The sequence below is a fragment of the Prionailurus viverrinus genome, chromosome F1 (assembly GCF_022837055.1).
Source record: "Prionailurus viverrinus isolate Anna chromosome F1, UM_Priviv_1.0, whole genome shotgun sequence".
Lineage (NCBI taxonomy): Eukaryota > Metazoa > Chordata > Mammalia > Carnivora > Felidae > Prionailurus > Prionailurus viverrinus.
In genome coordinates this window covers 34,966,598-35,027,545 of record NC_062577.1, presented here as the reverse complement: position 1 = coordinate 35,027,545, position 60,948 = coordinate 34,966,598, and the positions used below count along the sequence as shown (strand labels likewise).

General features: G+C 38.3%; 1 protein-coding gene across 1 annotated transcript; it reads left to right on the top strand.

Moving 5' to 3' along the window:
- Window positions 1-19,397: 19,397 nt before the first annotated feature.
- Window positions 19,398-45,919, top strand: ATP6V1G3 (ATPase H+ transporting V1 subunit G3). Its single transcript, XM_047840732.1, has 4 exons — window positions 19,398-19,494; window positions 32,070-32,170; window positions 39,312-39,511; window positions 44,875-45,919. The coding sequence occupies exons 1-3, from the start codon at window positions 19,413-19,415 to the stop codon at window positions 39,483-39,485; spliced, it is 357 nt and encodes a 118-aa protein (XP_047696688.1). The 5' UTR covers window positions 19,398-19,412; the 3' UTR covers window positions 39,486-39,511; window positions 44,875-45,919.
- The last annotated feature ends 15,029 nt before the right edge of the window (window positions 45,920-60,948 follow it).

The following is a 60,948-nucleotide window of genomic DNA, read 5'->3' as shown; positions in this document are numbered from 1 at the left end:
AGGCAGTAGAAGAAGTCTAATAATGACAATTTATAAATTGATGTTTTCATTTATCACGACACATATTACAATAATCATTAATAAAACTGCTCATTCCAACTAAATTTAATACTAGGACGTCAAGTGAGATGAACATATTACTCTCTGTTGTAGATCTTACAGGTTAGCACGAACAAATGGTTTCCCTTTACAGAACCTGTATTTAAAAAAATCACTCATACAAGCATACTCCACAGTGCACATTTTTACATGGATGTTGTAATTATGTTCACTTTCTATTTCTGTTAAAGTGGTTGAGTATCTTTAAAAAGTAACATCAGAATTGTTAGACACACAAAATAGCCAGTCATACTGCATTTTGCATCCGACCACTTGGCATGTTACAGACATAGCCAGAAATTCTTGGCAAAATCTAGGGTTCTTAGCTACAACAAGGGTTCGTAGTATAGACTTTGAAATTCTGGATTCAATCACAAATGGGCCATTAAAAGCTAACTTTATAAAAAATAAATAAATAAAACTACCAATCTGTTGGTTGAGTTTTGCCAGTACATCTAGAGCTGAACCTCACCAGTCCACTATACTCAAAACTGTAAACTACCTGTTATTAAATTGTTTTCCTTGTGCTAAGCACACAAAGATACATTGAAGTCAAGCAGGTAACAGCATTAGCTCCCGATTCATTCTCCAGACTTTATGGAGCCAAATTTTGTGTTGCTAATCAATACAGAGCCACACAGTTGTTTTTAAATGTCTTGCCACAGGAATTGGCTCGCAGCCACTGTAGCAGGGTGGTGTAAAGGAAGCTGATATTATAGAGGAAGGGAGTAAATGCTGTTTGCCTCCCTGGAGTCTGTTTATTTGTATATTTTGCTATCCAATCAGTATTTTAAAAGAAAGCTATAAATTTAGATCCCTTAAGTAAGAACTCTTGGAATATGGTTTTAATCTGGAGAGGACAATTTCTAACATGCAATTCTTGCTTGAAATCTTGAATCTTCCCACGTGTCCATTCTAAGCCTAAAGGGGCAGAGACCCAAGTAGCAGTGAATTAAATTTTAAACATTTGGTTTACTAATTTTGATTTTTATCATATTCTATAATTTTGGAATTCCGTATGCTCTTGCAACTTTCACGTGCTCAATGTCTCTAGCAGAGAGGGATCCAGTTTTTAGATATCCAAGGAAAAAAAAAGATAATTAAAAATAAGACAAATATCAAACAGAATTTAAGTTTGTAGTTTCTGAACTCTGCCTATAGAGCTCACTTTCTTGCCATATATTTTTGTTTTGTGTCCTCACAAGAATACTGTATTTCTGTTATTTTACAATGAGTCTTCAGCAAATAAATCAAAGGTTATTTAAATTTGTTTAATGACAGAAGAAAATTATCGAAAAGGTCATTATGAGTAGCAATAGAAGTTGACCATTTATGTACGATTATTGCATTTGGAGATAATTGTCTACAGCAGAAAGCCAGATTTTTGAGAATTCTAGCCCCCATAAGTAATCTGCCATAAATAATAGAAGATTTCCTGCCTTTTTTCTGCTGTGTAAAATGGAAATCCCTTGGTAATTCAATCAAAATCTGCATTGATATTTCCCGTATTGCATTTTTTATCATTTTGTTATGACTCAGGCCTCTGAAAGTTTGACCAGGTGTATCTAGGAATCAAGTAACAAGGAACTTTGTCTTCTCTAGTTACTTTTTCTCATTCTGGGCATATAAGCACTTATTATTTTTTACTCCCCAGGGAACATTATATCCTCCAAATATGCACAATAAATGTCATAGTTATCCACTAAAGGTACATTAGTTGCTCAGATGAAGAGAGGGTGGAATGTGGTTACATATCTGGGAGAATCAAGAAGAGTTCCTTTCAGTCTAAGTTGTAAAGTGTCCAAAATGCATGTTCGATGTTATAGATTCTGATAACTCTTAGAGCTAGGATATTGCCCAACAATATATTTTGCTTAATTGAGTTGGCATTTCTCATCTCATTTACTGATATACACAAATAACAACATTGTCAGGTTCTGCCTTCAACCCACAACTGGGAAAGGCTGTGTGGTACAGCATGTCGTTTCTCCAGTTGGTTTACACCTACTTTTGCTGACATTGATGGGATGCAAGAAGGTCTGGAAAGCCATAGGATGAATATGGGTACTTTCTGAAGTAGCAGTTTTACTTGAGGGGGAAGGAGAGAAAGAGTCAAACCATGTAAAGTAAATTGGTACGTTATTTTAAGAAAACAATATTGAAACAAACATACAATGGGGTAATACACTAAATTTGCACAAATGTTAAGATAAGAGAATTATGTAATATTTCAAAAAACGTAATATTTCAGTGAGACATGTTCAGTTACCGCATCTCTTATCATCCAGGGGTGATTTCTTTTAGAATTTCTCTGCATTCTGCTTTTAGGACCACTTTGGTGAGGAAACATGAGAAGGATGGTAAAACAACAGTAACACTGAGTTTCTGTTTTTCTCCCTGCTGGTGGTGAAAACCTGGTCAAATCCTGCTCAAAGTACATATAAAATGACCAAAATACTATTACTAAATTCATATCACAACAATTTTTTAGAAGAATCAAATATGGCGGTGCCTGACTGGCTCAGTCAGTAGGGCATGTGACTCGATCTTGGGGTTTTAAGTTTGAGCCCCACATTAGGTGTAGATTACTTAAAAATAAAATCTTAAAAAAAAAGAATTAAATGTGATAATGCAGTTAAAGGTCTTTATGAATTAGAAAAGTAATTTTTTTTTTTGTTTATTTGTTCTTTTATTTAGCAGGCATTTACTAAAGATTTCCTATGTGACAAAACTCTACTAGGTATTGTTCTCAGGAGCCTAAGAGAAAAGAGACAATCACTTCAGCACAGTGCATAGAAGTCAATGATTGATGTTTTCTCTGCGTTTAGTGACATTTGAGGGAAAACCTGATGGTAAAGGAGTAAGCCACCGAAGATAGCTGAGGAAATGGATTTCTGGGCAGAGGGGACACTCAAAGGCCCAGAATTAGGAGCACGTTTCATTCATTAGAAGGACAGTATGTTTGAGGTGTTCTTCTTTGAAAGTGCTTTGAGGAATCAACTCAGATGTATGTTTTTCTCCAGCTGTATTTCATGTGGAATTGAAAGGTAGTTCAATTTTTTGAGATTTAAGCCTTTACCAGGTGATTAAAAAGAAAGGGAGTTGAATGTATAAGCAAAGAAGTGATTTTATGGAGGGATCAGTAAATTCAAAGGAGACATGGTTGAAATTACTGAGAGAGAAAACGTGGTAAGGTCAATGCACGGATGGGTCTGCATGAGGATGGAGAATTGGCCGAGTGATACATTAAAACACACTGAACAAAAGGATAAAAAACACATAAAACTCAAGGGGGAAAATCAGGTTACCAAGCAACATGTAGAGTATCATCCCAGTTTTGTAAAACTAAATACTTGGAAAACAACAGAATGTTCATGATGGTTATTGCAGGATGATAGAATTATGAGCCAATTTTATTTTATTTTCTTTGTCTTTTATATTTGCCAAATTTTCTTCCTTGAATATATATTGCTTTTGCAGTCGAGAGAAAATTAAAAACAGATGTGGTAGCCCAGAAATATGGGAGCAAAACCAAACAGGTAATTAAAGACAATCATTCCCAGGCCTGAAGAAATGGAGAGTGACATTGGGTACCATAGAAGCATCGCAAACTGATTCTGAGATGTATAGGCATGCCACATTTACTGTGCTTCCTTCACATCTCTGCTCTGCATACATCCTCCCCTTCCTCACCCAGAAACACACATCAAAACTCACACACACACACACACACACACAGTGAGAAACTCACACGCCACACACACACGTACTTCTGCACTTCCTTCTTCTGAAGAAGACAGGAAGCCCTAAATACCATTTACATAGGAAACCACACCCAATGCATCTCTGAACATTTCTGCACGGCTGTGGATAGTTTTGACTATTTCCTTTGGCATCACACGGTAGGCTTTGGCACAGATTAGTGTATTGGGAAGACTAATTTAAGTCAAGAAAATTCCCTATTGAATTATTCCAGTTTCCCTCTTCCACCTCCGTCTGTCCACTTTCATCTTCGCTTCCAATAAAACACATTACTGCGGCACCTGGATGCCTAAGTCAGTTGAGCGTCCTACTCTTGATTTCCACTCAGGTCCTGATCTAAGGGTTTGTGGGATCAAGCCCCACATTGGGCTCTGCACTGACAATTTGGAGCCTACTTGGGATTCCCTCTCTCCCTCTCTTCCTGCCCCTCCCCCAACTCTCTCTCTCTTTTTCTCTCTCAAAATAAATACATAAACTTACACACACACACACACACACACACACACACACACAAATACATTTCTAGACATAAATGTATTCCCAGTCCAGTCCTGGAGATGTGGTGTGGCATAAAGACAACAGATGACCCTCAACCTCTAACCATCCCTGTTACTTACAATTCCAGTTCCATGTCCACCACAATATAGCACATGAGAGTAGCTATTTACAATTTTTATTTTACATTCAGTTCAAATAAATAAGAAGAGGCACAAATTAGGTATAGATTACTCAATCTTTGTTAACTTTTTTTTTTTATATCCTTCCCTTCCTCTAATCCTAGTTCTTGAATCTCTATTGCTTTTTGGCTAGTGTATTCCACTCATCCAAGGGCTAAGTCTTTATCTTTAGTCTCATGTTGGTCCTTGGAAAAGCAAATTGTTTTGTTTAATCTGTAGATCCCAATTTCTGTTTCAGTTTGGGCAGGATATATCTTATACTCAACTGGATGGCATCTCCTAGTTTTGCTGCACACAGGATTTTCTAACACAACTTTGGGTTTGCTTTCTAAACTCTTCAGATTCAATTCTGTGGTAACTTGCATTACTTATTCTGGAAAATGCAATACACATGATTTTTTAAAAGGACTTTAGATCTTAAGGGAAACTAAGATAGTGTGCACATGGATTCCTCTTAGCTGAACAGTCATCAGCATAAACAGGAATGATCCTGACCTTGACTCAGACAGACCTGTGTTTAAATTCTTCTAGTGCTATTTTTTTTTAACTATATGACCTTTACACAATTACTTAACTTATTTGAACACTAATTTTCTTAACTAAAAATGGGGTTGTAATTACCTAAGACAGTCGTTTTGAAGTTTGGGAGCTAACGTACACAATGTTTCTAGCAGAGTGACTGGCAATAATATGCAGTAGTTGACTTCCTTCCCTCTGTGCCTTCCATTTGAGAGTATCTTTCCATCTGTCAGATGTCAGCTGTAATGTTAGCATATCTTTAACCTAATGTTAACCCCAAGCACAAAGACATTTTTTAAGACCAAAGACTTCTGAGAGAGAAACATTATCCTGCCTAAAAATTCAGATGAGAATTGTCAAAGGATGGTCTAACATTGCAATTACACCAAAATTTCTTAGTAATAATCTAAAGCCAACTTGAGGAAAGATTGAGTTCAAACACTCATTTGGTCTTAAAATCAACCTGATTTTCTTGAATAAGAGAGAACCTCCTCAGGGGTCCTGGGTGGCTCAGTCGGTTGAGCATCCCACTCTTGGTTTTGGCTTAGGTCTTGATCTTACAGTTTGTGAGTTGGAGCCCTGCAATGGGCTCTGTGCTGACAGTGGGGAGCCTGCTTTGGATTCTCTCTCTCCCTCATCTTTTTCTACCCCATCCCTGCTCATTCTCTCTCTCTCTCAAAATAGATAAATAAACTTAAGAAAGAAAGAAAGAAATAAAGAAAGAAAGAAAGAAAGAAAGAAAGAAAGAAAAGAGGAAGGAGGGAGGGAGGAAGAACCTCCCCAGGTCATTTGCAAGCCCAGACCAGCTGAGACTCCTAGGATCATTCTCCCAGCCTGGGCCTGAATCTGAATCTGAATCAGGAGGAGGAGGAGGAGGAGGAGGAGGAGGAGGAGGGAAAGAAAAAGAAAGAAAGAAGGAAAGACAGAAAGAAGGAAAGAAAGAAAGAAAGAAAGAAAGAAAGAAAGAAAGAAAGAAAGAGGGAGGGAGGAAGGAAGGAAGGAAGAAAATGAAACAAGAATTAGTTGAATTCTTGGAGGAGAGACCAAAAGAAAAATCTGTTAATGCTCACCTTGTGGCATGCTGTAGTTCTGTATTACACATCCAATGAAACCACTAAATTATAGACACAAATCTCTCCAATAAAATTAATTTTTCTATTAAATTTAGACTTCAATAGTTTTTCAAAGTTATCAAACAAAATTTTCTAATTGAGCTAAAGCACTAGAATCTGTTTTTGATCATATATATTTTTTAATTTTTTTTAAGTTTAATGTTTATATTTTGTGAAAGAGAGAGAGACAGAGCATGAGCGGGAGAGGAGCAGAGAGAGAGAGGGAGACACAGAATCTGAAGCAGACTCCAGGCTCCAAGCTGTCAGCACACAGCCCAACGCAGGGCTGGAACTCATAAACCACAAGATCATGACGTTGTGAAGGTCATGAGCTGAAGTCCGAGGCTTAACTGACTGAGCCATCCAGGTGCTGTGATCATATATTTTTCAATGTTAACTCTCTCTTGCTCCTCCATGTTATTTTTTTTTCTCCAGCTCTTCTTTTTCCTAAATTAAGAAAGTAAAACCTCTGTCAGAGAAAATAATCTCAGAAATAGCCCACCAGGTAGACTCATATGAATAAGAAATCAAAGAGGGATATAAAAAGAAACTAAGAATACAATAATCTTGCCTTTGGATCTGCTGCTCTGACTTGCTGGTTTCGAGGACTCCTTGGCTTCTTTCAGAGCTTAGTTTTTGGATTTGGGCATACTGAATTTTCCAGATTGAGTGATGAGGGGTATCATGGGCTTCAGTTTGTCTCCCTGTTCCTATTGAGATCACAGTAGAGAGAAGAGAAACACAATGAAGGTAAAAAGAAATTAAAGTCCATTCTGGCAACAGGCCCAGAAGTTGCAAAGGACCTAGGTGTGTGAACGCAAAACCACTGATGCATAAACTGCAATCAGGAAATCTGCTTTCTTCTGATTATTTAGCTTTCCTTAATAAAGCTAAATTCTAGAAAGCAATAGATTGCAGAAAGGGCTAAGGTATATTTTTTTGGCCAATCCTAATGCTAGTAATTTCGGGCAGAACAGTCTAGAAACTCTTTCGAGTCAGCTGAGCTTTCCTGAACACTGGAAGCTCGGGATCAAAGGGGAGAGTTCTAAAGCATGGACCCAAATCCCTAATTCAGTCTTGAGATTACACTGTTTTTATGAATGCTTCAGCTTGTAGATTGGTAGACAGGATCATCTGCATTTCCAATACTCTACATTAGATAGGTGTTTACTGGTCCATAGTAGCAGCCCTGGGAATTGGCTTCCAGAAATGGGAGACAGAGCATCATTTATAGGCTAGTAATCTTACTTAAAACTATACAGTCTTATATTGACAATGATCCTGTTCACTGTTACATTCTTAACATCTAGAATAGTGCTTATCGTGTAGTCATAGATAGTTGTCAAATGAATGAATGAATGTAGTGCTTGCATTGTGATAGACCCCTAGCTTTACTTTTTGTACATCATTGCATTAAATTTACAACCTTAATGCCCTGCAGGACATTAAGTATTACTGTTCCTATTTTACAAACAAGAAGATGAGCTTCAGAAAGGTTAGGCAACTTGCCCAAGCTAGACACAGCTGTCTGATTCTAAAACTCCTATAGCAATGCACCACCATCCCATCTCACCTTCAGTCTTACAATCAAGAATAATTGATGAACCATTTGATACTTGGCCCTTATGGCAACAAAATGATTACCTTAAATTATTCTAAAGTATCCTTTCAAGAAAATCAAATTTTCCTATGTTTATTCATGCATTGAGGCAACAAGTATGTGTTAAGTACCTACTGCTATATGGCAGACATTGCCAGGTTCTGAGGTGGTATAGACAACGAAGTCTTGAGTCCCCTGTCCTTGGAGATCTGAGGATACCCGCACATAAGTTGAAAATCTTGATGCAGAGAGCTGAGAACCATTTTTAAGAGGTGCATAAGGTATTGCAAGCATGCAGAAGAAGGAGATCTATATCCCCCTTCCTTAAAAATGTCCCCCCAAAATGACATCAATTAAAGCAGCACAAGGCTGAAAGTACTCTGGTAGATTCTCAGGCAGAGATTTGATTGAGATTATCACATGATAACGCCTGTATCTGTGTGTTACCCTTAATGCCCCAGTCTCATCGGTCATTTCCAATTTTGGTAAATTGTCACTTATCCTTCTTCCAGTTTGAAAACTCTGTGTTATTTTTTTAAGGGTTAAAAACTCTGTGGTAAAATACTCGGTTCTCGGATACTTCGTTTTCTAATCTTTTGATCATGTTTGCTGTTCTCTCTATATCCATCACATTCATTTTAAATTATGGAGCCAAAACTTAAAATCATTCCCCTAAAAAGCACTGGAGCAATAATACATATCACATAAAAGAGGAATTCTCCTACTATTCTACTCTTGTTTATATATCCCAGGGTTATGTGGATAGATTTCTATTTGTGAAAGCAATTCTTGAATAACATATCATATTCTTGATATCCTATCGAGTCCCTTAAACTACACCAAGCACAATTTTCCTATTTCCTCTTTTCCTTTTTAATCACACTTCTCCAATCCCACCACAGCTTTTGGATTTTCCCTGTCTTTAGAAGTGTTCACATGTTGTGGGTTTTAGGTTCACTTCTAAGCAAATTAAAAGTAGTTTAAGAGACGAAACTAGCTAAAGCAATCACACAAATAATATGAAGATTCTAATTAAACAACTCACTAATTCCAGTGTAATTTCTTCTTATTTGCAGTAAACAACCAAAAACATTTGTTTGTTTATACTAAAATATCCGCCCTCCTTGATGGACCTTCCATTGTGTGTTTCCCATCACGATAGTCACAAAGCAAGAATGCGTTACGGGAGCTCACAGTTTTAAAAGACTGGAAACTATTTTGAAAAATGATTAAATTATGATTACTCCAACTGTCAGTAAAACACTTGAGATGTTTTTCATAGCTATAATAGTTAGCAGGAAATACAGAAATGCATCCCCATTCAACTCTCTCCTTAGGATTCATGTCTAATTTGTAATTGTAGTTCACTGAAACGCTAACAAAAAAGAAGATGGAGACAGACAAAAAGGAAAATTAAAGAAGAAAAAGAGAGAGAGAATGAGAGAGGGAGAGAAAACCAGAAATAAAACTATGATAAAAGCACTTTGTATTATTTAATGCTTCTGTCACATCCTGTGCTGCACATACAAATACACATTTATTTTAGGTGACAAAGTTAACAGCCAATATGTGATGATCGAAGATAGGTAGTTAGATAGGTAGATAGAAAGATAGATGGATGCCTAAATTATCTATATCCCAAATATTCTTCCAAATACTTTTCAGATATCTATTCATTTCATCTTCATAACTCAATCACTTTACTGTTGAAGAATTGGAGGTACAGAGAAGTTAACTTTGCATCCCCAAGGATGTTAACTGTGTATCCCCAAGGATACACAGCAAATAAATGGCAGAATTAGGCTCAAGAGCAGCACTGCCCAATACAAATAAATTATGAGCCACCTATGTAGTTTTAAACTCTCTAGCAGTCACATTCAAAGAAGTAAAAAAGAATGGATGAAATTAGTTCTTATGCATTTTATTTCACTTGGCCCATTCAAGATACTATTTTGACACGCAATTGATAAAAAATGAGATATTTACATTCTTTGATGCATATCAAATTTTCAAAATCCAGTATGTAGCTACATTTGTAGCATATCTCATTTGGGGGTAGAGTCACACTTTAAGATCTCAATAGGCAGGTGTGACAAGTAGCTGGCATCTTGCACAAGGAAGTTCTAGAGTCTGGACATTTTTTCATGCATGCTGTTGGCCAGTCCTCAGTTTCATTTTGGGTATGTATATCCAACGTACATAAATATACATCATTTCTAAATAGTAATGCAAGTATTTTATGTCTACTTTGACTTGAAAGGTACATGGTGGCCACACACTGAGAATTGAATGTTGTGTACATTTGAAGAGAATGGGAACCCGTTTCATGCAGATGAGCTCAGCCACTCACATTTCATCACATGCCTCAGTTCCACTCTGCAACATGAGGCCACCTTCTTTCTCCTTTTCCCACCATGATCCATTTCCTTCTGCGTGGGTGTGCAACTTCTGTTCCACGTGGTTCTTCCAACCACCCTTCTTTCTCTGAGCTCTTCTTGGGTTTCAGTTGGTTCTTGTCGGCTCCCTAATATCTTTGAACTCTCCTGTGGTAATACCCTCTTATGTCTACCGCAGTCAGGTGCTTCTTTGGCCAAGGGGAGATGACATCTTTGGAGCCAGAGTCTCAGAGCTGAGAGTGTCCCAGAATACGGAAAGAGTGCATGGGGACAGAACCTGTCCGGGTGAAAAAAGTGCACTAGGCAGCTCTTTCTCTAGGTTTGGTACTTGGCCCTTTCTTTTTGATACCTCCCTTTTATTGAGGTTTCTGACATTCTCCAGGGTCCCTCGTGAGTGGGTCCATGGGGGTTTCTTCTTTTCCTCTCATGTACCTACAAAGGGGAAACAAGGCTAAAGGAACATTTGGGACAGTCCTAGAAGATTAAAAGAAAAGGTCATAAAAGTGCAGCCTCGGGGAAGGTGAAAGGAAAGAGGAACACCCTCCCGCCTCCACATCTCTCTGACAGAAGCTTCTAGTGAGGGAGGTTATGGGCAGATGGTGTGCAAATCAGTGTTGGTTCTCTATAAGACAAGCTGGGAAACACCCTCTTCTCTCCAATCTTATGATGTCCTAAGTCTCCCAGGAGCAATTGTTACCCCAGCCAAGGACTTGGGGCCACCAAGGACAGCCTCGTCAATACTTTAACAATGGTTCAACATGAGGTGTCTCAATCCCACTTTACCTCAAAGTACTAGTGTGGAAGCTACTCATTTTCCGACTCCATCTCAAGCTTTTACCTGCAGCTTTCTTCATTTTGGTGAGGGTGGTGAAAGGTAGAGAAGACAACTACAGTGGCTGTTGATGGTGGAAGCTTACAAAATGTTTGGATATACTGCCCTCCTCCAGCCACCTCCAAACAATCCGACTTACCTGTAGAATACTCAGGCTTTTCCATGCAAATCCATGAGTATTTTTTAAGTTCTTAAGTCTCTTAAGAGTAAGATAAAATGTTAAGGAGGAAGAATATTAAGAGTCACACTAAATGTCAAATCCTGGTCCTAACTTGACCTTTTAAGAGTCATATGAGTTTATCTCTCATTTTACAGATGAAGAAACAGGCTCAGATAGAGAAATGGCTGACTCCCGAACCCATGCTCTTAACTAGTTTCATGTGGTTTGTTAGTGACAATGCATAATACCAGCTAGAATGTGAGGGCATGGAAATTAAGATATACTCACTTAATGACTTGCCCAATAATTTTGGAATGTATTGTAGTATTGTTTAAACCTAATTGAACTTCTTTGCAAAGAATAAGTTATACAGAAAAATTTTTAAACGTGCTTTTTCTCCCGGTAGTAGAAACCAACTAGTCGATTAAAAATAATTGATTGCTCTTTCTCTTCTTCTTTTCCTCAATTCCTTCTTTCTTTTCTTCCCTCTTTTCTGCTTCATTAAGCTTTAAGTATACATTTGATTAATATGTACAGGAAGGAGAGAAAAGAGGTAACATGGTGGTGAATGTACTGTAAGAAACAGATCTCCACAGACCTCTTACACACACATTCACATTTATTACCAGATAGATTAGTTTCAGGGATCATACTCTCCCTGGTAGCCTCATATTCATCTGCTCATGCGACAATATCTGAACATTTACCGGGGACTGTTCCAGATGCCTCTCATAAGGGAATGAATTAAATAGGCAAAATCTATGCCTTAGTGGAATATAGTATTCTAATGGAAAGAGGTAGAGTATGGTTACGGAGTAAAATAAATAAGGTAGTGAGTATCTGGGTAGGAGAGAGAGGATGAGTCTGTAAATTTAGATCGGGTGTTCAAAGAAGTCGTCTCTGAATCAGAACATGAAGGCGAAGAAGCAAGCCACGTGGATACTTAAGAGTAGCATTGCTAACTCTTAGCAATGAAAAACAAGTATATGGGTTTTGAGGCAGCAGCATGTGGCACGCAGGAGCAGGGAGGTCAGAGGAACTTGAGTGGAATGAATGGTGGAAACCTTTAGATGCCTTGATAAGAATCTGATTTTAACCCTAAATGCACTGGACAGTCATTATAAGGCCTTGAACAGAGGAATGACAGTGTCCTCACTGTTTTAATAGGATTATTCTCACTGCTATATTGAAAACACATTTAAGTGGGGTCAAGAATAAAAATAGAAGAACACTTAGTAGACTGTGACAAATCATCTACTCAGGAAATGATGTGGCTTTGACCAGAGCATTAGTGGGGATATGGAAAGAGGTCAGATTCGGAATTTATTTTGAAGGGAGAGTCAACAGATGTATTGAAAGATTGGATATGGGGAATAAGAGAAAGAAAGACTGCTTTGAGCAAATATTGAATGGAACTATCATTTTTTTAAATAAGGAAAAATATAGGAGAAGCAGACTTGTTGGGGTTCAGGAACTCTGATAGGGCATGTAAAGTCCAAAATACTTTTAAGCACCTAAGTCAATATGAGGCTGACATTCAGAGGAAGGGTGAAAAGTAGGAATTTAATTTGTGAGTGCTCAGCATATAGATGGCATTTAATCCCATCAGCCAGGATAAGATCACCCAAGGAGTGAATATAAATAAAAAAGGGAAATGGTCCAAAAACTGAATCCTGGGTAACTGCAACATTTGAAAGAAAGGAAGGAAGAAGGGGAGAGGGGGAGGGAGAGAGGGAGGGAAGGAGGCAGGGACAGAGGGAGGGGGAGAGAGAGAGAGAAACAGAGGGAAGGAGGGAGAAAGGAAGGAAGGAAGGAAGGGAAAGAAAGAAAGAAAGAAAGATAAGGAAGGAAAGAAGGAAAAGAAAGAAAAGAAAGAAAGAAAGAAAAGGAGAGAGACAAGGAAGGAAGGAAGAAAAAGAAAGAAAGAAAGAAAGAAAGAGAAAGAAGAAAGAAAGAAAGAAAGAAAGAAAGAAAAAGAGAGAGAGACAAGGAAGGAAGGAAGGAAGGAAGGAAAGGAAGGAAAATAAGAAGCCAAATAAAGAAAAAGAGACTGAATGGGAGCATCCAGAAGTAGAAAAAAAATTAAAAATGTTGGTGTCCAAGGTATGTGAAAGAAGTATTTCAAGACATTCAACTATGAGGGGCATCTGGGTAGCTCAGTCAGTTAAACATCCGACTTTGGTTCATTTAAGGATCTTGGGGTTTGTGGGTTCGAGCCCCGCATTGGGCTCTGTGCTGACAGCTCAGAGGCTGGAATCTGCTTTGGATTCTGTGTTTCCCTCTCTCTCTGCCCCTCCCATGCCTATTCTTTCTGTCTTTCTCAGTCTCTCTCTCTTTCTCTCAAAAAAAATTAAATAAATAAACAAGCAATAAAAAATTTTTTTTAAGAAAACATCCACTAAGAGTAATGGGATGGAGTAAAAGAAACTCCAAAGATGCTCATGCCTACCTATCAGAACAACATGGTTATTTTATTTTTAATCTGTTTGAATAAACACCCACACACTCCAGTGAAACTTACTATACCAGTATGTGGTAGAAGAGAGAGCTAGTGGGGAAGGGAGACAATTACACAATCTCAGAACTTCCTCAGACTAGAACTATCCAGATTTCCCAGAGAATTCATGTTGAGAAGTAGCATGAGCTTCACTAGAAATGGGGAACCATTTAACATGGCATAATATTGTGCTTTGGAGAAGCACCCAGGCTAAGTCTTAGAGTTTTGCTTAACGATTGAAGTTGACAGCTTTGAAATACCTGGAAGCCCCAGGCCTTCAGGAAACCAGGGGCTAATCTACTTTTCATTATTAATCAGATTCAGGGGCTAAACCGAAATGGGCAAAAGAGAGAAGGATCATATGATTAGTTGAAATATGCCGAGGCGATGATACAATGGATAATAAGAGGAAGTCTGAGTAGAAATGAAACGTCAAATAAGAAAAAACAAAAAAATATGTATATATACTGAAGACTTGCCAAATTTATAATTACCGCTATTCAAAATGTTTGATATTAAATCTTTTCCAGGTTAAGTGCAAGTAAAAATAAGAGGCATTTCACTGTAATCCTTCACTTTAAATTTTTTTTTTTTTTTCAACGTTTATTTATTTTTGGGACAGAGAGAGACAGAGCATGAACGGGGGAGGGGCAGAGAGAGAAGGAGACACAGAATCGGAAACAGGCTCCAGGCTCTGAGCCGTCAGCACAGAGCCCGACGCGGGGCTCGAACTCACGGACCGCGAGATCGTGACCTGGCTGAAGTCGGACGCTTAACCGACTGCGCCACCCAGGCGCCCCTGTAATCCTTCACTTTAATTCAACATTTGAAACTTTTCCAAAGGGCACAGATTTTGTTTTTAAGATTTTGTCATTTTTAATATTTTTTCATTTTCACTAATAAAAAATAAGTATGAAAGTATTTAGAAAAAGTCATCAAAGAACTGTGACCTAAATATGTACTATACTGATTTTACACTTCCTTTTCACAAAGTTACTATGAGTGATATATCCATTTCTGTACTTCATCTGAAAAGCCTAATTCCTTCCAGTCCTTGGAATTTTTATAAAAATGTTTAGCTAGGTACTTAATCTATCTTTGAAAATAATATTCACTAATAAAATAAAATAAAATAAAATAAAATACAATAAAATAAAATAATATAGTATAATATAAATAATAAGTAATAGTATCAGTAAATTGTGTTTCTTATATGGTTACTCATAAAAATCAACAATGTTAATATTCCATTAACATAGAAACCCCAAATGATTTATACCACTCCAATTAAAGAAAATTCTGTTATTTGGTTTAATTTGTAAGTATAAAAGGAAAAAAAAAAAGAATATAATAAACCATAAGACCAGAGCAGGTGGTCCCAAATAAACAGAATAGGAAGAAGTCTAGTTGCTTAAAATGAGCATTCCTGGGATGCCTGGGTGGGTCAATTGTTCAGGCATCAGATTCTTGATTTTGGTGCAGTTTATGATCCCAGCATCATGGGATTAAGCCTCATGTCAGGCTCTGCCCTGAGCATGGAGGCTGCTTAAAATTTTCTCTCTCCCTCTGCTCCCTCTCCCCCACTCGTGCTCTCTCTCTCTCATAAATAAAAAAAATTAAATTAAAAATAGATAAATAAATTAAATTAAAAAAAAAAAGCATTCCTGAAGGGGAATGTTTAACAAGCAAGACCTTGGTTAAGCCAAATCTCACCTTGTTTTGATATTTTTATTATCAACTGTTTGAGCATCTAGCATTTTAATTGATTTGTATTTTAATAGTTTTTTATACAGAGGGAAAAGCCAACAGATATTCCTTATTTTCTGTTTATATTTTTCATCAAGAAAAATGAAATATGGAAAGAAAGTTTTTCTGAGCATAGAAAGACATTCCTTATTTTCTGTTTATATTTTTCATCAAGAAAAATGAAATATGGAAGGAAAGTTTTTCTGAGAATAGAAAGAGCACTGTGCAGCAGGAAGATGATTGAACTTGAGATCAGTTCGGTCCTTCCACTTAGGAACTCTGACCTTGGGCCTGTTATTCATATTTTCTGAGCCAAAGTTTCTCAACCATTAGTCTTGCTTATTTGATAGAAGCTTTGGCCTCTCTATTGGTAAAGTCAATGTGATGTGTGATAACAATACCTGTGGCCAGTGCTACTGTGAGAATCAAATGAGCTAATGTATGGAAATATGCATTATAAATTGTAAACTATTAGACCCAGTTTTGAAACATAGTTATATTTTATTAGTGAATACAAAAAGAAATGCTTGTCCACTGATACCTCAATGCTACAAAACCTTAAAAGCACAACTCAAAATCCGGGTCATTAGCAGATAGATTTTTTCAAAATAGGATTATCGTTAAAGTGTAAATTTTATCAATAAATAGACATATCAGGAATTAGCTTTGCTTTAAAAAAGGGAATAACTCAGTTATAGTAAGTTAATAACATGTAGTAATAATATAATAATAATACAGTAAATAAATATGATAAAAAATAACCCATTGCTTGCATGATAAAGTTTAAATTCCATTGCCAGGCATCTGACTCTATCTACCACTATACTGCCCACTTCTCCTTGACTTCACCTTCTCATTTCTTTTGCAATTTAGATTGTAAGCTTCTGTTCAGGATGGTTTTATCTCTACAGAACACCCTGGTAATATAATTTCAAACCCACACATTTTTACTTGTTTCTTTCTTTTCACCTAGAGCCCAGAATGGAAAAGTAACTTCCTTTCCATTTTTCTCTGTTATAGGTGGTTTTTTCCATCCCTCCTTTTCATTAGGAGGGTAATCCCTTGTGGGTCAAGAGAAAACAGAATCCATTCTAACTCCCTACTTTGAGTTATGCCCTAAGTCTTTATCTCCTCAGTAGACACTCTCGGATATTCCACTTTGCATCTTTTCGTCAGTAGAGATTATGCAATGTCCTGTCTATATTTTTGTGCCCAGCGGAGACATTTCCAGTAAATAAAAGAAAAAACTTCCACCATGAAATTAAAAATTGTGTGTTTTGATCACAAAGAAAACATGATTAAAATTTTCTGCCATTGATATGCTTACTGAGCATAACAGACATTTAGAAGGGGGTCTAACAATATTATTTTATTAGCAGCAACTACCAACAGGTGATTCTTTTGTTCCATTGAAGATCTAGGTTACTGAAAATTGTCATGACTGTTATCTGACATTACATGCAGGATTCTGATAGGAGTATGAGAACTTTGTCAGACTAAAACTTTTTTTGTTTTTATTTTTTGAGAGCTAGCGTGCATATGCACACTAGTGGGGGAGGGGCAGAGGGAGACGGAGGGAGAGAATCTTAAGCAGGCTCCAAGCTCAGTGTGGAGCCCAACCCAGGGCTCATTCCCATGACTATGAAATCATGACCTGACTTGAAATCAGGAGTCCAATGCTTAACCAACCAATTTAACCCAGGCACCCTTGTCAGACTGAAATTTAATCAAGGTATTGCTGAGTTACAAGTGATTGAATTTGCTAGTAGTACAATTAGTCCCAGTGTGAATCACAGATGTACATTTCCTGGTGGTAGGGGCAGGAAGTGATGTTAAGTATCTTTTGCATTTCACATAATATATATTTTCGGTTCTAAGCAGATGTCTGAAAGTATAATGTCCTCTAAGATGACTTAAGATACGTGCAGATTCATATGATATTATTTCTGCAAACTGATTCTAATGAAAAAAAATTAAGCACACGGGAAAGGAATAAAACTGGGCCAGGCACATGTCATTGTGGACGCGGGAAGACGTTTCTGGTGAGAATTTCATTAAGTACCTTGTTCAGATTATGACAGTCATATCTGTCTCTTCAAGCTTTTAGGAGACATTGTAGTTTCCTATGCCACAGGAAGGATTATCTTTGTCACAAAATCCTTCCTACCTAATTCCACTCTAGTAATCTCACTCCATCTGAATTATCCTTTCTCAGTAATTCAAGATTGGCCCTCGTTCAGGGAAATGCAGGCAGGAAATAGTTAATAAATTCTGTTAATACAAAAGTAAAGCAGGTTTCTTTTCATAATCGCCACGTAACTATTCACAGAAATCATTGAAAACCTCCATTCTCTCTGCTACTAAAAGAATCCTAACTGATGCCTAAGACAAGCCCAACCTGAAGGTAACGAACTCCGGTTTGCCTTCACATGTGCTCCTATGAGTTGAAATATGTTTTCCAGACCCGTATTTGTTCAAATATCTGTTTATTCCAGCTACACCAATCATTGTAATTATGCAATAAAAATTAAATTTTATAAACTGATTGCATATGAATGCAAAAAGAAAGGCATTCCTGTGAAAAAGAGATGTTCCTTTCAGAAAGATTTGCTAAAAATGATGTACACGTAACATTGTGCTACAGGCACGGACAACGAGATAACTCTAGAGTATCAGGGGAAAGTTATCATTAAAACCTTAAAAGATTTAGCTCTCAGATTATTTTACAATTATTTTTAAATCCATGTGCCTCTTGAAAGAAATTTGACCTGGTGTTTATAAGTGAAGCAACAGAGGCGTAGTTAATGGAAGTAACAATATGTGAAATTCCAATCTATAGACCATTTCAGGAAAAAGAAAAGCCTTGGCCATAAGTCAACATATTAGGTTTTCATTCTTATATAACAATTTTAGATACATATGAATGATATTTTATAGTTTTCCATTTTGATTAACATTCTCGCTTGTTCCAATCACTACTGGATTGAATCAAATCAAGGTAGATTTCACTGTACTTACTATGTTAGGACAACACCCAGTATAAGCACTGAGTAATATAAAATGCATGTTTAATTTATTTTAATTTAACATCAAAACCTACAGTTATAATTTCCCTTTATCCTGATTTTGTCACCACACTGAGATCTCCCTGAAACTCTAGCATATAGTATTACTAACTAAAAAGCACTCAATGCCCCAAAGAAATCTTTTCATTATTATCACCTGAGGCCTAGAAAAAGAAAAGAATAGATTCCTAGTCTATTTTGTGTGCACAAAGCCAGGACATCTCTTTCTTAGCAAAAAGTTAATAAATTTACCCCAAACAGAAAATTGTACCCGTAGAAACAAGTAAAACAAAAAACCTCTAAAACCAGAACTGCATGGACAAGAACAAAGAAAGGTCTTTCAACTTGAAAGAAAAATTTTGTGGGACGCCTGCATGGCTCAGTCTGTTTAGCATCCAACTTTGGCTCAGGTCATGATCTCATGATTCATGAGTTCAAGCCCTGCATCGGGATCTGCTGACCTCTCGGAGCCTGGAGCCTGCTTTGGATTCTGTGTCTCCCTCTCTCTCTCTGCCCCTCCCCCACTCGCCTCCCTTTCTCTCCCTCTCTCAAAAATAAATAAACATTTAAAAAAAGAAAAAAATCATAAATAAGTCAATATTTCTTGGAAGAAAGAAGCTAATCTGCCAGAAGTTATCTTACTTGTTTTTTTTATAAGTAGACTCAATACCCCATGAAAATCTTATTTTGTGTAGAAGACTGAAGTTAGCTGAAATGACAAGTTTTCAGCTTCCTCATTTTGACTGAACTTGTTTTTCTGGATTCCACCCTTGGGCTCTCCTTGGGGCCCAGCTATCTGGCCCAATCAGGCCATTTGGGAACAAACACCTGTGTTTAGAACTCGCTGTTGACACAACAATCTGAGTTATGTGGTGATTTCTTAAAGGATAAATAGATGTGCCACTTCCCGGATTTCACAGAAGCCACCTAACTCAAAGCAGGCTGCCATGACCAGCCAGTCTCAGGGGATCCACCAGCTCCTTCAGACAGAAAAAAGGGCCAAGGACAAGCTAGAGGAAGCCAAGAAGAGTAAGTCTCCGTCCTGTCTTACTTATAAGGGATTTGTCACAAAATGATTGAGGCGGGTGCAACGAAATGAGCATGGGCCTTTAGGGGCAGACAGACTCTGCTTCAAACCCTGTTTCCACCACACCCTCAGAAAGCTTGGCCAGTTCACTGAAACTACCCAGTCATATGTCCCTCTGGCTACCCAGAGGACGAAGTTCTCTAACCCAGATCCTCCAAAGAGGTCATGTGCTAAATGAAATGACAGTGGACATTGAGTTTACAAGGAGACAAGGCCTTGAGGCTTGTCTCTGCACCTTCCTTAATGTTGCCACGCCTCAGTTTCTCAATATTGTGAAACGGTTAAGAGATAGACAACTTCCAGACTGAATCTACTTGTGAGTGAACGTGAGCAAATTACTTACCCTCTGTAAGCATCAGCTTCTGTTCCTATAAAATTGTGACAGTAAGTTAACAGTTGGTTCCCATCCCTACTTAATATTGGCTTTTAACTGCCAATACTTTTTAAATATTTCCATTTTATTCTCATTTTCTAACTTTCTTTTTATGTAGTCATGCATCTCTATATTAGTACAGAATGATCTCAGTAAATGTCAACCCCCTTCCTATGCTCTTTGATATTCACCACAACTATATGAATGAGATGTTACTATTATTTCCACATTATGTATGTAAAAACTGAGAATTCATCATTTGCCAAAGGTCATATTTTAAAGATAGAAAATATCACGCAGGCACCATGCTTAATTCTTACTTTATTTACTCACACCAACTCTTTTGGCAAAGAGGATAAATGATGCTCAGATAAGTTAGGCAACTTGCCTGAAGTCACACATAGTACAAATGGTACAGAGAAGATCTTAACAACTGCACTATACAAAACATTGATAATTTTCATAATGAATAAACTAACATGTTGTCAATGAACAACTCGAATTTAGGAATAAGAACTATGCTTTTGCCACTATCCTGTTTCATATCACATTATTTAATCTATAATAATTTGTGTCTATTAGCTTCTTCCTAATGACATGTCCTGCCCCTGCAATTAGATTCAAACTTCAGTAAGAAGTGGCCCCGTCTTAAAAATGTTGATGCAACTCTTTGGGTGAATATAGCGATAGGAACAGAGTACGTAGTGCAAAACTTGTTTAGATGTATGGAATGGGATGCTGTAACAGTGCATTATAATGCAAGAGAAGAAACCAGGAGCGAGGCACTACTCATTCCACAGGGTTTTTTGATCACAGGTAAAATCATTTTTCTTTCTTAAGTTGATCTCTTGAGCGGTGGGCAATGTAACCACCAACAGCGGCAAAAGGAGGACTTCATCATGTGGAAGGTGCTCAAAGAGAAAAGGAAGGAGAAAAACTTAAGACAAACTTTACCTACTTCTCCATTTCTTTTTCTATAACAAACCATGCAAATGACTGCAAAATGGTATGTATGCAGGGTAATTTTACAGAAAACAAAGCAGTCAAGGACCTGCTGATTGAAGCAGTGTAGAAAACTTCCTTATCTTTTATGCAAATTTTTAACCACATTTAGAACTTCCAGAACAGAAGGCCAACTTATTTTAAGATGTTAGAATTGCATTACCTTTGCTTCCTCATCATGGAAAAAGCAAAATTACAATATTGAGCACATTAATACTATCATATGATTCAGTTGCTTTTTGCCAGTGTGTCTTCTGCAAAGCCGTTCGAGAAGAAAGGCTTTGTGAATCATGCAAGTTGTTTGGAGGAGAGGACCACTCAAAACTTTCTGGACACAGATTTCATAGTAAAAATAAAAGCCAACCTTGTTTGCCTTTCGGCGAGCGAATATGCTGTCCTTGAACAATCTTCCCCAGAAGGCAGTGTTGTAAACCACATATTATCTTATTTTCATACAAAACATTCATTTGATTTGCCAGTAACTTGAAGTACTTGTGTACTTTTTCCCTTGGTCTTCAATCATAAATATTCAAGCCAATATGCAACCAGTAATCATAAGTATCCAGGCCATAAAAACATTTTGGAAAATATTTTTTCAAATGTTATTTCCACAACCAACCTTTGCGCTGTATTTTACGGAGAATGTCAGTCTGTCCTCTTTGCCTCACAAAGCATAGGCTTTAAGGACAGTTTTCTCCAGATAGTAGCTGCTTGCTTACGTAGCTATCAGCAGGTAACAGTTTATGGTTACAACTTCAGTTACTGCGCCCGTCATACTGACTTCTCAAGCATTCTGTAGCTAATAAAATACTACTTTTGTACCTGGTATTTTGCCACCTTTCTCATATTTCACTGGTTTTGTAATTTATTAATTTATTTAATTTAGTAAATATTTATTGAGTGCCTACTGTTTCCAAGCCATTTTGTTATATACACTAATGAGTAGGCCTAGACTCTTCCGTAAACAATTCTAGTGAGATAAATGCATAAATGAACATAAAAAGGAGAAAGGAATAATGCCATGAGAGGTACAGATAGCCATCATTTTTGTAAACCCATATATTTCACTTTTTCCCCCCAAAAAACAATGCATTTGAATATCTGACAATAATTTCAGATGAAAACCAATACATCGCAATAGTGGCCACCATCATGGGAAGTCTAGGATCACTTTCTCTTTGTTAAATCCATTTATGTGAAAGCTTCTCAGAAATCTGCACATGGAAGGACTCCTTAATATATATCTAAAAGAAAGAAACAGAAAAAGAGAGGGAGAGGGAGACAGGGAAGGACGGAGAGGGGGGAAAAAAACAATGGCAATTCACATGTTAATCATTTTAGAAAAATGCAAGATTAGTAAGGTAGTATATTTATATATAATGCTGCAAAAATATTAATATATTCCATTAAAAAGGACTGCCTTGGAGCTCAGTGAAGTTGCTGAGGTATAATACAATATGAGGTATAAATGCTTTGCCTTAAGGGATATAGATAAGAGTTTGTAGACTTGATGTATCAGGAATTCTCCTGAAGGCTGTTAGGTCTCTGGAAATGAAATATACAGGTCTCTGCTCTCAAGACACTCACTGGTCACGAGAGAACATTGTGGCTGGGCTGATGTGAGGGAAAATGGTGAGCAGACTCAAAAAGTTGGGCTGTGAAACAACAGAGTAGAAAAAGCATTGGTTTTTTTCTTATGTTTCCACATCTCTGAGTTTGACTCTTTTTTAGATAGAAATACAAGATATATATATGAAATATATAAATATCAGATATATATATATTTATATATATGCCATACGTATGATGGATAGATAGATAGACAGATGATAGATGATAGATAGATGGCCATGATGTTTTAAGGATCAGAAAACTATACCTAAGATAGAGTATAATCAAAATAGTTATTTTTATTTTTAACTAACATAATATGTATACTTATATATTACTATAAGGAATAAAAATAAGAGAATGGAATAAAAGATTAGGACGATCTAATTTTTTTTTTTTTTAACAACTGCTGCTAGTTCTGGGTCAGCTTTTCCTGTAATGAGGGAGAGTTGGACTGCCTCTAGTAGATGGCTAGAAAAGCTCAGATATCGGCCTGTGTTTACTGATTACAGATTAAATTATATTTATCAGTTAAGACACAAATTTTTACGTGCAAAATAGTCTTGCTGTTAGGTCGATTTTAGATGGAATCACAGTAGTTTGGCACTATTTTAAATTATCTTACTTGAAATTAACACCTTCTGCCTTAAAAATTGTGCATTAATCAAAACATAAAAGTGAGTGTGTGGGCCCAAGGCAAGTTACATATTTTACAGCAGAACATCAGACCTGTCCTGGAGTTCCAGGTATGGGCAACTGAACTACTTTCAACAGAATTAGATTGGAAATTCAAGGTACCATCATCAATAGGCGGAAAAAAGACTTGTGTTCCTCTGAAATATATGGTATTTTTACTTGTAGTTATGACTTGTTATGAGATCAGCATTTATTCCGTTTACATCCATTGAAACTTGGAAAACTCTACAGCTCTTTTGAAATGCTCAAATACACGTGACTCAACATCACATAGAGAATCCATAATCCCTAATTATTTCCAAAGATGAACCATAGCCTTTCTCACAAATAAACACTCAGTCTAACTACTTTGGCAGCTGACAAAAATAGTGTTTAACTCAAAATTAGAACTTGTATTACAGAATATAGATTGGAAGGTGTGGCAAACAACGTAAATGTTCAAATCTGAACATGAGAAAAATTGAACAAGTAAGTATATTTAAAATGTTCTACAAGCAATAGACAATCTTAATAACAGTGAAGGACACGCCTAGAATTTTCTGCCAAGATGGTGCGGTCAGTGCTCGCTTTCTGGATCTGGTCTGCCTGGTGGCAAATCCAGTTTTTGCCTCCTACTGGGTGGGTGAATTGGCCAGATTATCTTTGAACCTCACTGTGTCTCAGATTCCTTGGCCTCAAAATGGAGATAACACTATCTGCCTCATGGAATTTTCAAGACTGCCTGAGTTAATATGTATAAAGGACTTAAAACACTACTTGGCACATAATAGGTGTTCAATAAATGTTAACTATGAATATTCTTCCACTACTTAACAAAAAGAATTCTGTCAAAAAGTATAGCAGAATAATAGAGCTCCACTGATCTCTGAAGCACAATCTTCTATGAGGGCCTCTCTGAATTATACTTTAGCGCAAAATAAATAGTTAAGACAATATTTTGACTATCTACTTTGATGATACATCAGCTAATATAATAATGCAGATTTTTTTGTGTTGGGTCTATAGGACACCAACCATAAATATTTTTTTTAAATCATCTAATTGCCTATTTGCTTCCAAATAGACAGATATTCCAAATTATTTAAACAAGCACCTTGATTTGATTTAATAAATTCTTCTCTATGCAAGTGAATACTTTGGTTCATGAAGACATGGCTTTTAATAAACTAATAAAACAAAAGTTGTTATATTAGAATTTCATGGCCCTGTCTTGTGTGTTTTGTAGGCCTGTAAATTTTTTCTCTTTTTTTTTAACAGTCCACAGACTAATGGGGTATTTGTAAGTATATTGGACTTTCATTTCTTCAAGTGGGACATATTAAAACAGCCACAGAACATTTTCATCTAGGAATAGCAATTGATTATATTCAATCCAGAATCTACACAAAACTACTAATGATTTTTTTTAATAAGGAAAATACAAGTACAAAGAATCGCAAAAGAAATACCAAGGAAGCAAAGATATGAAATGAGAGATTAGGGTCGGCAGAGAAACTGTGTAACCAAAGGAACTCTGCTGCTCTGTTTTTCTGGTGACATGACTTTATCCAATGTTTGTAGCAAGTGAGCAAAATAATGACATTCTTTGAACCAGGTTGGTTTTATCATACTATTCACAATCCCCAAAAGCCAAGGAAGGTTGTTGTTGTTTTTCTTCTGCACAACAGAATAAAAATGGCTATTTGTAACAGACCACAATCTCCATTCACAAAGTGCTCTTTGTTTTCACATCAAGTAAGGTAGCCTCTGTTCGGTTCATGCATATTTTTGTCAGGAGGCTCATTCACTTGGATGTCTACTCTCCCTGCCACACACGTGGATACCTGGCCTTGCTTCCAGTGCTCAGCTGACACTTCAGTCTATTTCTTGTGCGCCCCTGTATTAGTTTCCTAGGGCTTCTGTGACTATTACCACAAACAGGATGGTTTAAAAAAAAAAAAGACCAGAAATGTATTCTCTCACAGTTCTGGAGGCCAGAAGTCCAAACACAAGGTGCTGGCATGGTTGGTCCCTTCTGGAGGCACTAAGGGAAAAGAATCTGTCATGCCTCTCTTCCAGCTTCCAATGATTGCCAACAATCCTTGGCCTTCCTTAGTTTGGAGCTGCATCATTCTAATCTTTACCTCTGTAAGTACAGACCTTCTCCCTTATGTGTCTTCTCTGTGCCTCTTTGTCTCTATGTCCAAATTTCCCTCTCCTATAAGGACACTCCTATAAGATGTAGGCCCCATCTTAATTCGGTATGACCTCATCTGAACTTGATTGCATCTGCAAAGACCTTATTTCCAAATAAGGTCACCTTCACAGGTACCAGAGGTTAGGATTTAAACATATCCTTCTGAAGGACACAATTGAACTCACAACATCTTCTGTCAAATCCACTTGACTGACTGTCTTGAGCTTTTATCTTCTTTGTTCCCTTTTGTAAAAAGGTGCCTGTATTCCTTGTGTCTACCTTTTTTTATTCAAATTTCTCTTCATTATTTTTTTTTATTTGAGTGTAGCTAACACACAATGCTACATTAGTATCAGATGTACGATATAGGGATTCAACTTCTCTATACGTTACACTATGCTTACCACAAGGGTAGTTACCATCTGTCACCATACAACGCTGGTCCAATATCATTATCTATACTCTTTATGCTGTGCCTTTTATTCCTGTGACTTACTCATTCCATAACTGGAAGTCTGTCTCTCTCATTCCTCTTCAGCCATTTTGCCAATCCCCCCACCACTCTTCCCTCTGGCAACCATGATTCTGTTCTCTGTAGTTATAGGTCTAATTCTGCTTTTTGTTTATTTATTCATTTGTGGCTTTGTTTAGATTCCACATATGAGGGAGATCATATGGTACTTGTCTTTCTCAGCCTGATGGATTTCACTTAGCATAATACCCTCTTCAACCAGATTGTCGTCGCTGTAACTCCAGCAAAGTTCCCTTTGCCGAGACCACAAATATTGTTAACCTTTTTATTAATTAGATATCTCGGTCACAACTGGATCCCTCTTTCATCTTTGAAACTTTTCCTTCATTTGACCTTGGGACACCACTTTCACAGTTGGCTATCTGTTATCTTTCTAATCTCTAAAGTTGGGGTCCCAATTTGAACCTGTTTTCTTCTATATCTGTGGATATTGCCTATGTGATCACATCTAACCCATGGCTTTAAAAACCAGCTCCATAAATGATGATTCCTAAACTTGCTATTTCCAGCCTTGGTTGCTTCTTCAATCTCCAAAGTCATGCGAACATCAGCCTTCTCACTACCGTCGCTAGTTGTTTACCAGGCATCTCAGTTAAACTGCATCCTTAACTCTATTCCCAAAATCAAATATTGGAGTCATCATTGCCTTATCTCTCTCTCTCATGTTCATCCATCAACTCTGCCTTCAAAGTATATATAGCTTCTTGCTAATTCCTCTGCTATTTTACCATTTCCAGCAATCGTTAACATATATCTGAACTATTGCAATAGATTGCAAACTGGTCTTCCTGATTCTCTCTTGCCCCTACAATCTATTCTCACCACACCAGCCAAATAAAAATTTTTAAATCATATATAGTGTTATGCCCCACCTTTGCTAAATCCCCTTCATGAATTTAGCATCTCAAGGACCAAACAAGCCTTGTCGTGCCCCATGAGCTCTGTGTGACCTGCCGTCACTGCTACCTCTCTAGTATCGTCTCCTAACATTCAGTCATCTTGTTCTCTTTCTTCCAGCCATGACAGTGTTTTGCTGCTTCTCGAGCATGTCACATACCCAAGGTTTTTGCATCTGCTGTTGTCTCTACTTGGAATGCTCTTTCCCTTCAGATAGCTGCATGGCTAATTGTCTTATTCTTTTAGGTCTCTGTTCATATATCACTTCATCCAAAAGACAAGGCTTACCTAAGTTAACACCATCTCTCTATCCCTTAGGCTCCTTCTTTCTTCTTCATAGCACTTATTATCACTATCATATCATAAACTCTGTTTTTTTTTAATGTTTATTTATTTTTGAGAGAGAGAGAGAGACAGAGCATGAGTGGGGGACGGGCAGAGAGACAGGGAGACACAGAATCCGAAGCAGGCTCCACGTTATGAGCTGTCAGCACAGAACTCAACACGGGGCTCCAACTCACGAGCCATGAGATCATGACCTGAGCCGAAGTCGGACGCCCAAACAACTGAGCCACCCAGGTGCCCCTAAACTCTCTGCTTTCTATCTCCACCTAATACGTCGAAATTACAAGCTCCATGAGAATAGAAAGTTGGTCTGTTTATGGTTTTCACTGCTGTATTTATAGATCTAGAAACAGCGTGTGGCACAAAGAGGATATTCAGTAATATTCGTTGCTTAAATGTCTCTTTTTTCCATTCTCTGTAGCATTTGACACTGTTGGCCACATCCTTCTTGAATGTTTCTTTGATTTCCCCTACTCCTCTGACCACTAACTCTCAGGCTCTTCCTGAGAGTCCTCCTCCTTTTCTTATCTCTTGAATGTTGGCAGCCCCCCAGTTTGAGACCTTAGCTCTCTTTTCTCCTCATTCTGTACACTCACCTTTGGTTGCAGTCCAAATCCTATCCCTATGACTAGCACATGTACAAACCCAGACGACTGACATCCATTTCAGAACTTGCTTCTGGATCCAAACTTGTCTGTCCAGATGCCTTAACTATCTCCATTTGGATATCCTCAGGGAAGCCCACAGAGGCTTTTCTAGTGACAGCCTGAGGACTTTTCCTCAAACTCACATTGTATTAATTATCTTTGTTCTTAATCAAAGTTCCCCAGAAACTGGGCTCATTTTCCTAATCATGATTAAAAATAATCAAATAGCTGTTCTTTGTCGAGCATTTTAATTACATTTTTTTTCCTAAAACATCTAATGACTTATTGCGGTAAATTATGAAATCTGTTTTATAGATGAGAAAACTCAGGCGCAGACACACTAATTTGCTTAAGGTTACAAAGCTTCTAATATCTTACTGCCGTTGTGTCTAGTGTATAATTTTGATTCTCTTCTGAAATAATAATAGACATCCCATCATCCTCATCCCTAAACAAATTCCAAAACCAATATAACAATCCAGTCAACAGAACAGGGTTTCTGTGTCTCAAGGGCTCATTCGCATTTGGGACACTCAATTTACATGGCCTCTCCTAACCACAAAACCAGGGAGATCCCATCCTTCACATTGCACTCCCTCCTCCCAAATTGAGTTTTACCTGCCCAAATTGAGTTTTTAATTCTTTTCCTACAAATCACCTGGAAATCAATTCAAACATCTTTCCCCCTCTCTTTCCCTTCCACAAAATTTCCCGTAAAATATCTCAATCAGGGCATGTTGAATGTAGGGCATGTTTGCATGACAAGCCACATGTCTAAAAAATGAATACCTTTATTAAGGTGTAGCCATTTACAAAGAGTGTCCAAAACTAGCTTAGGAAGGGTCTCTGTGCTTTGTTCTAATCTCCAAAATGAAATATTCATCCCCATTGCTGTCCTGCTTAAAAAGTCAGCTCAATCATCCCCTCCTGAGAAGTCTCCCCTGACCCCACTTGGCAGCCTCCTCTGACCCCCCGTCTACATATCTGGGTCCAGTTGTTTATATTTTGACTTACCCTAATAACATAATTTTTAAAAACTTTTTTTTAACATTTATTTATTTTTGAGACAGATAGAGACAGAGCATGAGCAGTGGAGGGTCAGAGAGAGAGGGAGACACAGAATCCGAAACAGGCTCCAGGCTCTGAGCTGTCAGCCCAGAGCCCAATGTGGAGCTCGAACTCACGGACCGCGAGATCATGACCTGAGCCGAAGTTGGACGCCCAACCAACTGAGCCACCCAGGCGCCCCAAAAAAACTTTTTTAATGTTTTATTTGTTTTTGAAAGCAAGAAAGACAGAATTGGGGGGGGGGCGGGGCGGAGAAAGAGGGAGACACAGAACAGGCAGCAGGCTACAGGCTCCAAACTGTCAGCACAGAGCCTGACATGGGGCTCGAACTCGTGAACCGAGAGATCATGACCTGAACCGAAGTCTGACACTTAACCGACTGAGCCACCCAGGCGCCCCTGTTTACCCTAATAACATAAGACATAACACAACTATTGGGATGGATGGCAAGCACTGATTGTCTAGAATTTAAGTAATGAAAATTTCCATAAATGTGTGATTTTCAATTGCCATGGAACAAACAGAACCAAAACATATGTTCCATTGTTTTCCTACTTGATTACATGTATTCTTCACAATTTTATGTATTTTGCATTTTCTTCTTGGAAGCCAGAGCACCATGTACACATTTCCAAATGACACTGTATTCGTGCAAGGACCATACCACGTGCATTTCTCTATCTTCTATTTGTAGCCCTATGCAGAATGTATAGTAGGTGTTCAATAAACAATGAATAATGGATGGACAAATCAAAACCATCCTTTCCTGCACAACTCTGGAGCACCTGCTTTAGTAGTATAAGATAACCACGTCTTCTAAAGCAAACAAGCCTTGGGCCTGATAAGCCTGTATGACCTTGTAGGAAGTTTGGGACCAAATATTTGATTGTCATATTTAAAATCTGGACTGTTCCATATGATCGTCCTTATGTTTGATACAGACAGTATTGAGAAATAAGAATATAAACCTAAATGCTTAGGTCCCAGAATACTTTTAATGCTTAAGAAGATAAGGCATAATATTAAAATTTGGAAATCTTCCTACACAGACAGAGAAGAAAGCTAGAGGTTAATGGAAGTTGATTTCATGCATGCATTTTGCTTCACCTCTAGTCAAACAGCAGGCTTTAGGCTCCAGTTTCTTCCACTGGATTAAATCAGGTGTAGCATATGCAGGCTCTCACACAGCGGCAGCTGCTGAGTCTGTCCAGAAAATGGCTGTGCCAGCAGCAATTTCCCTGTGGCTCTCCTATTTAATTGAATGAGAACCAGCAGGTGACTGGTGCCATGACGGGGGAATCACAGACACACTCTGAGCCTGTCACTGTATGATGGAGCTAATATACAGCCTTTTAACTAGAGCACTGGATTCTGCTCCAGGGTAGGGCACACAGAGCTTTTCCTATTATTATTATTATTTTTTTAATGTACTAGAGTTGTGACTTTGAACCCAATATTTGTATATATTATGTAATTAACGTGGAAGAGTAGTGACGTCTCAGGTCATTTGTTTTATAAGTGATTATGAATCCTACAACCCATTATTACCAACAAAACGTTAATACACGTTAAATATATGTTTGTCCTAATGTTAATGACAGCCGTGATAAGAAAGAAGGCTGAGGATCAGGGGATAGTTTCCCCTATCAACATATTGTGCATTTGTTCCGTGAATAGTGTTTAGCTGCCACAAAATGGTTAGAAATGTGGAGAATTAAGGAATCTGTAAATACAAAATGATAATGAGCATTAACTAAGTAGAAAAAAAGTAAGCAGTGCTGTTAATGTTCCGTTAAGCCTCAAGCATCAGAAGAGCACTAATTTTCACCAGACCTTGGATTTTATAGAGAGTAAAGACGTAGCTAAATGTCTGCTCTGCGTGAGGCTTACTCAGTCCCATTCAAGGACAATAGGCATTAAAAGAGACACGTCCGTTTGTAACTCGGGAAATCTATCTTTATTCCGCATATATGTACAGTAACTGGCAAAACACCACATGCTTAGCAGGGAGAGAGCTTCAGGAACCATTTACACTCAAATGCTACAGAGGTATGTAAAAGTGAAGGCATATAAAAACATGTATGTATGTGGATGACAGAAGTTTATGTTAAGATTTTCTTTCACACTGCTTAATGAGAACATGCTTACTTAGTTCAAGGTCTGCACAATATAACAAACAGGTGACAAAAATTCTAAGCAAAAGCTTGAGACACTATCAGAGAAACTGTTAAATAAGCAAAAGAATGAAGGCATTTAACTGAAATTGAAGGACAATGGATTCAGATAAAAAAAAAATTTAATACAGTTTGGAGTTTCTTTAAAGTTTTAATGACCACAAAGCATTAGTACCTAACCCCCTGAAGGTGCTGGGAGGCATAACAGCAATTAATATTAGTCTATAACCCCCCCCCCCCAAATTTACTCTGGTTGTCAAAAAAAAAGTCATGTGTCTAGCTAATGATCCCCACAGCATTGTATTTGTCTGAAACTTTCATCTACATTGCTGTCTGCTGGCTTAAGGCTTACACCTTTGCTCTTAATAAAAGAAAAGAGAGCTATTTAACTAAGTCTCCTAACCATTAAAAACAATTGGTTTTACAGCCACTTTCAAGTCCCCCTCAGAGAAAGCTACTACAAAAAAATACCTACTTTGATGTGCTGTGGGGCTTAATCAGACATTCTAGAGTCAACAAATGCTAAGAAAAAAAAATCCCAATAAAATGCTTTAAAAAATTGTAAGTCAGTTTGATAGAGTCTGAGTTGCATGTTTGTAGTGTTTTTGGAGATCTGCCAGTGTTAAATCGGATCCAGTTGGTGTGGACTGAAGTATTCCTGGCAGCAAATCAGGACAGAAAATCTGACCAAATAATGTCTTTCCGAGTAAGTGACAGCTAAAATCTGTTCTCTGGCTGTTACTGCTGTGAGTAAATGGGCAGATATTTTATTTAAACATGTAAGTGTGAAAGAAAGTTGTCATTTCCATGCTCTAAAAAACCCAATTGAAAAAGTAAGGTGTTTTTCAATATTGTTCTTTAATGAACTTCACCATTTTAGAGAAATTTATCAGGAAAACAATGTAGACCTCGCCTATATTATTTTTTTAGAATTGAAGTTTGAAATTCCATGTCGATTAAAAAATTCATTCCTCCTTTGCCACTGTTAATATTCAGGGAAAGAGAAGCGATTGAAGCAAGCTAAGGAGGAAGCCATGGCAGAAATTAACCAGTACAGAATGCAGAGAGATAAGGAGTTTCGACTGAAACAATCTAAGGTAAGTAAGAAAGTTAGCACAGCTTTTCTATGTGGTGTAGATTATAATACATTAATATTCAAGAGGTGTAATGCAGAATATCAAGGGGGAAAAATACAACGGATTGAGCAGACACAGTTCAACTAAGCCTGAACATCAGACTAAATCTTATACGTTACAGAATTACTGATTTTACATGTTCACTTTCCAGACTTTTCGATTTGCTGTCTAAAGTATCAATCAATAGTGAATGTCTAATATGTAGTCCATATTAAAAATCATATTTTCAAATATTCAAACTGAAGGGACTGGTTAAAGTATTATTCCCACCACAGATGACGAACACATTTTATTAAGAAAAACACTTCAGAAAACATATTTTTTTTGTCTACTAATATTTACCACTACAATCAATAAAAAGTGTTTCACACTGTTATAGAATGAGTTTCTTGGTCAACTTTCTTTGGTATATTCAAGATTTACAAATGACCAAAGTAGGGGGGCGCCTGGGTGGCTCAGTCGGTTGAGTGTCTGACTTCAGCTCAGGTCACGATCTCGCGGTCCATGAGTTCGAGCCCCGCGTCGAGCTCTGGGCTGACGGCTCAGAGCCTGGAGCCTGCTTCCGATTCTGTGTCTCCCTCTCTCTCTGCCCCTCCCCCGTTCATGCTTTGTCTCTCTCTGTCTCAAAAATAAATAAATGTTAAAAAAAAAAATGACCAAAGTAGATATGGCAGATTCAGCAAATTGCTACAAAGTCTTCTGGTATTTTTTTTTATTATTTCTTTTTCAATTGTCTGCCTTCATTCAACAAATGTTTCATGAAAATATTTTTAAAAGGTTTTTCCTCCACTAGCATTTTAAATATATCTATAGTTAACAGTGAAAAAAAAGTGCATGAAAATTTCAGAACCAACATCCTCCTTTTCCTACTGCGATATGACTATAATTTTTTTTTTTAAATTCTGTGTGTTACAACTAAAGTTTATATGATATAAGGGTTTTCCCCCCCAATAGAAACATAAGTAAAGGCTGACATTGAAAGATGAACTTCAAGCACTTTGGAAATCCCCTTACTTACAACTTTTATTTTAGTGGGAGTAGATGTGGGGCTGGTAGAGGGTCAGGGAAATCAAATCCCATGATAGGAAAAACTTTTCCAGGGGGCTCCTTCTTAAAAGAAAAAGTCCTTCCCAGAATGAAGTGGACCACTCAGCAAAAATAAATTCTTCTCATCAGTCTTTCAAAAATAGAATCATAAAATCCTAGATCTATACATGTGTATACAGCCCTCCGTGATTGGCCCTTGGCTATCTCTCTAACCTGTCAGTTCTGAAAATGTCATGCACCCACTTTTTACTGTGAACTGCAGATACTTTTTAAATGCTCGTGCAGGGAAAAGCATTTCTTTATATTCTTATGAAAGATTTATTGAAAGAAACCAGCCAAATGAGAAGGAAATCACAAGGAAATACCAGAACACTTTTCAGCAATGTGCAACAAGATCTGCTTTGGTCATTTGTAATGTTTTCTACTACTTTTGTCTCCACTTGGTCTCTTCCAGCCATATCGGTCTTCCTGTTCTTCCCCAAACAGACTGAACACACAACTTCCAACTGTGCCTTTGCACATACTGTATTTGCTCCCTGGAATCATTATCTTCTAGACATATTCATCCTTCTTCAATCTCTGTTCATTTGTTATCTCATCTTTCAGATCACCTTATTTAAAACTGTGTCTTTCATTAGAAAAGAAAGTAGTTTTCCATTATATTCATATCATGTAACACTACTAGATACATCATATATTTACATTTTTTTACTTATTGCCTGTCTTTTCTTCTGAACTATAAACACCAAAACAATAAGGTCTATGTGTTGTTCTCTGTTATTTTCCCCAACAATGAAATAGTGTCTGTTCCATAGTAAGTACAATAAATATTCATTGAGAGAATAAGTAACTAACATTTCTTCTGTGACTTTATCTTTCTTATTGAGTCCTGTCATGACCCATAACATATGGGGACCTGAGAAAATAGTTATCCCTAATACCAGTCAGCATTTATTATTTTATGCAGGATATTTCTGATGTACTTATATTTCTAAGTCATAACAAAACTGACTGTAATTTTAGAAAGTAACTGGGTTAAATCTCTTGAAATGTTATTTCTTCAGAAGAATCTCATAAGATGTAAATCTGGCTCAGGATATTTGTTCTCTGCTTTGGAAAATAATTAAAACTCCTCATTGCTCTCATAATTAGAGTTCTAAGCCAATTTTACAGCTAGTTGATCAAAAGCTCACATCGAAAGGTCAACATGTTTAGGCCTCCACTAACTTCAAGCATATTGTAAAACCATTAGCACAGATATTCCTTCCTTGGCATGACCTCCATATGTCAGACATATTGCTATTCCAGTTAAATCTCATCATCATTAACCCAGGGCAAGTAGGAGGTCTGGGAGGAGACCCAAGAAGCCAGTTTTCTGCCTGCTGTGGGTGAGACACCTCGATGTTACTTTTTTTAGTTGTGCTTAGCTCTTGTTAATGTATGTGCTGTTTCCATTCCCCTGACATATCAACAAAAGCAGGTATCCCAATGTCGGTTGTATAACAACAAATATTGTTTTATTGAAGATTTATTTCTCCCTTCCTTATCATTGCTACCAAATATAACATCTTCTAAAGAAGATAAGACATTGCTAAAAGGAATCGGACCACAGTGGAAACATTAAATCTATTATTAATGCAGAAGTTAGAGGGATCATGAATCCCAACAGGAGAAATGAAAATGGTCGCCTGGAGCATAATGATGATTTTTCTATCTTCATCTTTCTTCCTGAATTGATATCATGAAAACATTTTGTTTCCCTGAAGCAACCATATATTGAGCATGCCAAACGGTGTTTTGCTCATGATAGTGGGACCCGAACTTCTGCTTTCCCGTAGACAGGAACATTTGAACAATTGATAAAGAAACGTACTGAATGTTGAAAGATTTCACCACCATCGGTCATTTAGCTGTAAATCTGTATGTATCAGTCTCAACACCGAAGTTTTGAAAATCAACAGTGAGAAGTCCTTAAAGGGTGGCCTTTGATCAAATGTACCCACCCCATGTCACACAATGATCAACTTCTAATTTCTGTAGTGTCCTAAGCATTCTTCTGCCAACAAGAGCAATAGAACACAGGTAATAAGTTCTCTGTAATATCTAGAGATCTGATCGTTCTATTCAGTTCAACAAATATGTATTGGGCATCCACTTTGAGGTGTTTGAGGCACTTGTAATACATCAGCGGACAAGATGCCACTGATCCTTTGTGGAGCTTATGTTCATTTCTTTACTCACCTGCATGGTTTAAATCAACACTGTCTGCAGATATAAAGGTATGGAATTCTTTCCATGGAAGGCCGTCTAAAATAGTATATGGTGCCAGAGGGGAGGTGTGTGGGGAGATGGGTGAAATAGGTGAAGGGGTTTAAGAGGACACCTAATGAGCCCTGAGTAATATATAGAATTGTTGAATTACTATATTGTACACCTGAAATTAACATAAGATTGTATGTTAACTATATAAGAATTTAAAATAAGGTAAAAAATTAAAAAAAATAGTGTATGGTTAGTTATTGGTATAGTAATGTCTAGGGAACAATGTAGAAACTCAAATTACTGTGCATCAAATAAACTCAGAAAAAATATTATATTTAATTATGCAGGATGAGACATGAGATTATGAGCCTTTTTTTAAGGGTATTCCAATGTTTCTGAAAGTGTATGATGGCTTTAAAAAACTAGAAAGTGCAAGCAACACAATCAGTGAAAAATCACTAACATTTCCTGATTAGTCGCTCAGTGCTAGGCTCCTTGCTATGTACCATCTCTACTATAATCCTTTCAGAAAATTATCATGTTGTCTTAGAAAACCACATTAAGAACACAACTAATAGTAGTAGCTGTCATCTGTGGATTAAACCTGCACTGTCAAAAAGGGTGGCCACCAAACAGACACATGAAAAGATGCTCAACATCACTCATCATCAGGGAAATACAAATCAAAACCACATTGAGATACCACCTGACACTGGTCAGAGGGCTAAAATTAACAACTTAAGTTGGCAAGGATATGGAGAAAGGGGAGCCCTCTTGCACTGTTGGTGGGAATGCAAACTGGTGTAGCCACTCTGGAAAACAGTGTGGAGGTCCCTCAAAAAATTAAAAATAGTTACCGTATGATCCAGCAATAGCACTACTAGGAATTTATCCAAAGGATACAGGAGTACTGATTCATAAGGGCACATGTACCCCAATGTTTACAGCAGCACTATCAACAATAGTCAAATTACTGAAAGAGCCCAAATATCCATCAACTGATGAATGGATAAAGAAGATGTGGTTTATATATACAGTGGAATACTACTTGGCAATGAGAAAGAATGAAATCTTGCCATTTGCAGCAATGTGGATGGAACTGGAAGGTATCATGCTAAGTGAAGTAAGTCAGTCAGAGAAAGATATGTTTTCACACATATGTGGAATTTTAAAAACTTAACAGAAGACCATGGGGGAAGGGAAGGGGAAAAATAGTTTGAGAGAGGGAGGCAAACCATAAGAAACTCTTAAATACAGAGAGTAAACCTAAGGGTTGATGGGGGTGAGGCAGGGGAGAGGGGAAAAGGGTGATGAACATGAGGAGGGCACTTGTTGGGATGAGCACTGGGTGTTAGAGGTAAGCGATGAATCATGGGAATCTACTCCCAAAGCCAAGAGCACACTGCATACACTGTATGTGAACTAACTTGACAGTCAATTCTATTAAAAAAAAAAAAGTGGCCACTTCACATATAGCTAATGAAACTTGAAATGTAGTTAGCCCACATTAAGATATTCTGTAAGTATAAAAGACATACCAGATTACAAAAACTTCATATGAAAAACAATGGAATAATTTTTGTGTTGCTTGTACATTAAAATAATAATATTAAGAATATAAGCTTAAATAAAAAAATATTATTAGGGGTATCTGGGTGGCTCAGTTAGTCGAGCATCCGACTCTTGATTTTGTCTCAGGTCACGATCCCAAGGTCATGGAGTGTGGAGCCTGCTTAAGATTCTCTCTTTCCCTTTGCTCTTCTCCCACTCACACAGATGTGTGTATGTGTGTGGGGGAGGTGGAGGAGGGGTATGCACACGTGTGCACACGTTCTCTCAAAAATATATATATTACGAAAATTAATTTTACCCAGTCTTTTTACCTTTTGAATGTGACTCTAGAAAATTTAAAATCATTTGTATGATTTGCTTTGTGGGTCATATTACATTTCTATTGGACAGCTTTGAAATAAAGAACCTAAGGTTGAGGGGCGCCTGGGTGGCTCAGTCGGTTGAGCGACCAACTTTGGCTCAGGTCATAATATCACGGTTTGTGGGTTTGAGCCCCGCGTCGGGCTCAGCGCTGACAGCTCGGAGCCTGGAGTCTGCTTCGGATTCTGTGTCTCCCTCTCTCTCTGCCCCTTCTGCACTCATGCTCTGTCTCTCTCTGTCTCAGATAAATAAACATTTAAAAAAATTAAAAAATAAAATAATAAAATAAAATAAAATTGAATTAAATTAAATTAAATTAAATTTAATTTAATTTAATTTTAAAAAAAGAACCTAAGGTTGAAATAAACTTTTCCAAAGTCCTACAGGATAGTGCAGAAATCTAACCTAATAATAGCTATTTTAACACTGCTCCAAAGAAAAAAATGATAATTTTATAATAGTTTGTCTTTTAAATATTTCAACACTTAAAACATTGGATTTAGGACTTTTTTTAGTGGGGTAGAATCTCACTTAATATAGTAGCTTTAGAGGAAAAAAATGATTTTGGTAGAATTATTTTGGTAAATAGTTCTCTTCCATTTTTAAACTTCTACCTAGCAAGAGAAATTCAGTCCATATGTCTGCTCCTTGTATGCTCACTTATCTCAATGTTATTTTATAAAAGTTTATCTAAGTGATGTCTTAGAAGCTATATTTCCTTAAAATGATTTTCTTTGAACTGGGAAGCCCTTATTGCATGGTATATAAACAGAAAAGAACTTGAACCTGATAGCTTTCAATTGTGTTTGATTTCAAGTTTAGGACCCAGAAAGATAATGCGAATTCTAGAATTTAGAATCGTCTAACAACCCTGAAATAGAAGTCAATCATTAGTGGAGTCTCTTGGACTGAACTTAATGCATACCTTCCTTGTGTGTAAACATTCACAGAAGAGAAAAACAAACAAAAAACAGCTGTGTTGCCTTAACAATACCATGTTTAAGAAAGGCTGAGTTTACAAAGGAGATGAATTAGGAGTTGATTGCTTTACAAAGGGTAACTTTTCAAAGGATTTCACTGAAGAATTCCTTTAAATTAGTAACTCCCCTGGTGAAATTATATTTTGGTCAAATCTCTTGGAGATAAATGGAAATACTGGGAATCACTGTCGATAAAAGAGTAACCAGAAAGATATATTAAACTGTATCTAAATATATAATGTAAGTAAATGGACAAGTATATCTTAATATGAAAGAAATCCACTTTATATTAAAATTTTCAAAATTAAATCTATTATCCAAAAAGAGATACGCGTGCATGTAAAAGTACCTTACTGGGCATACCGTGACTATATCTTCCTGGAAAACAACAATTAATCAGTTCAGATCATATATTTAAAAAATTGGCAAATCAGTTATTTGCTCTTTGAAAACCAGCACAAGGGGTTTAATGATGTCTTACCACTTTACTTTCCAGACTTTTAATTCAGAAAAGTAAGCAATGGGGAAGATAGAGAAACTGAATGGCAACTCTTACAAATATATGAAAAATGCAGTACAGGAAAAACCTCCTGAATATGGAGGATGATTGTGAATGTGCCTCCAATTTGTACTGTGTGGGGACCAGCCTAGAAGTAGAAGTAACTGACCATTGCCACCTTTCATTTTTTAGGAAAGTTTATCCATCCCACTTATGGTATTGGTGATCGTATCCATTCTCTGAGAAAGTTCTAGAAAAATAATACGCAATGTGTACACTCTAGAACAATCTTTAATAAATAGGCCAAAACAAGTTTAAGTAGTAGACCAGTTACACTTTACTATGGATAGTGTGGTGAATTCTGTCCGTTGTATTCTGTCAGGTAATGGGGTCTCAAAGTAATCTCTCAGAGGAAGTAGACGAGCGAACACTCGGGAAGATAAAAGAATTGAATGGAAGCTACAACAGGTACATGGAAGTCGTGCTGAAACAGCTTTTGAACATGGTTTGCGACGTGAAGCCGGGAATCCACATAAACTACAGAGCTACCCACTAAACGTGCACCCTACTGCTCAATAAATGGTATGTGCATGAAATTTGAAATGTAAATCTTAAATTCACTAGACATTTACAGATTTCAATGTGACATAATTCACACATAAGCACTGAATTTAAAAGCAAACAAACAAAAAGTTGTTATATCTTTCTTGGTAACAGGCGTGACTTGTCATTTAACGTAAAGTAAATCAAGCGGCAGAGTAACATATTTTTTGACACTTGGCAGAAAAATGTGAACCTGGCCACTTTTTAGTGAGTATGAGGTTTAGGGGGAAAAAAAATGCTTCTTCTGGGAAATTTAGAAAATGTTTTCTTTGTTGTAGCTGTTAAAAGATCATTTTTAAAGAAAGATTTCTATCTCAGACAGATACAAAATGAACAGATGTCAAGGATTTTGTTTAAGTCATTAGTGAGGAAACCAGTCATTAATCAATGAGGAAATCAGTAAGATGTTACCACTAATTCAAAGAACAGTAAGAATGTCATAGATACAGAAATGATAGAAAAATAGATAAATGATAGATAGATAGATAGATAGATAGATAGATGATAGATATAGAGGCACCTGGGTGGCTCAGTCTGTTGAGTGTCTGACTCTTGATTGCAGCTCAGGTCATGATCCCAGGGTCGTGGGATCAAGCCCCACCTTGGGTTCCACTCTGAGTGTGGAGCCTTCTCCACACTCTCTCTCTCTCTCTCTCTCTCTCCCTCTCTCTCTCCCTCTGCCACTCTCCCCCTAAATAAGATAGATGATAGATAGATAGAGATTAGAGAGAGAGAGAGAGAGAGAGAGAGATGATACAGAAAAAGACATGAGTTGGTTATGTAACCATTCTCTCTGCCTACCTTCAACTAACCAGATATTCTTCTTTCAACTATCATTTTTTTATTTTTATTTTTTTAATGTTTATTTATTTTTGAAGGAGAGAGAGAGAGCATGCATGAGCGCTAGTGGGGGAGGGGCAGAGAGAGATGGAGACGCGGAATCTGAAGCAGGCTCCAGGCTCTGAGCTGTCAGCACAGAGCCTGATGTGGGGCTCGAACTCAGGAGCCATGAGATCATGATCTAAGACGAAGTGGACAGTTAGCCAACTGAGCCAACCAGGTGCCCCTCAATTATCATTTTTTAAAAGAGAAAAGTGAATGATAATTAAATGAGCTGTTAGCATAGGTGTTTAGGCTTAAAAACAATCAATCAATCAATCAATCAATCAATAAAACAAACAAAAAAAGCCCCAGGTGATGTAGCAGGTTAGTATGTATTATGAATTGAATGTTTGTGTCCCTCCCAAAATTTATATGTTAAAATCTAATCCCCAGGGTCACCGTATTTGGAGGTGGGCCATTTAATAAGTAATTGAGTCAGGAGAGTGGAGCCCTCGTGATTAGAATTCGCTCCCCTATAAGAAGACACCAGAGAGCTAGTTCACTCAGAGAGGAGAAGTTGGCAGTCTGCAACCCGGAAGAGGGCTCTCACCAGCCCCTGACCATGCTGGTACCCTAATCTCAGACTTCCAGCCTCTAGAACTATAAAAAATAAATTTTTTGTTATTTATAAGCCACCCAGTGTGTTTGGTACTTGGTTATAGCAGCCCCTGCCCCAAACTGATGCAAACAGTATGCCATTAGCCCAGCCACCTAGACGGTAATCACTAAATTCTTGTTAGGTACTGGGCACTTTAAGTACAACGTATGAATTATCTTGATCCCATTATTGTGTGTTGTGTTAGCACGCATCCCTGTTTTACAAAATGGGAAATAGCAATTAAGGAACTTGTCCGCAGTTGCTTGAATGACAGTGACATGGGACTTCCAGTCTGGCCAATGACTCCAATGTCCTCACCCTTCGTTACTTACTCCCCGAAAAGTTTCTGTATTTACATCATTAAGAATCTCTGAGTACTCTGCTTTTCCAAGAATATATGTAGACAAAATTTAGTTCCAGTTGAAACAAAATTTAACTGGTAAATTTTAATCATTACCAAATTATTCAATTCCAAATATAGACTAAAATTATTCTAAATGATCACTGTTTTAGATTAACCTACACTAGATGTAGGTCCCCCTCTAGCACACAAAATTAAAATTTTACCACATAGTCTTAAATCTCAGAAACATTCAATTTTGTATTGACATTGGGCAAATGGACGAAAAATTTAATATCATTTGTTTTTCCCAACTTGTTGGGCAAGGAAACCCAAACAGGTTAGTTTTTTTTTAATTTCAAATAGATTTCTCTATTTGCCAGAAAGACAACTGGTTCTCCAATTAATGACCAGAAGGGTATCAACCTTTCCTAGGAACGATGTCCTTTAGTTTTGGGGGGTAGAGGGGGAACCAAGGTAAGACATCAAGTAAAGTTGCCTCCCTCAAATGAGGACAGCCACGGAGGATTTCCACTTTAACACAGATTTGGAGATTTTGATTACTCCTTCAGAGGTGAGTTATGTAAAACAATGACCAAAACTGCACTTTTGAAAAATTGCCATGTGGGGCGCCTGGGTGGCGCAGTCGTTTTAAGCGTCCGACTTCAGCCAGGTCACGATCTCGCGGTCCGTGAGTTCGAGCCCCGCATCGGGCTCTGGGCTGATGGCTCAGAGCCTGGAGCCTGTTTCCGATTCTGTGTCTCCCTCTCTCTCTGCCCCTCCCCCATTCATGCTCTGTCTCTCTCTGTCCCAAAAATAAATAAACATTGAAAAAAAATTTAAAAAAAAAAGAAAAATTGCCATGTGAAAAGATAATTCTAAAAGACATAGCCTTGTGATTTGCCTTACATATCTTACCTCATGAAAAATATCTTAAATACCTTATTATGAAAACTATCGAGATGTCAATTTTCTGTGTAAGAACAGCTTGAATATGTAATCTGGAACACACAAGTTGATAATAAATTCCTGAGCCTACACGGGATGGTTTTTTTAGGCTTACATGCAATAGAAATACACTAAAATCGGTAGAGGATTTTTCTCAGCAGTAAAGGAGCTACGACAGCCGGAAGACAGTGGTGAAGATTGGGTGTCACTAGCCTGTGTGTCTGAACCTGGCTGTGCCCCACACTCTCTATGTCCTGTTGGCAACTTACTCAATTTCGCTGGTCTCAGATTCTTTTTCAATGTTTTAATAGACAAAATGGCATTCAACTAAATGATCTCTATAGGCCCTTCAATATTCAATTCTACATACTAAATCAGACCATTTGCAAAAGTCAGTACTCATTACCTGTAGTGTTCTCACTTCTGTAGTATTTGTTAATGTTTTTAATGACCCCACATCTATTCTCAACATCTGAACTATTTCAGAACGTCTCCCCAAAGTGTGCCACTTTGGCATGTGGGCTATTTTGAGCTGAAAGCAATCAAGACCCAGCAGACTCAAGAAAAGTCTTTACCTCTCCCTTTAAACTACCTACAAGAATTTGAGAAAGAGAGCTATTACCAAGAGATAACTTTTGCATCTACATGACCTATCTGTGTGGCAGGACAAACATCTAATTGCCAAACATCTGCTCCCTTTTATTATCCTGTGAATCACCCTCCTTCTTTTTGAAACTCCAGGCCCTTATCTCGTCCCCTCGTGTAAGATGGCATTTAAGCTTCAATTGTCCCACTGTCCTCGGGTCTAATCTTCTCATGGGCATCCTGTATGTGTGCAATTAAATTTATTTTCCTTCTGTTAATCTGTCCTATATTAATTTGATTACTAGACTATCCAAAGGACCAAAAAGGATGGAAGAAGCAAACATACTATGTTGGCAGGAATGTGTGGTGATCTCCAGCATTCTTGGCTCTGTAGCTCTGTAAAAGTGTAGTTTTTACACTCAAATATGGTTTCACATCTATGCCTAACTGAATGAGTCATTTTTCAAGAGCTCTCACACTCCCACAGATGGCTAAGCTGCCAGGTTTTACTTTATTTACATATGAAAAAGGTTTTACATATTTCAGAGACAACTCACTTATCTATGACAGCTTCCTCAGTCACAAAAAAAATGTTGACTTTTTTTTTGCACAGGTACTTATCCTAAAATAATTTTCCTGTTCATTCAGGTCTTCACACAAAAATGGAATAAAGTAAGGATGTGTTTAATCGTCCTTCATCCTTCTTTTGATCGTTGGCACGATCAGAAACTGCAAAATGAAAAATGACTCCATTAAGTTCTTACTTATTTCCATTGTACCTAAAAGCAAAGCCATGCAATTTACAGGATGTAGAGGAATAAAATGGTTTCTAATTTGTTTCTCTGTATTACACACAAACACGCACAAAGTCACGAATTGCCACCAATAGATCAGCACTATTATTTTCTAGATGAACAGAACTAGGAGAATGGAGTTGGCCAGTGTATGAAAACCTGCCAATTTCTAAATCTCCAGATGAGGCCACTCTGGAAATATCCAATCCTCAACATGGAAAAATCCAACCTAGATCAACAGAGGTCAACAGAGCCACATTACCCACGGCGGCCCATAAACACATAAGTGAGAAAAGTGAAGACCATATAAACCACTTAGAAGACCTACAGTCTCAAGAGCAATGATAAATTGTTATTTTAAGCCACGAAGTTTTAGGGTGATGTGTTATGAAGCAATAGCTAACTGATATCCCCATTAGCTATCGCTTTAAAAGAGGAGGGAGGACAATAAGACAGATATGTGACTGTCAGACTCAGATCTGTGAAGGAGGCCTTTGAGGAGGAAATGCATGGTGAGCAAATGAGAGACACCAGCTACAGGCTAACTAGAAAACTATGAAAATGGTCAGAGATGGGGCTACCACATGAAGGGGAGATGTGGCAAACGTGTTTTTGTTTGGATAGGAAATGCGACAGCATATTCGTACACCAGTTGAAGTTCTCCCAGAGAAGAAAATATTTCTCTAAAGAACAGAAGAAAACTATTGCAGAAGCAAAGTCCGTGAGAGGGCAGGAAGCATAGGATTCCCATCTGAAGTAAAAGAGTTGACCTGACACTAACAGGAAGATGACACACAAGTGGAGTTTGACATACAAGTGGTAGGTAGGTCTAGCAGTAGGGAGATGAGAAAGTTCCTGTCTGATTGGTGTTTTCAAAATAAATATGAGGGAAATGATTAGCCGAGAATGAACAGAAATTTCAGGAGACTTATCCAGACAAGAGAAGGAGTGAATGGTTGTTTTAGAAAGTGACCAGATGACTGTGCTGGGGAATTATAATAAGACTGTCAAGCAGGGTTGAGTGTCCAAAGGAGACATATCGTCGTACTTGTAAAATGAAATAAAGTCAGTTGTGTGCTTTTGTCTGGTGATGGGGAGCTGCTCAGGTGCAGGCATGGGGGAGGCAGAGTCTGGTTCCACCTCTCAACTTCTGAACTGAGACCTGACATCAGCTCCCTTGTTCTTTTTCTTTCAGCTCTCAAGTTGAACTGGGATAATTCTCCTCAGAATGGATACTGTATTCCTAAATTTAAAGAGAACAAGATTATTGGAAGGAAAGTATGATAAAATAAAGCTAAGAATCTAAACACAGAGGCCATTAAAAATGTAATGATTCTGGGTCACCTGGATGACTCAGTCAGTTAAGCATCCGATTCTTGGTTTTGACTCAGGTCATGATCTCACAGTTCATGAGTTTGAGCCTTATGTCAGCTCTGGCTGCCAGTGTGAAGCCTGGTTGGGATTCTCTCTCTCTCTCTCTCTCTCTCTCTCTCTCTCTCTGTCTGTCTCTCTCTCTCTCCCTCTCTCAGTCCTTCTCTCTTTCTCTCTCTCTCTTTCAAAATAAATAAACTTTAAAAATGTAATGCTTCTATTTCATCCACGGGAAGAAATGTAACCGCTGTTATTTCTATGTGATTCTCCCATATCCCATCCCCCTACCTCCATTCTCTTGGTGCTGCCGGATGTTGGCACTGTAGGAAGTGGTTAGGGGAGTGGGTTTCTTTTCTCACTTCTAAGAGTAGCCTGAAGGAGCTACTTACCAATGACATAACTGGGAGATCTTACATCCCGTGCAGTACGAATCATTCATTCACTCTTTCATTTATTCAATTAAGATTGTCAAATCCTATTATGTATCACACATTTGAGATTGGTTTTGGAAATATAGCCGTGGACATTCCCATACCTGACAAGTCTCATATTCTCATTCCTGCCATCTCCTGTGACTCAAGATCTCACTTCCAGTTTAAGACCATGTAACTTTTGAGTGCACGAGGTTCCCTGTGTTTGATTGTTCAAATGAATTGGACCTCTCCTATGACAGTGTGAAGAAAAGCATATTTACTATGACTCCTATCAAAGGAGGCAGTGTTGTTAAGGGCATCATCCCTGGGACCAGGCTGTCTGGATTCATATCCCAGCACCATCAGTTATTAACTCCATGACCTTGAGCATGTTACCAACCTCTCTTGTTTTAATTCCCTCAGCTGTAAAATGGACTATGCTAGTTTTACCACAGAGTTACTCTAAGTATTAAATAACTATGTGCCCATAACATGCTCTGAATGTTACCTACCTAGCACATCATGAGTGACATACATGTTTATAATAATGATGTCTGTTAATATTATTGCAGTTGAAAAAGGAACTACACACAAAAAAGCTTATTTAAGGATAGAATGAGTGTAGAAGGGGGTGGGAAGGTAAGGAAAGGCAGAACATCAGTGTAATTTACTTTCGCAGCCAGTGAAAATAAACTATTACCTCCTTTTTGAAGTAGAGCAAGTCTTAACTGTTTCTATTTGGGTAAATAGGATTCAATGGAACATGAGTTTAACGAAGCCTGTTTTACCATGCTAGCACTTCTACTGAAAAATCATCTACAACTGCTAATTTGTTATCATTTTTATTAATGTGGAATCAATTAATAAGAACATATGTGTTCCACAGACAGACCCCAAAGATATTTAAATAGAGCTTACAGGAACACGAGAACCTTGCCAATATTATAAAGACCTGTTTCCTAGTGGAATTCACAGTTTCTCGTCACAGTTCAGAAAGATGCTTTCCTAAGCAAAAATGTAAACATGTCTAAACACCCCAAATAAACCGCCGGCACCGAATGTGATACACGTTTCAGTCTACCCAAGAGGCAGAAAGTTTCTCACGGTGACAACCCAGGCATCAGCAAAGTTTGAAAGAGCTGTGACCTTGCCAACTGAAACTCGCACATGCCGCCCTTTATGAAAAAACTTCCAAAGTTGTCTATGACCACACAGAAAGGAACCAGGAGCACTCAGGCAATAAATATGCACCAACACACCGCCACTCCCTACCCCAGATGTGAAATAAGTAAATGGGTCTGGTAAAAATTAACCGGTGCCACGCTCTATACCGCAAGTTAAGGCCTTGCAAATGGTGAGGAAGTCAAAGCAGAAGTGTTAGCAAATGAAAGAACAATGTTAAGGCCCGTTATTATAATACTGTACTATACACTTTGTCTAGACTTTCTCTTGTTTCTTTCTTAACCTGGCCAATCCTACTGGGTTGTTTTTTGGGGGTGTTTATTTGTTTTTTGAGAGAGACAAAGACAGCACAAGTCAGGGAGAGGCAGAGAAAGAGAGGGAGAAAGAGAATTCCGAACAGGCTTTGCACTGTCAGCACAGAGCCCTATGCAGGGCTTGAACCCGTGAACCGTGACATTATTACCCGAGCCGAAACCAAGAGTCGGACACTTAACCGACTGAGGCACCCAGGTACCCCTAGGTTTTGTCGTGTTTTAAGTAGGGTTTAAGGTTTGACTAATTTGGGAAGTCTTACCCAACTCCCCTAGGAAAGGGGCCATGACTTCCTTGGTGATTTTATAGCTCTATTATAACACTTGCCATATTGGAAGATACTTAGTCACACATGTCTCCTCCTAGACTGTGAGTCCTCAAGTGCAGAAACTATGTCTTACTCATCTTTATCTCCTAAGGCTTAACTCAGTGCTTGGCACATTGTCTTTATTAACAAATTTAATGTCCATAAGCAATCAGTAGTTAGGTTATGATGTGGGAATAGTGTCTCATGAATATTGCAACAAGAATCTCACAGCATTAGAACTTAAAACGGTTTTCAGAATCTCCTACAGGTCTGCCAAAAACATGAGGTTGATGAGGAGTTAGCCGGGTGAATATGGGGTGGTGCAGGAGGCGGGGGTGCTATAACCAGAGAGAAAACATGTGCGAAGGCCCAGAGGTGGAGAAAATAGGAGGCAGACATAGAAAGCCAGCATTTAGGGAGAAGAAGACTTCAATTGCCGTTGAAAAGGTTCAAGGAGGGGCTTTTGAAGAGTATTTTAGGCCACGCGAAGTTGTTGGATCTTTACTTGAAATGGATGGGGACGGGGCGCCCTGGTAGCTCAGTTGGTTGAGTGTCCGACTTCGGCTCAAGTCATGATCTCACGGTCTGTGGGTTCGAGCCCCACGTGGGGCTCTGTGCTGACAGCTCGGAGCCTGGAGCCTGTTTCAGATTCTGTGTCTCCCTCTCTCTCTGCCCCTCCCATGCTTGTGCTTTGTCTCTGTCTCTGTCTCTCAATAATAAATAGACATTAAAAAAATTACAAACAAAAGCAACGGATGGAGAGCTTCGGAGCAGCTGTGAGAGGCAGAGGAACATGATTAGAATTATTCACGTATCGAGCAGGTTGCCTCCAGCAGGTCTGAAACGGGGACGGGACTGGAGACCAAGGCACTTCTTCAGAGGCTGTTGTAGGAATCTGGGAGGGTGATAAGCAGGTCCTTAATCTACAGCAGAAATGGACATAAGAGGATAAAGAGATAATAAAGAGCTGTGAACTAGCTGGATATGAAAAAAAGAGGGGGAGAGCACAGAGAGAAGAAACAGAGAACATGACAGAATGCTAAAGGCCATGATATTTTAAGGAGAATTCAAGGGATAAAAGACTGAGCACTGAGAAGAAACAGTCCTTGAGGACAAGGAGGACAGCCAGACATGAGCAGTCCTGCAAAAGTGGGCAGAGCATACAGCCAGGCTCCCTCATGCCAGACAGACCCAGGTGATACCTGTTTTCTTGGTGAACTACGAGTAGCTCCCTCTTCCACTCCCACGGTTGTCCTCCTATGCAGAAGCCGAGACTAAATAGAGACATGACTAATTTACTGAGTATGAAATCCTCTTGAACTCCAAGTTGTCTCCTTTGACCTGCCACAACTTCTGCCTCCCCCCTTCTTCCCACCAGAATCTTGCCTCCTAGTTTTTGTCTAGCTCTTTTCATCTCGATCCCCTAATACCTTCCAGCCCAGGCCATTGCCTCCTCCTCCAACCCCTAAATAGTACCAAACAACACAGATAGGCTGGAGACCTGGGAGGGTCGGGGGATGTGCCAAATAGCTTTGCAGGTTCTACATACCCGTTACTCCACAGGAAATACAGCCGCCTTCTGACATGCGTGGGTGGACTCTGCTCTGACCTGTGATAACCTGGAGGCAACCCACGCCATCCTCAGCTTTCTCAAGAGAGCTCATGGCTCCAAGCATCTTAGGGGTTTTATATTTTTCCTGAATATTGCTGGAGTCAAAGAGATTATTCATGCCCTTACCTGCAGCATTTCCTTTGAAATGTTCCTTTTGCACCTGTCCCTCCCCCCAGGTCTCTCTGGCCATTCCTTCAGGCAATCATGTTCTGCCATCCCCAATAGCACAGAGACCAGCCACCTAGCTTTCCTTCTGGTATTTCCTTTCTTAAATTGTCTTCCTTTCCCTCCCTTCCTGCTCACCCCTCACATTGTATATTCCCTGTGTAACAAGGATAATTAAATAGAACATCAACTTCTATCTCCAAAAGTAATATTCTCATATCCATCACTTTGCTCCGCAAAGAATCATCCAGCTACCAGGAACCAACCTCCGCTAAGGCAGTAGGGGATTTTAAGTGGCAACGCCCCTAACCTTAAATTAGTTACGCTACACAAGTTCCCAGGATAATCCATAGAACATTCCTTCTGCAGGATGCAACAAATCTTAAATTCTGGGAAGGAATGATAACACTGGGTTTTAAATTTATCTTCTTAAAATAGTGGATTTGGGGACACCACTATAGAGAATTTGATTCAGTAGGTCCGAAGTGTGGTCCATGAACCTGTTTACCAGGCGCTCTTGGTGATTCTGATGCAGGTGATTGCTTGGTGATGCTTTCCTTTGAGAAATGTTTGTAAGACTCAACTATTGACTACCATTTCAGTGAAAAATTTGAGTTCCAATCCAGATGCTAGAAACAATCTGAGGAAATTCAGCCCCACAAGTGTGGCAATGACTTCTTCCCTTTCCTTATGGTAATAGCATTATTTCTGAGCATCAGAGGCAGGAGGGAGAGAAAGGAACAAGCTAGACACATTTCTCATTTCAGTGGGGAGGGCTTAGAGTTAACATCATGGACATTAGAAGGAACCAGCAGAAAGGGAATAAACAGTTTCCATTTAAAGGTGTGTGGGAGGTGGCTTCCATGCATAGAATTTTCATATTACTGAACATTTTTTAGTTCAGAGAATATGTATACTGGGATTAAATTTTTACTCCATCACACTAGAAGCTGTCATTTTAAGTAGATGAATAGAATTCAGGTACAAATAGAGAGCACATGATGTCAGAGTAAATAACAAAAGGATAGCATAAATCAGACGCAAAATCTTATGAAAATACACTGGAAAAGACATCAAGATATCATGTATCCAAATACATGATACCTAAATAAAGGTAGTATGAGATAATGCTGGGCATGTAGACTCTGGAGCTGGACAGCCTGAGTTCAACTCCCAGATCCAATACTTACAAACTGTGAGAATGTAATGCTTTGGATCGTTTTTTATTTATAAAATGAGGCTAATGATAATGCACCTTATAAGACTGTTGCAAAATATAAAATGCTTAGATAGTGCCTAGAACATAAAATACACTTGAATAAAATAAATGAAAGGTATTACTATTAAAAAGTTTCATATTTGGGGGGATTTGATTTGGGGGTTTCAATTTCTCAAAGTATGAAGTCAGCAGGGCAAAGAGGGTAGAAGGAAGGAAGGGAGGGGGGAGGGAGGGAGGGAGGAAGAGAGAGAGAAAAGGAGCAAGAAAGAAAGAGAAAGAAAAAGAAAAAGGTTAAAGAGGTAGAGATTATGAAAGTAGAGGGCAAAACCATGAATAATCTGAAGCTGTTGTTAACTATGGTGAGAAGCTACTAGAAATGTTTTATAGTCTCCTTGTGTACTACAAGGACTTCATTCACCAGGGGCTTCCAAAGTTAGAAGTCCAACAATTTATCTGATGAGCAGAAGCATGAAAAAACATATATATTTTTAAAATTTTTGAAGTGGGTTGTGCCCTGTAGCTCAGTAAAGAGCCCCTCTAACAAGGATGGGAGGAGAATGCTTCAGAATTTGGAAAACTGTACTTTTCCCCAACCTTTTTTTAAAACCAAATGTCATATCTTAGAATTTTAAGAAAACGATAAGAGAAGAAAGGACCGAAAAGAAGAAGAAGAAATAATAATAAGAAAACTTGGATAGAATCCATATTTGGCCATTCTTGCTTACCTCTTAGTGAGCTACTTCACTGAACAAACATTTGGATATATATTTTTATATGTGTGCATATAAATATAAGTGTATATATATCCCCCTGGATTCTGATTCCTCAAGTGCAGAAGCTATGTCTTACTGATCTATATATATGGTTTTTTTCCCAATCCTAGTCTTTAGTACCATTATTTCTTTCTCATTTACTTGTCTGTTTTTCTTCAGCAACTACAGGTGTGCAGGTTCTGTGGAGACATGAACCACGTTGGGCTTGGTTGGACTTTTGCAGTATAATATGGGCCTGATTGTAGCTCTAGACTTGAAGACTGTTGGCTATCATGCTTTTGTTTGTGGCAGCAGTAAATTCCATTTAAATTGGTTCACACAATAAAGGGGACTTTTTGGCTTAAGATAACTAAAACTTCCAGCAATGGAGCTTAATTCAGATGAGGCTTGATCTGATGATGACATAAAGATCTGGTTTCCAGTCATGGCACGAAGATCTTCACTTTCTTCTGCTTCACCTGCGATGGTGAGGGTTTCATCCTAAGGGTGATCACGGTCTGTTTGCGGATGACATGATCGTATATGTAAAAACTCCTAAAGATTACACACAAAATAACTTAGATCTAATAAACAAATTCAATAAAGTTGCAGGGCACAACGTCAACTGTATTTCTATCCATCAGTAGTGAACAATCCAAAAAGGAAGTTAAGAAAACAATCCCAGTTACCGTATCATCAAAAAGAATACAGTACTTAGGAATTAAATAATGAGGTGAAAGACTTGTGCGATGGAAACCAGAAAACATTTATGAAAGCAATTTAAAAAGATATAAATAAATGAAAAGACATCCCGTGTTTATAAATTGGATGGCTGAATATTCTTAAAATGTCAATACTAACCAAGGTGATCTGCAGATGTCATGAAGTTCCCTTCTAAATTCCAATGACATTTTTTTTGCAGGAATAGAAAAATCTATCCTAAAATTCATAGGAAATCTCAAGGGAACTTGAACAGCCAAAACAACACTGAACAAAGAACAAGGTTGGAGGGCTTATGATTCCTAATTTCAAAACTTACTGATTTCAAAACAAAACGGTAATCAAACAACATGGGACTGGCAAAAAGACATACACCCAGATCACTGGAATATATGGACTCTCTCTCAGAGAAAAGCAAATTAAACCCACTGTGAGTTTGCACCTCACACCTGCTAGGACGGCCATTATCAAAAAGCAAACAAACAACAAAACAACAGAAAAGAAAATAAAAAGTGTTGACCCGGATGTGGAGAAATTAGAACGCTTATGCATGTTAGTAGAAATGCAAGGTGGTGCCAGTAATATGAAAACCGGCATGGAGTTTCCTCAAAACATTAAAAATAGCATATGATCAGCAACCCCATTCCTGGGTATTTATCCTAAAGACTTAAAAACAGGATTTCAGAACGATATTTGCAGTCCCATGTTCATTGCAGCATATTCAAAGAGGCAAGAGGTGGAAACAACCTCAGTGTCCATTGACATTAAAGGGATAAAGAGAGTGTGGTATCTATGTACCAAGAAATGTTATTCAGCCTTTTAAAAGAAAGAAATTCTGTCAAATGCCACAGCACAGATAACTCTTGAGGAAATTATGCTAAGTGAAATAAACCAGTCACAGAAGAACAAATACTGCATGATTTCACTTATATGAGGTATCTAAAATAGACTCATAGAAGCAGAGAGTAGAATCGAATTTGCCAGGGGTTGGAGATGAGGGAATGGAGAGTTGTTATCCAATGGGTACGGGGTTTTAGTCAGTAAGTTGAAAAAGTTCTAGAGATCTGGTGTATAACAATATACAAATAGGTAACGAACTGTACTATGTGCTTAAATTTTATTGAGGGTAGATTAAAAAAAATAGACACTTTGGTGAAGAATAATATTTGCATAAATTTAGAGACAGGAAAAATAAAGTGCATGAGACGCAAGCCAAGCATGAGTGTGTTAAATGTGGGACGTTGAAAAGAGAAAATTGAGTGAGAAAGAAATTGAGGTGACACTATAGATGTACATTGTGTTGAATTATTCATTATAAAATAAATAGCACGTGTTTTATTTTTTAGGGCTTGAACTTTTGCTTAAAAATAACCTACCAGGATTTATACTTAGTTGTATAAATAAAAGCGAGTGGTACAAATAAAACCTTCAAAAGAAAAAAACCTAATAAAATTTTCACAGAACCCGTACTATTTAATTCCTCTTCTTCCTCCACAGTTAGATTTCTTTTGGCCTGTTATCCATTCATGTGTGTGTGTGTGTGTGTGTGTGTGTGTGTGTGTGTGGTGTTTAACTATTTCTTTATTCTTAATATTCTCTCTTTGTCACTTTTCTCCCGTTTACATTTCCTTTACATACTTTTTTTTGTGATACATTTGCCAACTGTTTTTCTTTTCATCCTCAGTGGTTCCAAAATCTTTTGCTGTAGATCATTAATGGTTCTAGGTGGAGCAGTAGGAGGCAAAGCTATGTTCAAGGTAGGCATCTCTTAATTGAAATCCTGGCTCATCAAACTGTACAGTTAGCCCTCAGCAAGTTACAGCACCCTCTGGGAGACTCAGTCTGTCCATTTTAAAAAGCAGAACACATAATGCTAACTCACACATTTCCTGCGAACATTAGATAAAGGAAAAAGTAAAGAGCCTAGTACACAGCCTGGTACATACTTGCAGCTCAAAAGATGTATTCCTTTTCTTGATTTCACTTTCCGCTGAGAAGGCAGCATCCCCCCGCCCCCACCTCAGAGCGCGAACGTTTCACAAGACATTTCTGCTTTCTCTGAGTTCCATTTCCATAAACCTTTCAAATACCCTCCAGTCCTTATCCTCAGGTTCTGCGTACATTTATTTTTCAAAGTATCAAGTTCCTTGATCGTTCTCTGTAGCTATCCAGGTTTTCCTTTTCAAGTCGTTGACTTTTATCCTCCACTCTGCCTCCTTCTTTGCCGTGTCCTTTTCTTGGGTCGCCAAGTGCCCTTTTCTTTTCAGAACATTCTTTTCAACAGAATATTCTATTTCTATTGGTCATATTACCTAGAAAATGGAATACAAAATTTGACCCGGGGTTGTTGGAATCTTCCCCTTTCTTAAGGTGAATCACATTATAGTATAAAGCAATTGTAAATTATGCTTAGCATTCCTGCCAGATGTGTCTTCTAAGAGGTTCTTACAGCTATGCGGGACCACCAAAATGTCTCCAGTACCCATACAGAATAATCATAGAGGCCAGACACAAAGAAATGTACAAGGAAATTGGCTTATTTTTTTAAAGAAGAACAGTCTTTTTATTTTCTATAACAGAAGATGAAATTCTTGTTTTCATCTTGTTTTCTTTTTTCTTCTTTTTTTTTTTTGCTATAGTCATCTTATATTGTTTTTAAATCTCTGTTTATAGAAGTAATGTTCTTCTTTTATTTTAACTTACTAACTTCCTCTTGCTATGTTATTGCTCCTTAATTCAAACAGTAAAATGTTTCATTAAAAGCCTCCATTGATATCTTTAACAGTGTAATATTTTCATTTCCTCCCATGTTTATGGCTTTAATAGTGTAGTATATAGCTTTAATGGCCAAGTATTGCTTGAATAATATTTTCATTTTTCATCATTCATTTTAGCTTTATGCTTTTACTGGATTTTCTTTATTCTCCTGAACAGCATTACATATTTGCTCATTCCCTATTTTTCTGAAGAAATGTCATCCTTTATTCAGGAACTTAGCATTCTCTCTGTTTCACAGGTGAAAACTTCAAGGCTCCCAAACGTTAAATATCTGCACAAGATGCCACAGCTATTACATTTGCAGAGGTAGATTTTTTTTAGTGGTTATTTTTTATTTTTGAGAGACAGAGCACAAGCAGGGAAGGAGCAGAGAGAGAGAGAGAGAGAATCTGAAGCAGGCTCCAGGCTCCAAGCTGTCAACGCAGAACCTGATGTGGGGCTCAAGTCCATGAACTGTGAGATCATGACCTGAGCTGAAGTTGGACACCTAACCAACTGAGCCACCCAGGTGCCCCTGAATTTGCAGAGCTAGAATTTAATTTCATGCCTGCTGAAACATGGGAGACCTGTGGGGACAGTGCTAGAGCAGAGGAGAAGTGGTGATGCCCCAGCAAGAAAAGAAAGGCATTTAAAGGAAAGTAGCATTTGAGCAGCCCCCAAAGATCAAGAAGAAGTTTGCTGCTGTAGGTAGCAAAGGTATGTCAAACAGAGGGAAAAGTCAGGCCTTGTCATCAAGTTAAGCTCCACTTCATAGAAATTTTATAAGCAAGATCCCATAGAAAGTTGAAAACTCGATATTTTGACATTTTTTATATTCGCTACATATATTCTCTTCAATTCTTATATTCTCTACATTTATTATGTTCAATTTTTACATTCTTCACATTTCCTTTTAAATGTATCATTGTCTAGCAATGGTGCCAATCATTTCACCTTTTCCCCCTTTACCTGCCACTGAAAAATGGAACTGAGGAAGCTTTCCCCGCTGGTGATCAAATGTGCATGGAGTCCAGTGGGATAACTTTGGACCAGAGAACACCTCACCTCCATCAAGTCCCATCACAGCCCTCTTGTCCTGACCTGTGCCTTCTGTGTTTTTTTCCACACTTTTATTATTTATGTATTTATTTTTAATTTACATCCAAGTTAGTTAGCATATAGTGCAACAATGATTTCAGGAGTAGATTCCTTAGTGCCCCTTACCCATTTAGCCCATCCCCCCTCCCACAACCCCTCCAGCAACCCTCAGTTTGTTCTCCATATTTAAGAGTCTCTTATCTTTTGTCCCCCTCCCTGTTTTTGTATTTTTTCTGCTTGCCTTCCCTTATGCTCATCTGTTTTGTATCTTAAAGTCCTCATATGAGTGAGGTCATATGATATTTGTCTTTCTCTAATTTCGCTCGGCATAATACCCTCCAATTCCACCCACGTAGTTGCAAATGGCAAGATTTCATTCTTTTTCATCCCCGAGTAATATTCCATTGTATTTATATACCACATCTTCTTTATCCATTCATCCATCGATGGACATTTGGGCTCTTTCCATACTTTGGCTATTGTTGATAGTGCTGCTATAAACATTGGGGTGCATGTGTCCCTTTGGAACAACATACCTGTATCCCTTGGATAAATACCTAGTAGTGCAATTGCTGGGTCATAGGGCAGCTCTGTTTTCAATTTTTTGAGGAACTAATTCATTTCCTTCTCTCCACTTTGAAGTGACATTAATTCACATTGTCTCTTCTCTCTGGGCGGTTCTTTCTTGCTTTTGAGCAAGGTGCTTAAGAGCTTCTCCATCATTCAGTTTCTCTTTCTTTGTCTGTCAATTTTATTTTTTTAGTTTTATTTATTTATTTTTGAGAGACACAGATACAAGGGTGAGAGGAGAAGAGTCATAGAGAGAGACAGAGAGGGAGAATCTCGAGCAGGTCCACACTACCAGCACAGAGCCCAATGCAGGGCTTGAACCCATGAAACCATGAGGTCATGACCTGATCTGAAGCAGAGTCAAATGTTTAACCAACTGAGCCACCCAGGCGCCCGTCTTGGTCTGTAACTGACCACTCCAAATGCCCCAAGACCCCCGGATTCTGTGCCTCTTCTCTCCCTGCTCAAACTCTTTATCTTCATGTGTCACTTAAACCTTGTCTTATGAGTATTTCTCTCCTGTTGCTATTCCTAATATACCTTATGCAATGAGTGTGTATCAGCCAGTGCATTCTATCAATCTCCAGAAACTATTCAAGCTCATTTTGTGCTTCACAGTCTTCCACTTTGCTCCTTTCTAGAATGTTTTCTACCTTCATAGTCTATGGGGTAGCATTCCCTACCACTATTCTCTGGTCTGAAAACATGCAAGATTTCCCACATATTTTTCTTATTTTAAAATTAAAAAAAATTTGTTTTTACATTTATTTATTCTTGATAGGCAGAGAGAGACAGAGCACAAGTCGGGGAGGAGCAGAGAGAGAAGGAGACACAGAATCCGAAGCAGGCTCCAGGCTCCGAGCTGTCAGCACAGAGCCGAACATAGGACTTGAACTCACAAACCGCGAGATATGACCTGAGCCAAAGTTGGACGCTCAACCGGCTGAGCCACCCAGGCGCCCCTTAAAATTTTTTAAAGCTTATTTTTATTTATTTATTTTGAGAGAGATAGAGAGAGAGTAGGGGAGGAGCAGAGAGAGAGAGGAAGAGAGAGAATCCCAAGCAGGCACCATGCTGTCAGTGCAAAGCCAAATGCAGGGTTCAAACACACAGGCTGTGAGATCATGATCTGAGCTGAAACCAAGAGTCGGAAACTTAACTGCCTGAGCCACCCAGGGACACCCCCCTATTTTTTTAAATGCTTATTTATTTATTTTGAGAGAGAAAAAGATAGAGCATGAGCAGCAAAGGGCAGAGAGAGAGGGAGGCAGAAAATCTCAAGCAGGGTCCTCACTATCAGCATGGGGCTCAACCTTGTGAACAGTGAGATCATGACCTGAGCCTAAATCAAGAGTGGAACACTTGACTGAGCCACTCAGGTGCCCCCAAGACTTCTCACCTGTTTTTGATGTCTTCTCCTTCTAACAGTAATTTGCTCACCTTCTATAGATTTCTGCAATGTTTCCAAGTTTTGGAAACATTAACTTTAGGGAAGGAAGAATGTTCCATTATTTTTACCATCTCTCTTCCTCTGGCCTCTTACTCCTATTAATTACATGGCCTCCTTTTCTTTTGGTAAAAAGAAAAGGTCTCAGCCTTGCACTGTAACACTCGTTATTAATATTACTTTCTTTGAGACTCCTGTCATATCAAGTTTTTCTTTACCCAGTACATTTCACTTTAATGCAATGTTTTATTCAAAACGTTCTGAAATATTGAGTTCATTTTTGGGCAATAGCTCAACCTAAACATTCCCTTACTATCTCTAGGAAATTATAGTGAAATTAATAACAAGGGCAGCCCTGTGCCTATCTAATGAATCACAGGTTTGGTTCTAAGTGTTCTACTGTGATTTAAATGGTCTGGGATATTGGGAATGTCAATGGTTAGCTTATCTTTTATATGTCTTTCTACAGACATAACTATAAAGGTTGAATTAGGGCTGATTGGATTCAGAATTAAAAAGCACATTTTGAAAGTGTGAAGCTTGTCTAGAAAAATGTTGAGATGAATTCTGTGAAGGCTCCAAGTGTTAAAATGAAATGAATGCTATTAACTCTCTGATAGGTGGAGGTACTTAGCTGTTAAAAAAAAAAAATCTAAATCTGCCCTGTACTACTCCTCACATTTTTAAAAATTCTTTAAAGATTTATTTTTAAGTAATCTGTCTACCCAACATGGGGCTTGAACTCACAACAGCGAGATCAAGAGTCACACAGTCTACTGACTGAGCCCAATCAGGTGACCCGTAACTGCTCACATTTTAAACAGGAATTGTTTGTCATCTGCTTTGTCATTAAGAATTTGACAATTTGAGCAAAATGACATTGTGTAGTTATGACAGCACACATGAGTACACACACACGCGCGCGCGCACACACACACACACACACACACACACATCGCCTCCCAAAACTTTGGCTTGTTTTAATAAACACAAATATGAAATAAGCCGAGAGATCTGGAACAATGATAGTACCCAACTTTTAACATATTCTTATAAATAAGTAGTTATCAACCTTGGAAATATTTAAATCTGTATATAACATTTAGACTATTTTCATCACTATTAATGATTTCTATCACTGTTCCCCATGCCCAGTGGAAATACCTTCCCATGTCATTCAATAAATGACTATTCACATTCCAGAGTCTAACATTCCTTCATTTTGAAGTCACATCTGTGTATGTATTCTCAGTCCAGGTTTCATATTTCGTTGCCCACTCGGTAGAAAGAATCCTGGAGTATAAGTCTGCAGTTCCAGTCCTTGTCTGACTCACATTTTTGACAATACTCACAAAGCCACGGTAGTATCACCCTCATGTACATCACTTACCTGTTTCCAGTCACAGAACCAAGTTCTTTCCATGCACCATTTTTTTCTGTCTTCTTATCAACCTAGGAGGTTGATGTCAAAGTTTGCTGTCTCCAGACAGAGGTCACAGTCACAGATGTTGGTCCTTCAGCCTACAGCCAGCTGCCACCCTTCCTTCTGTTCTCTGTAAGTGGCTGGAGAGATGTCCTAGGCTTGCCTCTGCTCTGGAGTTTAGGATGAAGTTTCTCCAGCATCATCTGCAAAGTGATCAAAAGAAGGTGCTGGCAACTGGCTTGCCGCCTACACGTTATAGACCAGATCTGTTGAGATCGCCTTTCTCCCCGTGTTAGAGATGACAAAACTAAAGCCCAGAGAGGTTAAATGATGTGTTCCAAGTCACAGAGCCAGTAACTGGTAAAACAGGGGCTTCAACCCGAGTGTATGTAAATCCAAAGAATATCACGGAAATTGTCTCATTCGCCGTATGACCTTGCAATTTTACTTCTCACTTGGAACATTGGTACTACTAAAGGAGCTTCCCTCATTCTCCCTGACCTTGAGAAGATTCAGCGTTTGAACATGGTAGGAGCTAGGGTAGCCATTCTACCATTCCTTAAATGCCTTACGTATGCACTGTATTCTGGTAGTAACCTGCTCAGGAGGGGCCCTTCATTTTTGGCCACTTAGAAATCTTAAATCCAGAACCTAGGTCTAAAATACATGTTAGTCTTTTGAGTCATATTACTAGAAGACCATATTTTGCTGCTTCCAGAGTTTGAGAGACTGTATTGCTAGTTGCCATATTCTTAAGTGTTAGAATATATTTCTACTTGAAGCTGCACTAGCTCCGTATTTGTAAAATTTTAGGTTCAATTCTCCAAAGGCTCATTTTCTTTCCACTCCTCAGGCATGAAGCTTTACCCTCGGCTCAAGCTCCATAACCCTCCCTCTCTCTGTCTTGGGCTTGGGTCCCCTCTACAGAAGACCTATTATTCCCATTTCCTTTGCTTTTCCCGGCATTCAATTCTATGATTCTTTTCCTCCTCTTTGCTTTTCATCTCGGGACTCAGACAAAGCTCTCTCGTGAAGTGCTCTCTATCTTCATGAGCCATCTTCTTCCTGCTGCTCTCCCAGAACAACCTCTTATTTACCCTCCACTATTGTGTCCATTTTCCTTTGTTTTCCCACCACAGCTAGAATTCTATATTCTCTATTTCTCTCTCACTTCAAGAAGCCTCTTCCCGGGCGCTCTTTCCCGTCACAGCCCCAGAGCTCCATGAATTCAGGTGGGTTAATGTGACTTGTTCCAGTGTTTTCTGTCAGACCCTTTCATCCCAGAGCCAGAAGAGGGCACAGCTGCTTCTGAATCTCTTTTATTATAACAAGCTATGGGGAGATTTGCCCTTCACCGTGAAAGTTACAAGCAGTATCATTGTGACAAGGGACTCTCCAATGTCCTTGCTCCCCACACCCAAATCAGTCCTTGAGAGCGATGATGATAACTTCACTAATCCTATAAAAGGCTGAGCACTTCCCTTGACTTAACTGAAAAAAGCTACTTGCAATTAGCTGCTTGCTGCCTGTACCAAGTAAGTTGCAACTTACTTACCCCTCTCTTTCTGAAGCTCTCCTCCTATCCTGAGGCTTTCTCTCCCAGGTTCCCAACAAATGAAGTACCCCAGGCTGTGTAAACTTTTCTATATTCTCAGAAGTGCACTCCTACTGCAAACTCTTTTTCCACATTCCCAGGTTACAGCTGATGTTAGCTACATATAGATGGATTTAACCAAGCTTAAGGGTTAGAAGTCTGAAAGAGAAACTGGTTAGCCGAACCCTCCAGAAAGAACTATTGAGAATTGCTTTGCTATCCTCGAGAGACACCCCCCCCCCCCGCACCTTCCTGTTGGGGCTTCCTGTCTCTTTCCACACTCTACCAGGCAGCGATGCCCCATCATCTTTGGACTCTTCTATTCTG

Excerpts from the sequence above, each read along its gene's own strand:
- ATP6V1G3 (XM_047840732.1), top strand. The coding sequence starts at position 19,413 with ATGACCAGCCAGTCTCAGGGGATCCACCAGCTCCTTCAGACAGAAAAA. Across the intron at positions 19,495-32,069 it reads GCTAGAGGAAGCCAAGAAGA|GGAAAGAGAAGCGATTGAAG; the intron begins GTAAGTCTCCGT and ends GTTAATATTCAG. Across the intron at positions 32,171-39,311 it reads TTCGACTGAAACAATCTAAG|GTAATGGGGTCTCAAAGTAA; the intron begins GTAAGTAAGAAA and ends GTATTCTGTCAG.